The 71,383-nt window shown below is 47.1% G+C and overlaps 2 protein-coding genes and 1 pseudogene across 2 annotated transcripts; 2 read left to right on the forward strand and 1 right to left on the reverse strand.

Annotated features, from left to right (window-relative positions):
• The first annotated feature begins 550 nt into the window (after window positions 1-550).
• On the forward strand, window positions 551-44,627 carry Arp5 (Actin-related protein 5). Its single transcript, XM_077682894.1, has 18 exons — window positions 551-992; window positions 1,054-1,142; window positions 1,242-1,346; window positions 1,438-1,549; window positions 1,623-1,721; window positions 3,129-3,316; window positions 8,311-8,427; window positions 11,679-11,780; window positions 11,868-11,948; window positions 13,957-14,085; window positions 19,022-19,114; window positions 31,779-31,839; window positions 35,234-35,259; window positions 35,366-35,466; window positions 35,570-35,647; window positions 37,829-37,946; window positions 40,797-40,908; window positions 44,120-44,627. The coding sequence occupies exons 1-18, from the start codon at window positions 884-886 to the stop codon at window positions 44,311-44,313; spliced, it is 1,914 nt and encodes a 637-aa protein (XP_077539020.1). The 5' UTR covers window positions 551-883; the 3' UTR covers window positions 44,314-44,627.
• LOC144151752 (uncharacterized) lies at window positions 25,128-31,373 on the forward strand (annotated as a pseudogene).
• A 3,325-nt stretch (window positions 44,628-47,952) lies between the features above and the next one.
• Window positions 47,953-49,277, reverse strand: LOC144151765 (replication factor C subunit 2-like). Its single transcript, XM_077682905.1, has one exon. The coding sequence runs from the start codon at window positions 49,136-49,138 to the stop codon at window positions 48,128-48,130; it is 1,011 nt and encodes a 336-aa protein (XP_077539031.1). The 5' UTR covers window positions 49,139-49,277; the 3' UTR covers window positions 47,953-48,127.
• Between the last annotated feature and the right edge of the window lie 22,106 nt (window positions 49,278-71,383).

The raw sequence follows: 71,383 nt of genomic DNA on the forward strand, positions 1-71,383 counted from the left end.
GGAGCGGCCGCCGCGGCCGGGAAACCCGCGTTCTTGTGCTCAGCAGCCCAACGCCTTAGCCACTGAGCCACCGCGGGTGATTGTTTGAGAACCTCAGTAGCTTCACTGTAATGAAGCAGGAACGCAAAATGCATGGTGCAGCCCTTGGCGAGCACTCACATTTACGTAAATTTGCTATTAATACGTGCGCAGCCTGCACACACGCACACACGAATGCTCGCACGCCTTCCGAAGGCCCTTGGACGCATTGTATATCGAGTGTCACAACTTCCAAGATGCACATGTATAAGAACAGGGAGGATTTTGTGTGGACGTCATGGAGGAAAGTTTCTTCCTCCATGGTGGACGTGCACAAAATTCGCGGGGTCCGCGGGTCCGCACCGTAGTGACCGTAGCGCCGGAGCCGCCGGAGCGTCTGCGACTCTGCGAAGCGCGGACGACGGGACGACAGGGACGAGCCCATGAAGTGGACGAGCCAACACACGAACACCCGAACACTGCCGACACTGTCCGAGCTCATCACTAATTGTACATTTTATTAATTCTAACATTTCAAATGATAGCACATTCTTTTGTTTTGTTGTTTCTAAAATTTTTGCGTATCCGTGCCGTGATCCGTGCGTAACTTGTCTTCCTGCATCGGAACACAGAACGAGCCAACACAAGACCAAGTTTTTATGCACAGGTTTCGAAATTTCCGAGAAAAAGTGCTACCTGTTCTGTGGTGCTACCAGCTTTGTGCTCGAAGTCTTGATCGTACAAACAGCAGGGGTGTTTCGTGTGAAGTAATGTCTCAAAGAATTAAGTGCACTTGTAGTCATGCACTGTAAGCGGTAGGTGCCATACTAAGAGTTACTGGACATTTTTGCACCGAGATTGAACGATGTCGGAAAATGTGTACACGATTCCGAATCTCAACAAAGAGACCGACGACTTTTTTGCTTACAACGACGGAATTCGGTTGAGGAAAACACCCATAATTATTGATAACGGTAAGCGCTCTACCACATACACGTTACGAGCTTCTGGAATTACCGAATGCTTCCCTATCAGGTTCGTACGAATGCAGAGTTGGCTGGGCTTCGGACGAGTCGCCGCGCATGATTTTCAAGAATGTCACGGCTAAACAAAGAGGGAAAAAGGTAAGCACGAACAGCCTTACGTTTGACAGCTAATGCGTGACATTGATAAAAGCGCCCTCACCCTGCCCCCCCTTTTTTTTTTTATTAATTTATCGACAGGAGAGTGAAGTGCAAGTTGGGAACGACATAGCGAACATCGAAGCTGTTCGGTGGCTCCTGAAGACCCAGTTTGATCGGAATGTCGTCACGCACTTTGATATACAGGTTCTTATTCATTTTGACGCTTGGTGGATTCAGTGCTTAAATGTTGCGCAATCCCCGTACGTAAACGGGAATCTGTCGTTTATTTTCATAGGAGCACATCTTTGACCACATATTTAGTCATCTCGGCATTTCGACGGAAAACAAAATAGATCATCCCATTGTGATGACAGAAGCGATCGGCAACCCTAGTTACTACCGTCAGAGTAAGCGCATTTTCTACAAGTGTTGCGAAGTTTCCTAGCGATCTGGATTACAGCGTGCTTTTACTGGTTTCAGATATGTCGGAATTGCTGTTTGAGCATTACAATGTGCCCCAAGTACTCTATGGCATTGATGCTCTATTCAGTCTGCATCACAATAGCCAAAAAAAAGCTGGTAACCGTGTATTTTAATTTATACTTTGCTATTACTTTCTGCATGTCTTTCTCTCCCAAAGAAAAACATGGTAAAGCAAAGATTTCTACGTCTTACGGATGGCATATGTCGCGCTGAAAACACATGGCAGGAAAGCAAACTTTCTCATGATGATGATTGTGGGTAAAATGAAAGAAAAAAAACGCTTACCTTGGTCGTATTCGAACCTTGGTCCCGCACATTATGAAGCTGACGTCTATTCGATTGTGCCATTCTGACACGACCGAAGCAGTTTGGATTCGGAGAGGGGTGTATAGACGTGCAAAAATGAGATAGAAAAATCATGCGCCCCTCCGTCTAACAACGGCAACAGTTGGAGTCGTAGATTTTTTCTGCGAAATCAAATGGCGAAAGGTCAAAGCCGCTGCGATCTAAAGTCCAAACTGCGAGCAAGTCAAAGTCAAAGCTCATTGAGCCAAAGTCCAAACTCAGATGACAACCCACTGCAGGAAAGCCAACTTTCTCTGACGATAAATCATGCACCCCTCCCTCTAATGATGATGATGGCTGAATGCGAAGCTTTCTGCGTTGGACATCAAATGGCGAAGGGTCAAAGTCAAAGCTGCCGTGATCAAAAGTCCAAACTTAGACGACAACCAAGGACTTCCTCACGAGAAAGCTTTGCATTCAACCGTCATCGTCATTAGCCTGAGGGGTGCATGATTTTCAGCATGTTTTATACCCCTGTCACACAGGCACTTTCAATCGTGATTGAGTCGATCTGGATCGGGCGCTGCTACCCTCCAGTTTCAATCGCGATCGATCCTGAAACCGCTTGAGCGCAACCTGGTTTCTCAAGCGTGATTGAGGTTTCCAAACACAATCGGACGAAAGTGGGGATTTTCTCGTCCCCACTGAGTAATGGCACATAAGGTGACAACGTCAACTAATGCCACAAACCATATCAGATGACTCAAACAAATGTGCGATAACATTTATATGGTTATGTATACCTACGACCGCGTCAAATTACAAGGTGCGGGCTGCGAAATACATTTTTGGAGCCATCTGGTGTATGTGAGTGCAATTGGTGCAACTTCTCAATTGGGATTGAAACGTGCCATGTAGCAGCGGCGATGCGTTGAACGCGCTCATAAAGTCAGTCGTGCTTCGCTTCAGTCGGATTGAAAGTGCCCATGTGACGGGTATTATACCTTGTAGATCTTAATGTCGTAATTACATCTGCATAACTAGACTGTTTGATAACTTTCTCATGATGTTGTAGCTGCCATTCTGGTGCACCGCTGAGCAATGTGCGAGGAAATAGTCTCTTAGAAATAGATAGCTTAGTTCTGTGTGTGGTGTGATAAAATTACGTCAACATGTCTTGTAGTAACTATTATTTCTGCGTTTTAAAATGCCTGTCAGACAATGCAATGGTCTTGTCTTTTGGACACCACACTACGCATCTGATTCCTGTGCTGAGTGGACACGTTGACATCGAAAACTGCAAGAGAATTAGCCTTGGTGGAAACAACGTGACGATATACCTGCAGCGGCTATTGCAGCTGAAGCATCCGCACCTTGCAGCAGCAGTCACTCTGAGCAGAGCTGAGGTACGTTGGGACCATTTTGAAGGTTTCCAGGGTGTTTTAAGTGACTGCCAGTTCTTGGCAGCGTCGAGTAAGTTGAATGATGCACGTGATTATTTCCCTGGGACTGGAGAGAGGTTTGCTGCAAGGCCCACATGGTTGTGTCTTAGAGTCAGGGGAGGAGAGGATCTTTTAAGTTACATCATCAGCTGTGCATAGCCGCCTTGCATACTCTGCCTTTTGCATCTATTAAAGACGATAAGTCTTTCTTGGGCTACTTAAGTGTGAAAATTTTGGCCTTGTATGTTTGTCTGTCTGTCTGTCCTTAGATTCAGCCGCCCGGCCAAAAGTAAAAGAATTCTTGAATTCTTATACGTTTAAATAGGCAAAACATTTGCAAATCACTAGATCTGGTGGCAACATTCATACTTGTCAACATTGTTGAGCAAAAAGAAAACATTTGGCATTTTCGAGGTGAAACATCAATGCACAAGTGGTATTTACAGCTTACTTTTAATTAAAAAAACATGGCTGTTTTATGTTGTGATAAACGGCTTGAAAAAAAAAAAAAAAACTTTTCCGCCCAAACGTACAAAAAGCGTCCACGCTCGGCACTCGACATCGTGGTGGCATTCCAAGAAGTCCAACAGTTAAGAAAGGTCCAAGTAGATGGCGCGTGAGCAGTGGAGCGCAGCACAATTGAATTCACTTTAGCAAACATCTACCGTGTTTACTGTGTGAGGAGCGAGACGGGAGGGGAAGAGCACAAGAGGTGTGTGGGAAAGAGAAGAGAGGCATTTTGCAGGGCAGGGGCGGTGGAACACTATCATCTTACGATGACATTTGCTGTGAAGTAAGCATATATGCAGCCAGTACTTTTTTACACAGTCCTCATTCAAAGCTTTATCCTTATGTGATAGGAAGGTGTAAATCTTAAAGCGTTGCAGTGCAGATGTGCATGTTGAAGGCTTTTATGCCTGCATGTGAGTCTGTGCCCCCCAGGAGAAGGATGTCCATGATCGCATCCCACACAACCCACTTCACATTAGCAAAGAGCCAGATGAAATGCCACCCCCTCATTGGCACTGATGTTATTATGCCGCTGCTCATTTTTTTCTTTAAACTAGTGAGGAGTGGCACAACACAACACTGCCTTTGCATCAAAGGATGTCACTCCTACCATACAAAAACCCCACGTAAAGCTTCCAGCATCAGGTATAGCTATAGTATTGCCGAGCAGGATGCAGAAGCCTTACGTGTTTCTAGTCAGAAGTGCGTCGGTCTGAACTTGATAGTCAACTCCGAATTTTGTTCAGTGTATACCACATTTCCCACCAGCATGTTCAAGGCACGTGGGCATGCGCAGGGTTTCATTTCAGAGGTTGAGAGAGGGGAGGGGGGGGCACCTCATGAAAGAGAATGGAGAATGTGGAAGGTGGCAAAGGTAAAAAACAACTGCAAGAAAATAATAATAAGCTAAAGCAAGCAATTGATCCAAATTAAAAAAAAATTTATGATGATGCTATACGTGGCCATACATTAAAGCCACATATAGTTGCTGCATACGTAGCTTGCAACGCAAAAATAATTGGTAGTCATTGTTTTGTGATAGACAGATTATTGTGATAGGCAGATTATGATAACAGATTATTTTGTGATAGCCAATATTTTGTGATGGCCTTGTCCGTTTTCTCCCCTTCCTGTGATTGAAAACTTTAAATGCCGACTGCACTCAAATTTCACCTCAGCTATATTTACATTGAACGTACAGTAGGTATCACCAAACCAACTGGGACATGACTGGTAGCTCGTGAAAAGTGTTGTTAATTAGTTAGAAACGTTTAAAATAGCTCCGACGCCCGCGACGCCGCACCTGCTGGCGGATTGTGCAAACAGCCAAGAAGTGGAAGTGACACTGCAGCCAGCCAGGCGCTTGTTGTCTGGCCAGCTAGTAGAACCAGTCGAGCTCCGCTTGGCGCGCTTCTCGAAGGGCTGCTGCGACGGCGAAGCGTTGCACGCAGGTTTGCTCCGGCCGGCCGCTTGGGGCCGCTCGCTCGCCGGCTCCAACGTCACTTCAGCCTGGCTGCAATGCCCGTGCTATTCTCAATTTCGGTTTCAGAATCGCCAATATTTTATGATCATTTGCACCACAGATACACGTATTGCAGCTGTCATATTTTGTATCCTACAGTCTTCTTAGGCAGACTATATGGAAATCAGGTTTTCAAGATGTCGACATTTTGAGTACAGTTGGCATTTAAGCGGGGGGAGGGGGGTCCTGCATACTTCAGTGGAGGGTACAACGATTGTCGCATCCACGGAGAAAGAAGTGTTTGAGGACGGGAATTCGCTGGGCTGGAGCAGCGCAGGCGGGCGGCGCGTTAATGTCACTGTCTGGCGAGGAGGAAATGCAGCTTGCGGAGCAGCACAACAGATGACGCGTCAAGCGTTTTGCCATAGTTCACATGTTCTTCTACGGACACGATGCACAAAAATCGTAATATCATCGAATATGTCGTGAAAATTGCCAGATTTCTTTCTGTAAAATACATAGGAGGGCTGCACATTTTAGCAGCAGTTATTAATAAACACTGCCCTAGTTACAAGCCGTACCGTGCTGAAACGAAGCCCTAAAAGGAATCCCGCAGCAGACGACGCCTGCCGACGCCGCCTTCTCGCCTCAAGTGGTTCACTCTCGCTGCTCTCGCCTCTCGCGGGCTTCTCAGATTTGCGTGCGCTTTTCATGTTGCACAGGCAGGGCGGGGAAGTTCGGACAGTCTAAATATGAACTAATGGCATAGAGGATAAGAACCATCATTCTCTGGAACTAATCATACCTAGATTCTCAATCACATTTCAAGGGATGTGGAATGTCCCTTCAAATGGAGTACCTTGAAATGCAGTATCAACTAGCCCAACAACACGCAGTTCTCAACCAAGTTTTTTTTTTTTTATTCTAGGTTTCGCGTTCTAAAAAAATCAAAGCCCCTTCGTCTAGCGACAGCGATGTTTGAAACGCGAAGATTTCTTCCGCCGCGAACTGACTCCAATGAAAGTCCAGTCGCGCGAGGTATTCATCGTCGTCGTCTGCACATGACGGCGGCCGGCTATGCACTGACTGACTTTGAACCGGCGAGCCTTTTCCCTTTGGCGCCTCGCGACAGAGGGCACGTCGGTGCCGTGCCCGGCGCCATGACTTTATCACGCCGCCGGATCAAGCCCTGTTGCGCCTCCTCAATAATTCGTGCTCCGTGGTCGCATGTACCCCTTGGATTCAGAGGTTGACGCTGTAACAAGTGTCAGTTTTATGTTTGAATCAGTGAAAATGGTAATTGGATGCATGCTTTGTTTGAGGTACCTTAGAATTGTTTGGTCTTGTCTTATTAGTTCAATATTTAAAGGACCGTAATTAAAGATGACCAGGTGGCCCCCCTTTGCCCCTTTTCTAGGATGCTCGTGGTCAGCAGGCATGCATCCAAGCAGAATTTAAGTCCTGGTAGTAGTCATGACAGCACTTTAAAAGGGATTTTCAGGTGTTTCAGATACTCAAAGCATTGAAGTACCTAGAACGAACTCTGTACTCTCCAATTGGGAGGGAGGGAGGGAGGCAGGGAGGGAGGGAGGGAGGGAGGGAGGGAGGGAGGGAGGGAGGGAGGGAGGGAGAGAGAGAGAGAGAGAGAGAGAGAGAGAGAGAGAGAGAGAGAGAGAGAGAGAGAGAGAGAGAGAGAGAGAGAGAGAGAGAGAGAGTTGGTACAAGTGGGGCCCTCAGCTGAGTTGCTCACATTTACTGCGTGTTAAGTGCAGCACTGAAAAACGTGCAGCTTGTGCTAGTTTTGAAATTTTATGTAAGCATGCAAGGAGGTCGTTGTAGCTGTCATAGTGGCACCTGCCGATATCAGTGCATGATTGGTGAAATACAAGAGACATTCGCAGTCCAAGCGGCAGGCAAGCAAAAGGCCCCGTGTTTATTTCCACAGCGGTGTGAGTAGAACCATCCTGACATTAGCGACACGTAGTTCCACACGTACATTTCAGCCGCACGGAAATACATTCTAGCACAGTAGCCACTGACAAAATATGGCAGTAAGGTAAATGTTTAAATTTTCTCACACAGAATAGTACCAGTAACTGTTGTTTCGGGAAAAAATTCGAAAATGCCTGTGCATTTTCTGGTACAAAATAGCATGAAAGAGAATCTAACATAAAAGAGACTTTTTGTGGAGTGTTTTGATGCCTGCCACCTTAGGGGCCATAAGGCAGGTGTGGGTAGTTCGAGGCCAGCACGTGCAAAGTGTAAATTGAAGATTACTGTCGACTTGTGAAATGGAGTCATTGTGGTTGTAATCCAAAGCAAGGTTTTTTTTTAGTGATTCAGTCACGGCGATTGAGTAACATTGCAAAAATGTGAGATAGACCAAAAACGGTTTGAATGCAATACACTGAAACCGCAGGCCCAGTAGCTGGGCACAGAGCACCATTTTGTAGCAGCTGTGCTAGCTGTGCGACAACTTTGCTCGTTGGGCCATAGTATGTGCCAGCCTGGGCCAACCGCTCCGTCTGAAGCCTTCAGTGGGTCTTGTGTTGCTGAATTGTTGCCCAATCCCTGGCAGGATTGGCTCTTGTGCTGTACCATAACTCAGGCAAAGCATCCCATGTGGCTTTTTAGGCCTGATCTGCCATATTCCAATTCCTGTTGCCTTTTGCGTATCATACTGACTACTCGATTTTGGCTTGCTGAAATTCATCGCTAATTATGCAGTAGTGAACTAAGCAGGTACTTTAAAATCGACCTCTTTGTTCGCGAGATAATTGGTGATGGCAGCATCTTTTCCTATTGAACCGAAATGTAGTAGTTTGTAAAGAGTTATTATCTCTGTAATTCTGTAAAGTTATTAATAGAGCAAAATTGTGGGCTGTCTTAATGGTTCCTTTGTTGTTTATGCGTGGACGGGAAAACGGCTACCGTTAGAGTGGAGTTACCAAAAAGAAAGGTGTCTAATGAGTGGATGTTGTTGCAGCATCTAGTGCATCAGCACTGTTACGTTGCGGAGAACTACAGGGAAGAACTGAGGAGGTGGGCAGATGCTGACTACTTTGATGAGCATTGTAGACTTGTGCAACTTCCTTATAACACGGTACGTGAGCCTACTCTTTTCGTTTGTTTTTGGTACTCGTACACCTTTTTTGTGTAAATGTGAGAATCAAAGAAACAAATTGTGGTCCTCGAATATTTGAGAATCGAAAATAATACTTTGATTATAATTAAAGGTGTGCAAACATAAAATTTGGGACTGCAAATCGAATATGAATAGTAAAAACTGACTGCGAATTGAATTGAATCAGTGTTTTCAAATTGAAGTAGTAAGAACTGATTTAAAATTGATCACATGTTTTTAAATACGAATGCTATCTTTGCTTTAGTGTGTATAAAGCTTCCAAAAACATAGCTACAAGAAAAAAAGATAACTTATACTGCTGTCAGGATTTAAAGGAGCCATGAAGGTTACGTACAACTTCGTTCTATTCAGAAGACTTAGTGTTTTAAATTACCCTCAGCACTTGTCTGGCAGCAAACAATGCTTTATTAACTGAGAAATTTGACAATTAAACCTCCGTTATGTTCTATGATTCTTGATGCCAGCAGGGATGTGTTAGGAGGAAGAACCTAAAACAAATAGCTATTATGTTGGCTTCATGCAGCATCTGAGCACTTTAATCCCACAGTAACCGAAACTAAGGCTGGCGATGCCCTGCCAAATGCATTTGGTTATGGTCGGCCTTCCAAGATGGCACAGCGGTGTAGCTCCACCTAGGTGCCTAAAAGCTATTCAGGGGCCTTAGCTCCGCTGGCCACCACTGCCATGCTCGGTTTACCTCTGATCGGACATGTACGGGCCATACTTTGTTGCGGTTCATAGTTACCATTTTGTGAAGTATTGGGTATGCCTCAACAAACAGTGTCACGTAAGGTGTGTCGCTTATAACAATTGGTCCGTGTTAGGCCAGGCATGCCCAGTGGACCCACTATGGCGGTTTTTCGCAATGTCAGCCACAGGTAGATTCATACGTGACACATCTATGTTTACGTATTTGTTCGCAACTTTTGTTGTATACCCCACTATTTTTATAGCTGTAAAAAGAATATGCACCACATTTTAATTGCAAGTAGTGTCTTCTGCAAGCTTATAGTCCCTTGTAATTGGTGTTGATTTTGTCGTCCTAGTGCGGGAAAGTAGCTGGTGAGTTGCACGCCTATGCTCTGTTTTCCTCATTATATAGTTTATTTGAGTGAAGTGTGCATTAAATGTGGTATGAGTGTTGTTCTAATGAGGCAGTCTTTCAAATGAACCAAACTTGTAGTTTGTCTGCATGGCCTCCTTAGCACTTCTGGGTGTTCATTTAGTAGCGCTTGATAAAGACACGGTACAAAGAATTAAAAATATGTGATGAAGACAAGATTACAAAGCAGTGAAACAAAAAATTGGCATTACATTGCCATGGAGAAATCCCAGTTCCTCAACATGCTGTGAACATAAGAAGTATGTATTTTCCGGTGTATAAGTCGCGGTTTTTTTCTGAAATTTTCGTTGGTGCGTCTTATCCACCGGTGCGACTTATGTATGGAATAAATCTGATTCGCGGCGGCCGCGCGTGGCCAGCGCACGTTGAGACACAGCTCTACGGTGTAAATCAATCCCAAGTCCACAGATATGGCATTTCTCATAGTCCCTATGTCGCTTCGGGACATTGCACCAAAGAATTTTCAGCTTTTTCTAGTAAAGAAGAATGATAATGGCCTGCGACAACCACGCGCCACTTTAGGCCATGCGCAGTAACTACAGTTCAGAATAAATTCAAAGTAACATCAAACTGGGTTGCAAAAACAAATTGCAGCTCATGAATTATTACAGACAGTTACTCTGAAGGAGGTAAACGTGCTGCTAATTTTTAAAATGACAGCTTGGAGATAAGTTTTGATTTTCGTGCCGCTTCCGGTCGCGTCACTTCCGTCCGCCATGACACCTTTATTGTGCTGATTTACGACAGCACACAAGAGACGCGCGACGTTTGCAGAGGTGGCCAAATGGGTCTCTTGGGACTCCATTTCTACAAAAACAGTTGTAGCCGGGTTGATAAAGGCCGGAGTAATCCGGTCCGCGAGTGGTAACGATGTTGGCGAAGATGACATCAGAGAGTCGGAGGATGACAGTGATGCACCGGTGGAACTCCCACTGAAGATACTGAATTATTTGTTAGCGAGTCTGAGGAAAAAGATTTCGATGGTTTTGCCTAAATGCCGTCCCTAAGTACATGTCATCTGTGTGTATCCATAAACCACTTTTGAGAAGTAGTTATGTCCAGACTTTGGATGTTATATGCCCGTGTCTAGCCCTGCTTACAGGGGGATGCATTACTAGGCGGCGGCCGCCACAACCATGTATTTTTACCGCACTTTCTAACGATCTGATTCACTATGAGTTTACCTAATTAACAAGTGCGTCTTATATACCGGTGCGTCTTATACAACGGTGCGACTTATATACGTTTTTTTTTTTTGAAAAACTGTCATTTTAAGGGGGGTGCTACTTATACAAAGGTGCGACTTATAGACCGGAAAATACGGTATGTATATCTGAACCTTTCAGTCACTTAAAGGAAGTTAGGCATTTAGTGGCTGGTATGACCATACTGTGTGCATTGACAACAAGTAATAACCCTTGATTCCTCTCTCATGCACTATACTGAGAGGAAACTTCATTTCAGCTAATAAATTTTACATAGCAGCGTTCCTCTTCAGCTAACATACACCAGAGTTAGCATCACAAGTGTTCCACGCAAGGCTCGCACATGTAGGACTTTTTTGCATGGCTTTAGGGGTGTGCAAAAAAGGCAACCCAAAGGGGCATGCCAAAGCTTAAAAGTTTGCGTGTTGTGTGGCAGAGCCAACTTTTACTCTCCTATTATTCATAAATTTCAAATACATATACTTGAAACGGTAAAGCTGCGCTGCAAATTGAATCAATTAGCAAACACCATTCCCACAGTATATTTGTAGTTTAGAACATTTACGCTCGCTCCTCTACTTGTAATTGCTACAAGCCCTGTGGCATGGCCAAGCAATGGCTGGCGAAATACCAAGTGGCCGGCTCAGCCATGAGTTGTGGAAGATATTAAGACGCAACCACTCGGAAAGCCACGAAGGAGTGCTGTTCTGTCTCTAGAACTGCTTTACCACCAGCTCACCCAAATTTTAACCCTAACGAGTGTCACTTCTGCTCACACCCACTTTCAATGCAGTGAAACAATTAGTCACCGCCACGTTCACTCGCTGTTGTGTATTTGCCTTGCGTGATTTTAAAGGTGCTTCCTTGATCTGTTCTTCCAGACTTCTGGTGGGGTCGTTGGTGCAGGGCAAGGAAAGATGGACGTCTGCTACAGCATTGTGAAGCGGGTGAACGAGTCCATAGCAAAGAAAAAGCAGGACACGGTTAGTGCAGGCTGACCATTCCAACATGCCGTCCAGAGGCCCTGCATGGTCGGCACTTCGAATCACTAACCCTTTGGGTACTTGCAGCTCGCTGACGATGAAGAAAAGCTGCAACAGCTTATCAACATCCAGGAGCTGCTGGAGTTTGAAGATGAGGCAACATTTCAGGTAACAGTTCTGACAAAACTGCTTTTAGGCACACACTTACACTTTGGGATTTGCACAGACTGCACAGGCTGCCTGCTAATGTTTTTATGGCTTGATACTAAACCTAAAGGACATACTTTTACTACTTTCAGTAAGGTGAAGTGGTTGATAGCTGGTGGCTACGGTTTTTCTTGATGTGTCCAGTAAGTTTCTATGTGAGCATAATGCTTAGTCTGCCTCCTACTGTGTTCCCCCCTTCATTCATCATCTTTAAAAAACAAAGGTACACTTGTTTCCCATGGTCATTACCAAACAACTTTGTATATCAAAACAAGCTGAGGGCATGGTGTTGCCAGTGGTCCTTTGGAACATTCGTGGGGCCGTCTTTTTTTCTCTCAAAGGCTTGGCAAAAGCATGCTCTGAAATTCAAACCAGTAACGCAACCAGCATGTTTCATTCAGACTTGGGAAATGTGCTGCATAAAAGGGAAAACCAGGAAGTCTAGCTGCCCCTTTCACATAGATGTTTGTTGACAGTGCACCATGGAAAGCAAAGCCAGTAAGTGTTAATAAAGGGACAATAAAGGTAAGCGCAATTTGGTATCACAGCCTTTCAGAACTCTTGAGTTATGCTGCCCTTTCACGGCGACGGGATTCATTCAGGGATAAGCACACCGAGGCATATTTGCTTTGGTATTGGTTTGGTGGGCTTCTGTTGTAATTCCTTGTCCTGCATGCCAGGGCAACATGCGGTAGCTTCTGAATGAGAAAGCCAGGGAAACCACCAGCTTCTGCAAGGCAACGCTTGAATGTGCCTGTCCTGTATGGGACGTTTCGATTAAGGTTGTTAAAAGGGAATGAAAGTATTCTGGTGCCGTTTTCCAGAATTGTTTATGACTGAAAACGATCAGCATGGAAAGTCAGTGCAGCGATAGGCTGATTGGTGTTATGCGCTGCATTCGTAACCAAATGATGCCATTGAGTGTGTCACAAGATTGTGCAAATTGAGGTGTACTTAACCAGTGTCATTGGGCCCCAGCACTCCTCCCATCTGCACCTTTGTTTTACTTTGTCCTCTTCACATGAAGGACAACAGTGCAAGTTCTCACTGCTGCTGTTGCTCTTCTGACCAATTCAATGTGCAATAAGCCTCATTGCTTACGTTGCTCATCTGGTCTTCGATACATTACCACTACTTATCCGTTGAGCTTTTAAATAAGATTTTAGTGTCAGGAGATTTAGGGAATAACAATACGGTCAACTGTACATATGGTGTCACATTTTGAATCCTATCATTTGATAGCCCGAAAATTGTATCTTTATACAGTGGTTTCGTGTTCCTGTGACAACATGCCCCTACAGAGCTGTTTCCTGAAAAAAAAAGAGATTCAAGTGTAATCATTTAGAATCATTTTTATTATAATAGCAAATTAGAAGGCATTCAATTTTTTTTTCACTGGTTTTTCTATTTGTAACGAAGGAAAATGTAAATACAAACTGTGGGGGAATTGGGAAATATTCACTTAAAAAAAAACTTGTGATCTCACTACCAGGTAATACAAAAAAAATACAGGTAACTCGAAAATAACAAAAACCTGAGCCTCATACTTTATTTAGGATGTGCAGGGCTTCTAATCAACCTGGGAAGTCTTTATTTTTGCAAAGAATTTTGCCATAAGGTGACCCAGAGTACAGGGCATGCAAACTGCACAAGTCATAAGTTCGATTCCTGACGAATACTTGCATCATTAATAGCCATCCCAAGAACTCTTATTGCAGTCTGGTTTGCATGCTAACCTGAATTGGCCGCTGCAGTAGTGGTATTTGCATTCTGATGCACTGTGTCTGTGCCCTTTTCCGGAATTACACTACACATTTCTGAATCACTTTAAGCCACCAAACATGTTTTACTGGGATCTGAAATTTATTTTCACAGATAATGCGGAAGGTGTTTTTAGGTAGCTATTTTTTTTTTCTTACCTAGTCTGTCTTTTAACCGACTTTGTTTTTTCCCCTCCAAATCCTTACAGAGAACGTTACAAGAGTTGGGTTTTTCCAGCATCGAGGAACTCAGTTTGGTAATAAATGAGTTGCGGCGGCAAGTGCAGCAAGTCAAAAACTTGCTCCTCGGCGTTAACACTGCTGATGTGGATGTCATGGTATGTCTTACGCGTTTTATCGACTTTACTGATTTTTGAAAAAATTTATAACCTGTGCACGTATGGCATCTGTATACTATTGTCTACCCATTATCCTGCCTTTACAATGTTCCTTGAAGAGCAGTAAATATTTGTATATGCACCAGTGCAGGACCAATGTGCGACGCGAGTACGTGGTAGTGTATATGTACCCGCTAGCAGGTCACACTATTTTAATGTTCTTAAAGGCCACCTGCACTCAAAATTTTCTTTGCCCAAATTTGATCCAGATGAGTTGTTTGGGCTTGTAAAATCACCACGGCGAAGTTCTAAGCCCGGAACCCTGTAGCAAATAACTGCAAGAGTTCAAAGTATCTGTAGCAGGCGGCGTTTGCGCCTGGCGGAGAGTCGGCGAAACAAGTTCCGAGTGGCGGTGATGGAGAAGACGAACCTGTCCCACGGAGCTTGCGCTCCCCCGGCAACTGGCATGCGTTTTCTGGGAGTTTCTCTGCTACACTGCTGCTCTGTGCTGCCGTCAACATTACGTTTTAAAACTAACCGCACAGGTACTAATATCCGCAATTTTTCAATGAGATAAAAGAGATTAGAAGCCTACAATCTATAGGAGCACTTGCAAAGCTTCTGGAGTTAGAACTGTTTTTACTTGAAAATAATATTTTCACTGAAAAATAGCACGAAACAAGCACTTGCCTGTACATTCATCATTCCCATTGCATCTGTCACAGAAAAAGAGATCTTTTATAAATTCTTGACCACTTGCACTTCCGCGTGCAATATTTGCTGTATTTGCTACTTTTTCGTCAGTCGCTACGGGAACCAAAACCAGCCTTGCCCGTGGTAACAAATATATCCGCACAAATATTAGCCATTATCTTCGCGAAGTGCGTAAGTTAACAAAACTTCTCCTCCCCTAAATGATGAACCACATTATTTTTTCAATCGCGAAATAAAGCATTTACTCTTGTAGAGTGTTAGAAGTAGTTTACGTGAAAGTAAAATGTTATCAACTGCACATGTCCCTGTTGAAAGTAGCAAACCGCAGTAGATGTAACTTTTTTCATGTTTTAGTTCACCATCAAGCTTTGGTAACATGCGGTTCCGAACTGATTTTACGATTCGATCCTCAATGGGCCGCGGGGTGAGAGTTACTGGGCAAAGCATTTCGCAAAGCAGTTTGCATGTAAAGACATAGCAAAAACATAGTAAAAACAGTTTGTGATTGATCGCTGCCCATGCGGGGTTTGTTCGCGTAAAAAATAAAAATAAAAGCTAAATGACAGCCAAGGTGCCGGCCAACCATAGCTGCTTTTTGGTATCCGAGCAAACAGCTTTGTAAACCTGGTCCTCCTTTTTTTTACTCTCAATGCCGAGACTTGCTACTCCGGCAGCTATTCTGATGCAAAAATAACTGCCGATGGTCTGCTTCATCTCGGTTGATAGCAAGGCAATGTCATAATTGTGCCTAACTCCATTAGCCTGGGCAAAATCTTAGTGGAAGTTTTTCTGTAGAAATAATAATGCGAAACGTGACACTACCACGTGCATTTGAAAACTGCTGCAAGCAGCCGCTGGCACTGGTGCGCCTGCTTTTGTTCCATCACCTACATCATGCCTGGCCACCGGTAATGGCTGTCTTTTTTTCAATTTCAGTTCCAGAAACGCCAATCTTTACGAGCCGTTTGCATCGCTCGCGTTCCTGTTTGAAGCACAGTGTTTTGCAGTTAGCACTCCTTTTATGTGTACTATTCGATGTCGTTATTTTTATGTTGGCGGAAATTTGAGTGCAGTTGGCCTTAACTCTTGAAGGAACACAGAAGTTAATTTGTCCGGGTCTTACTTGTGGCTGGACTGTGTAGTTTAATCTCTATAATCTGTTATTTGGCTATTTGGTGGTGGTCTAAACAAAGCCTTAGTTTTATCAGTGGTGCACAAGAGAAGGGAAAACATTGTTTGCATCTACCGGCTGCTTTAAAAACTGCTGCTATAACGTCACTCTGGTTTTCAGGGCAGTTTGAAGCCATTCTCGTTTTTGAAATACTTATTTTCACCGGTTTTTTAGTAAATGATGACTTCTTGTTTAGTCATGCACAGGTTGTACAGGTTTGACTTGCTCTCAAAGTTGATATCATAAGACGAGGACAGTGCGAGGGAAATGGCACTTTCGAATACGCTTCTCTCATAAAAGAAATGTGCATAAAACAGCCGTAAAAGTTATGAACATGGCCTTGTGTTCTATAATTCATTCTGGTAAAGTAATTCTGGTAAATTCTGGTAAACTATAATGACCAAAGAACACGAGATTTTTTAAGCCTTTCCTATGCATGAGCAAGCAGGCACTTGTGTAAACAGGCCATTGGTGGACTTGATACCGAAAGAGATACCTAGTTTATCTGCATTCTTAATGTTTTCTCATTTGTGTTCCTTCTGCTTTTTCTTATATTACCTGCATGCCATAAATCCATTTACTTGTAAGTCAGTGCTTGTGTTTGTCAACTTCCTTGTCCTTTCGTTACCCCCGCCTTTTTTTGGGGGGCTGTTTTTTTTTTTTTTTCCCCTCCAAAATTATGAAACAACTAGCCCGACTTCACACCGCAGTATGGTTTTTATCTCACTGCAGTGTCCCTTTAACCCTTTCACTGTCAGGTGTTTCTGGCCATGATGCACCCCCAGTGTCGGCTTGGTTTCAGGAATATCAGGGAATAAGCATAGCGATTTATTTGATTACGATTGCGTCCGGAATGTGACGCATCGAAAGGAAACAGTGGGTGAAAAATCGCCTTTCTTCAGTATATTTTCGGTTTGCCGTGTTTGCTACCAGGACGGCGGCCCCATTGTTTTATCATCAGAATCTGACGCTGTGGAACTCGCCCCTTGCTCAGATGAGAAGCTCTCAGAATCCGAATGCGGGCTCGGCTCGTATTCGGAAATGGAATAGCCATCGCTCCAGTTCAAAGTCAAAGGGCCCACACAATCAGCCATCCAAAAGTGACCGCGCGCACAGAGGGAGCACTTTTAGCATCCTGCACAACGCACAGAAATGACGCTTTGTGAAATCAAGAAGGCAGATAGACATGGAAAGTGGATACAACATGTATACAACAGTCTCATTTGCTCTTGACAACGGCAAGCGAGGACGCGGCGAGCGAGCGAAAGCCGCCATCGAGCCATGTTTCGTCTATCGGGGAGGCAACAGCGTGCGCCTAACTTGGCGCGCTGTAGCAGACGCGTGAATGGAATAAAAAAAAACTATAAACCTGCGGCCATGGGAGGTACCGTGCCTGCGGCAGATTGTAGAACAACCCTTGCACCCGTAATCGCTTGCGCACTGCATGGCCACTCAGCACGAGCACACAGAATGACCCCCCACGGCAACAAAGGGTGGGCGTGGTCGCTCCATACTCTTCTATATACATAGCAACATAGAGTGGAGAAAAAGACGTGCTTCTAGACAGATACAGCAGTCCAGGCACACTTCGGCGCAAATTTTTGAGCACACAATGTAGAACCTACTGGTACGTCGGTGACAGCGAAAGGGTTAACTAAAGAATGTGCCTGGGGATGTGTCTTTGTTTTGACATCAAAATTGGAGCTTTCCCTCAGGAGCACTGTCGTTGCTGCATTTGCAGGGTGTGCCATTATTAAATTAGAACAATTTAATAAAAGAAAAGACGTTGTCTATGCTTTCTTTTAATGGGAACACCAACGCATGGATTCCCAGACTAGGGTTCCACTCTCACATTTGAGCTCATTAAAATGTTTTCTCTCTCTCGCCCACACTGGCCTTAATTGCATTTGCATCGAGGTGAAATTTTTTTTTAATGTGTGTCAGCCAAAATGATTTATTTTAGCAGGAATTGGGCTGTTTTGTTTCAGCAACATTGAGGCTCTTCAAGGGTAATTTGGGGTGCACCAAGGATTTTTCAGCACTATGCACATGTAGCATTCTGGAGGTTGTGGGGGGTGAATTAAAAATTATTTAAAAATTTTCTACACTTGCAAAAAGAAAATGAAATGATCACATTGCTACATGTGAGAGAAGAAAAATAATACCATTTGGGAGTGAACTGTTTTGTGGATAGCCTTATGTAAAGAGATGTAGCTCTTCTGTGTTACAAAGAAAAAATTTAAAGATGTGGGGCTAACTGCTGGATACTGTGTAATAAATGCCATCTTGGAGCTGCTGCGGTGGCTCAATGGCTAAGGCATTGTTGTGCTGCGGAACCCGAGGATGTCTGCTGGCCGTAGCGGCTGTTTTTCTGGTGAGACCCCCCCCCCCCCCCCCCAAAAAAAAAAAAACGAAATGCTTGTGCGCTGAGGTATTGCTGCGCATTAAATCTCTCCAGGTGGGCAAAATAACTTGGAGCCCTCAACTATGGCGCACCTCATAACCCAAGTGCAGCTTCAGTGGGTAAAACTTCCAAAATTTAAAATTTGAAGGTGCAAATTTGGTGTCCTGTACGCACAAGCTGCTTTCACAGCTCTCGTCATCTCTCTTGTTTTATTTCATGATGTTGTGGATTGTCAGTGACATGTAACAGCAAGTGTAAAAGGTCTATAATTTGCCTCTCTGACCATGGTTTAAAATGAGATATTTAAGAGCAGGTAAGCTATACTGCCAAAGTCTAGTACTGTAAGTAAGGTTTGACGTTATAACTGCCCAAACTGTCGTGCGTTTGTACAATGTTGTTGTGTCTCATACGATGCGCTTGTTTTTCGTGTTGTCAGAGGCTGTGTTCAGCGCGTACGGGCGTAGACAAGATCATAAAAAGTTTTGTCGGTGTCGTTTCTTCAAATTGTTGCTGTCGAGCCTTTCCCCCGCCTTTTGACAAGCGTTGCATTTTTAGGCACTTTGAATGCCTTCAACTGTTGCACTTGAAGCTTGTCTTCCTAGCTGCACAGTAGCCTGCCAAAAAAATGTTACACATTGGTATTTCAGGAGAATGCAATGAAGCGGTCTTGCTCTGACCTGGACCCCCGTTTCTTCATGGAACCGGATACTTGGATCTCGGCTGTTAGAAAGAGGAGGGAGGTGAGGAACACTCCGTGAGCAGCCTGCTTAGCTCAGTTGTGGGTGGGCTTCTTGTGGGGCTCGTCTCAGTCTACTCCATTTTTGTCCGTCAGAAGAATCCTGGCTTTTGTTTATTCCCTGCCGTTGTCACCCCTTCTGCTTGTCGCTAACGTGTTGTTGGAAAATATGGTACCCACTATAAAGGTTGCTTATGCTTCGAAATAGCCATTTCGAATTATCGAAGGACATTCGTTGGCTTATTGTTTGTTATACATATAAGTGCCCTACGTTTTATGAATTTATCCGGAGCAGTTGGTTGCTTCTGGTGATAGTTGACCTTGTGGTAAAAATGTATGTCCCCTGGTTACGGGATGATCTGGTTCTTACGATGGATCACCGCATTCCTGGCGAAACCCCGTACAAAAAATGCAATTCAACACACCGGCTGTGCAACGCGAGTGGATGTGTGGTTCCCCTCATACGACGGCTCACGCTACTTCAAAGTTCCATGGTGGCTGAGAAAGTGGCATTTTTCTCTTCTTTTGCACTGCTTTTTCCACCCTCCTGTTCCGTATTTCTGTTTCTCCAATGCACCACCTCGTTTCTTTCCCACCTTGGTCTCTGCTATTAGTGCCTTTTGTGCTGCTCTCTATGCTGCGTCGTCCTGTCCTTTTTCTCCCACTTTTCTTTCTTTCATCTCTTTTTACTGTTGCTCATTTCCATCCTGCCGCCAGCCAGTTGGCCTCCATTGTTGCCTCCCTCCTCCAGCTTTCTTTTTGCTTGGCCTATCTCAGGGACTCCCTCAACAGCACCTGCCTGTGCTTGTTTTCTTGGTTAGTTCGAGTGCACGTGGTTCGTTTTTCTTCTTCCTAGCTGTGCATGCTGTGGGAAAAGACATGGAGCTACGTGGAGCCTGCTCTTGCATCTGGCACTCACTGCTTCTGTTCTCGTCAATAACGGACGTGCACTTCCCTGCTCCGGCACGGCTTGCTTGTGGCTGGGGCATTCGCATTCTCCTCACACCCTTGCACCGCTTGGCTCTTTCGGCCTTCTTAAGCTGTCCGGCTAGTGCAGAACGACCTTGAAGTGCACAAACAGTGCGAGTACTTTTTTTTTTTTTTTTTTTTAGGAGGGAGTATTCCTGTGTTTTGTTGTAGACATTTGCAATTTCAGCACTCGCAAATTACGCAAGACACCGTTTATGGTAGGTGCTTGCAAATTATGCAAGGCCGCAAGATCCACGGTAAGTATGATAGTTAAATAAGCTTTTAGCAGACATCTCGCGCCAGACAACATGCTAAAATGGTATTTGCTCACACTTCGATCTACGACACCCAAGTCATGTGATGTCTTTGTGTGGTCCTGAGAAAATCATAGTAAATTCAGAGCTCCACCGTAGCTCGGGGAAAACCAAGCAAGAAGTTTGGAAGCGTGCAAAAAGGGCTATTCGAAGGATTTTCGGGTGAGGCAGCCCAGTAGATACATAGAGGAACACTTAAAGGGACACTGAAGTGATATGTAAACATTGCGGGATTACTAGCGCAAATTGTAGTCCGGAGTCCCCAGGCCATGTTTCGACCACTCTAGGCGCGTTTACGCGATTTTATTTAGTAGAAAAACTAATTCGAAAATGCTGTCCTCCTCTCTTTATGCTCGCCCATTTTCTGTGGCGTTTTCGTGTGACGTCAGGAGGGGATGAGCTGGCAATTGGCTGCGCCACGGCTGCGCTACTGCACGGCTCCCCGGCCGACAGAGTCAGTCGGCCCAGCGTTTCGTCCGCCGGCCGCCGGCGGGTCGTCGCAATCAAGGAGGTTAAAAAAAAAATTGCTTGGTCGCAATTCGTTCGCTTAGTTGAAATGAAGCCAGGACACGTTTGTGAATGGAAGAATGTGCCTTTCTTTAGTCGGTTTGTTTGTACACTGTATCTAGCTCCAAGTCAAGGTCGCTTCACACTAGCGCTGCACATGCGACGCATCGCTGACTGGTACGCCAGTAGGAAAATATAAGGCCTCTTGAAGGCGGGAGAAGAGTCAGTGAAGTCAATATAGGTACTAAGCAAATAAAATCAACTGATATTTTTACCGTACAGCGTAAAACTAGGGCGCGGGAAGCACTTTTTTGCGCTGGGCGAACAAGCACAGCGGTCAGCAGCACTACGCATCTGCGAACGCTTTTCCGTCTACGAAATGCAATTGCTAGACGTGAGCTACTGTGGAAACTCGGGCGACGCGCACTGCACGATCGCAGTAGAACAAATAGTCACCTAAGCGGCTTGAAATGCCAAAACTAAATAAAAGTGTAAACCGGTTGTACAATATATACCCTATATTAGCAAGGCATTGGCGTCCCGCTCCGTGGCCTAGCGGTCTGGGGCGCTAGGAATTCCCCGCAAATGTTTTGCGAGTCACGAGTTCGAATCCCCGCGGGTACGTGCTTTTTTTTTTTTGTAAGTTAACTTTTTTGTTTTCCGCCGATGTTTTCTATATTGAGTTCACCTTTTTTTGGGCCGCAACGTTCATGGCTACACGAACTAGTTCACGAAACGCGCGCAGGCTGGCACTGGCGCGCTAGCGAGTTCTCGTTGGCGTGCTGTTGCCATAAGCACCGACTGCTTGCAGGCAGTGGGCACAGGCCAGAATGAACAGACCCTTGGCCTGGTGTGAACACGCTTTTTACGATACAGGCATGAGGGAGGCAAGCTCCAAATATGGGGGAAAAGCGCATGACATTTGGGCGTCTGCGGGTACGCGGAGGGCGTTCATGCACTGCGTAGGTTTCGGCTAGTGAATGCTACGACTACAAGCCGTCCTGGGAGGCTTATCTTGTGCATTTTACAGCCGACAACATGGCAGAAGCGCGGTACGATGATTACTGAGATATTGAGAATGCCCATCCAACAAAGCCATTGGTTATGTTTTACAGAACCGAAACCGAAACCGAAACTTGTGTGATTGCTAATCTTGGGCATCGTCCAATCACGGCGCCCCTCCTCCCAACGTCACAGCCTTAGTTGGTGCGGCCGCCGCAAACCGCGCATGGTAGTTTTTCTTCTTTCGCGCTTTGTAAAATAATTACCGATTTGTCAACCGGATAAACGATGAAAAGTGTGCTAATTTGAGCCAGTCTACGCAGTGCAAGCAAAAACGGGAGCTTGACAAATTCACTTCAGTGTCCCTTTAAGTGATTTGTAAACATGTAATTATCATACCAGATTAAAGGGCAGGATGCATGGGTCATGTCCAAAGTTTTTCTAGAGGATTCACAGTCATTTTTTTAACGAAAAAAGTCTGTTCGAAAGTGCTCTTTTTCTCGCACCATCCTCCCCGCCTATTTGATGACATTGGCTATGACGATACGCTGGTAAAGCCACAGGGATCAATTTAGTCGGTTGCTAACATGGTCAAACCACGAAACCTCTCCTTGAGCAGACAAAGCATTGATATTAATAATGGAATGGATGAAAATCAAACTTTGGAAAGCAGGGATAGCATTAAAACACATTGCAACCCACTGTGAAATCATTCAGGGTGTCTAGCGACCGGGAAAACCGGGAAAAGTCAGGGAATTTAGCCACCGGGAAAAGTCAGGGAATTGTCAGGGAATTTTTGAATCAAGTAGTACCAGTCAGGGAAAACCACATTGGGGCCTGCCCACACAGTTTAGAATAGGGGAAACCAGTCTAACGCAACGCGAATGCAAACCGAACGCAACACGTTCGCGCGCGACGAAAGCGTGAACCGCATGAAACGTTTTCTGGTTTTTCTGCAAGGGAAAACGCGCGCGTACGGCCGAGGCGCGCTGACGCCGCCGCAGAAGCCACCCGCACGGTGCGTGCCGAGTGGTAGGCGGTGGCAACATGGCGGCAGCACTGGCCGCGGAGTAGTGCGGTAGCTCCAACGGCCGCTTCTAACCGCTCTTTAAAATGCGACTCAAGGCACAAACGCACTTGCATGTGCAGGAAAGAAGCCACCGCAGGCACGAAATCGTCGACGCGGCCGTGAAAATACTGCGCACGAATCGCGTGCAGAAACTCGCCGTGCGGTTCACGCACCTGGCTTGGTTGCTGGATGCATTTGCGGCAGAGGGACGTCTAGGTGGGGCCCAAATCGCACGCAAAACGGTTTTTTTTTCCAGCGAATTTTAAAGGGCAGCGTTTTTTGGGGGGCTAATCTTGAAAGAACTTCCTTATGACATCAGGAGCCAGAATTACATAATAAAAAATGAACATGGTTTACGCGCGAACCCAGTGAATCGCATGGGGTGTTTTCTGCTCGCGAAAACGCGCCGCGCACGTCACAGGCGCGCTGACGCTGCCGCGGAACTACCCGCACGCTGCACGTGGTGCTGCCGGCGGCGGCAACATGGCGGCGGCTTCGACCGCGAAGTGGTGACGGGAGCTCGAGCGACCGCTTCTAAGCGCTCTCTAAAATGCCACACAAGGCACGCACGAAGTTGCTTGTGAGGTAAATGAGCTTATAATGTGGGCGAAAACGGTACAATAAAACATCATCCGCGCCGCTACTGAAAGGGCCCATGCAATACCTGCCGGGGTGGTAAGCCTTAACACGTCTGGCAGAGCCAGCCGGCTGCATCGAGAGCTTCGAAACTGCCGCCATGAGGCGCGCGGCACCCCATTAGCGCAAGTCGTCAAGCTCCTCCCACTGCCGCGCGCGACGCGAGCGGCAGTGGGAGGAGCTGCACGCGCACGCGCAACGCACCATGCGGTTCACGTTGCATGTCAAGCCAGGACAATCAAGAAAAAAAGCAAAAGGTGCTTGCTGAAGCGCAACTTGAAGTTTCTATCCCGCAAGATGAAATAAACTCTCTGAAGCCGTAACTGAAGGCAAGCAAACCTCAAACTGAAGAAACCTAATTTAATCAAAGTGCATTTTGAGAATTAGGGCACTTGCAACAAATGTGTTTTTCCGTATAATAGAATGTCTTTTCTCTACGCTTTTTATATGCTTCATGGACCGTTTCCACAAAATGGCGCGTGTTGTATTGGTCAGGGAATTTCAACTAAAATGGTCATGGAAAACCTGGAAAAGTCAGGGAAATTGAATTAGGCAATTTGCTAGACACCCTGTCATTACAGTAGATGGTGCGGTGCCCACTAATGGCACACAGTGTTTTTCTTTCTGCCGCCCGTTACAGACGAAGTAAGGTGCTAGGCTTCCACTATTATAGTCAAATAATGGATTAAATGGGTTAACAGTACAGCTACAAATAAGGCTTCAAGAAATTCACTTTATTATTTTGTAAGGGCCTTCTTTGTAACTGACAGATAAAAAATAAAAGTAGTGGAGAAAATTGATCTTTTGGCAAGTTTTTTTAGAAGAAATTTGCCAAAAATTTCACCCATGCCTCTAATGTACAAAAATAAATAAAATTCAGTGCCCTTCCACTCTGTGAAGAAGGATGACCCGCGAAGCTGGAAGCAGTCCAAGGAGTACACGAAACAACAAGTTTGTTTGTAATTTGTGGTTGAGCATACTTCATATCTCATTAGCTGAATGAGGCTGTCTGTTTCCTTTCCATAGAAATTCATGTATTGACAGCTGACGTGAATTCCACAATATTTGCAACTTCACTGTGAACCATGCATTTACGAAAAGTAGATGAAATTCCTCACAATGTTAGAGTCATCTTAGTGGCTACCGTATTTACCCGATTCTAACGCGCACTTTTTTTCTGAAGAAGTAGGCCGAAAAATCGCATGCGCGTTAAAATGGGATACAAAACCGAAACTGCCGAAACAGCGGAAATTTCCTCCCACCCATCGCCATCGCCATCTCAAGATGGCGCCAAAGCTTTTAGCAACGATTTTTCGGACGCAGCAAGCCTAGGCGCCTAGGCTTTTCTATCGGCGTTCACACAAATCGTCAAATCGTTTCACTTGCGCGCTTAATAACAGCAACGGCAGCAGCGGCTCCCACACGTTCAAAACAAGCGGTCGGCTGAAGCGTGCACCTCTGGAGAAGCTCTCGGGATGGGCGTGCGAGGCGTGGGCTACGATCCCATCGACCTGGTTGAACGTTCGTTCAGAAGTGTGACATCGCGAACGCGCTTGAAGGCACCGAGGATGAGATGTTGTGGTCAGCGGAGAGTGACGAGGAGTGAGATGAGTGAGATTACTTCGGGAAATAAATCGCCCGTTTCTCTCACATTCTTTTGTCTGGGTCACAAAGTCCAGTGCGCGTTACAATCGGAGGTGCAAGTTTTTTCGTTTTTTTTTTGCCAGGAAAATTGGGTGCGCGTTAGAATCAGGTAAATACGGTAATTGTCATATAATTTGCTTCAGAGTAGTTTCAATAAAACAAAGTGTTACAGCCGTTTTTTGTAAACATACTCGTTGTGTAGAGAGCAGTGTATAGACAGCAGACTGGAATTCTGTCACATTCACAACTCTGGGAACTAACTGATTGTGACAAGTAAATGAAGCTCGGCACAATGATATAATCTTAATCTTAGCAGCCAATTTCAGTTTGATTTCTTTTTCCTGAGATGCGTACGTTAGATTGAGAGCTACAGAGCATTTTACACTAGCCCTGGGGGTGAAAATTCCGATTCTACGTGGCTGTGTCGACGAACGTAGGTATGGTTGGAACTTAACCATAGATATACAGTTTCTCTGTAGCAAAAAATTGGAACTCAAACGACTGTGGTCATTGTGGCCATATGTGAAGCAGTTTTTTGGGACTATCGTAATGACACTTAAATGAACCTGTTCCTCCTCCCATTCCCCATGCTACTTGCACAGGTGAAAAGTCACCAAAGTGGGATTGTGATTCTGATCCTGAATTCTGCCGCATGTAGCTGTGGGGATCTCGCGCATCATACGTGTTGCATACTCGACAAATGACTGTGACAAACTTTGGTCACGGGGGTGGCATTAGAAATGCCTTGCATTCAAGGAATTGTGCACTGGATTTTTAAGCCTTCTGCAGTGTTAATATAGGACTTTGAATGTGTTAGCAAAAGTTGCTTGTTCACAACTGCACCTGTTCAAAATAAATCATTTTTGATTGACAATTTCAGTGCCCAATTTCATCACGTTCAAGGCATTTCTATGACAAGCAAAGCTATCTTATGGTTGGCTCAGGAACTGCTCTTTCAGACTGTTTTATTTTCATTTATGTTGTGTTAGAACTGAGGCGCTAAGCACCATTACGCGAGCTAGAAATGAAACCACGACAAATTGTGTCATGAAGACGAAGATAGGGACTGTTATATATAGCACCACAGTCACCCATCCTTGACGACGACGAAGGTGGGTGTGGCACGTTGCCCGGCCCTGTCTGTCTCATGGCCGCCTTGTACAGCTGCCGTCAGAAGTAATTGGAACACAGGAGGTGGGGCCGAACTATATTGGAACGCCGTGTAGCTGCATCGGCGGTAACCGAAAGGAGCAGAACACACATGCTCGCACGCTAAAGGCAATAGCCCACCTATACATCTCAAAACACTTCTTTTAACCTGGCTTCAGGCATGGTTTGAAGTATACTGGTCTCTGCGATGGTGCTATTAGCAGATACACCTAAAAATATTTGAAAAAAAAAAAAAAAAGAAAGTCACTGCAGATTCTTGTGATAGTGCCACTTCTTTAGCAGCTCGCGTGTGCTGAAAGTGTGCGAAACACTGCCACATGTGCCTCTGCTATCAGTGCCATTGCTGCGACCAGCATGCTGCGAAGAATTCTCTTGGCCTTGTTAAAAGAAGTAGGTCTGGAGGTATAGATGGGTTATCACTGTCAGCAGGTATGCGTGCACTTTATGCTCCTTTTGGTTACCGCTGGTGCAGCTACATGGCGCTTCTACGTGGTTCGGCCCCAGCTCCCGTGTTCCAATTACTTCTGATGGCACCTGTACGTACTGTAAATACAATGTTCACATCTTCCATGATTCGTTTCATTTACTTACTCTGCCGCGACATAACAGTATAGCATGCACCTGTGACTGCTGCTCTTGATTGATTGGCCCTAATTAAGTTGATTGGCCCTGATTAATGTTGATTAGCCCTAATTAAGCCTGGAATTGCCTATGTTGTACCAACAGATGCCAAAAGTTCAAGACAATGCCTCGCAAAAAAAGCTTAATTTTAAGTTTTTTGATTTTGCCCAGTTTTAGTGGATAGGACCGAGGAAAAAAAGTTGCAGGTGCAGGTGGATGGGTCCCTGGCCTTTCCATTGCTAGGTGTTAGCATGGGCAAGCAGCAATACAGGCGTAATTACTGAAGTGCACATACCAGAGGGATGCACATGCATCGCAACCATAAGTGTCAAGAACTGTGTACAGCCTAACAAAAGACGGCAACGAGCAGCAGAGCACAACAGCCGTTTTTGGAAAACAAAAGCAAAAAGCTCCTAAATTGCTTCGCAAATTTAGACCCGGTGGCCTGTATTTAACACAAAGACATCTGCGAGCGCAACCAAATTCTAACACAAAATAAATGACTGTGGACCGAGGTAGCGAAATTGACATAAGTGCAACCACTGAAATACATGTAACATTCAGTGATTCAGCCAAGACCGGGGTGTCTACCAGCCTGGAAAACAGGGAAATTGGGAATTGTCAGGGAATTTGGACACGTCTGGAAAAGTCAGGGAATTGTCAGGGAAGTCTTCAAAAATGTGGCTAGGTCATGGAAACTGGGAGACAGTTGATGACCTCTATCTCCCAACTGACACCCACTGCTAACTACTGGCAAGTCCCTACGTGCGAGCTAGGCAATGCTACAAACGCCGGTTTTGGCTATGAAAGCCCTGTAAAGAATGTCTTTACCCTGTGCGGAGGAGCAGGCAAAGGGGACATTGAGGCACCCCAGTACTTGCCACCGTACCGCAGCTGACATCTGCAGCTGCTCAGAGGCTGCTACAAGCACAGAGCTTATAATATATAATAGAGGGAAATCAGGCACTATAATATTGCCAGATTTCCATAGACACTGTTATAGTTAGCGTCTAGGCGGGCAACGCTTCAGCGATCGGCCGTCATGCACCACGGAGCAGCATTCCACCGTTTTTTGGCATGGCTCGCTAACGAGCTGAAAAGGTGCCCGTGGCTGCAAAAACCTGAATTATTGTTCTTAAAATGATATTTCAAGTTATTAAATTAACAAAAAAGTTCAGGTAATAAAATTTCTTTGTCAGGAATTTTTAAAAGCTTCATGAAACTTGAACAAGAAAAAAAGTTGGCACTGTTGCCTCGGTTGTCAGGGGCCACAGAAGGTACCTATGTTGCAAGCCAGGCCAAGCAAGCAGGGAATGGAATGCTTCCAAGTGGAAACTACAGCTTAATGGTTGCGAGCATGACCTCTGCGAGAAGCTGCCGGTGTGCCACTGCAACAGTGCACCAGCTGCTGATTGTGGAGGCCATGTTGCAAGTATAGACTCTGGTTGTGAGAAGGAACAGTACAGGAAAGGCAGAGAGGGTAACCAGGGAACTGTCCGGTTGGCTACCCTACACATGGGGATGGGGATACAGAAATTGAGAGCTCCCACCACCATGCGTCAGGGCACCGCTGTTTGTAAGGAGCAGCTGTGGGAGGTGCTTGCCACTGTACCGAAATAGGGTGCCTGAATCGGTGGAGAGAGTGTGCATCCAGGCACCCTACACCAAAATGAGGAGAGTACAGGCACGAGCTGGTCTTGGAAGCTGGTACAGGCATTTGCGGCTCCTCCATGTTGCGGTTGTTGTGTTGTGGGCTGCAGTCATTTTGCCCTGCTTCTTTCATCAGGTGGGTTGCCGCGCTGCCCATGAAGAAGTATTTAACCCGGATTGGGTTAACACCAAAATTTCCGAGTACGCGCCTTGGATTAGAGCAGTGCCGAATGACGCAGGTAGTAGGGGTCAGTGTGCAGCATGCCAAAAGACTCTCGCTCGGGGATATGGGGAACGCTGCAGTTGCCAGCCACACTGCGAGCAAGATACAGCAAGCCGCTGCGGATGCATTGCTAAGTGCTTCAAAATACAAACCTCCGTGCTTTTTTTAGTACCGGATCCAACTTGCCATGTTCCACAACTGCTACTAGTGATTGTGCCACAGTGCTACCAAGCCCGTGGTTGTCGCGCCTAACGGAAGGGCATTTTTGAGTGGTTTTCTTCTGGAAAAAGATGTCACAAAAGCAGAAATTGTTTGGTGTCTGAACACCATGGCGGCCTGCGAATCATTTTGTTCAGCAGCAGGATCTGCAGCCCCCTTTCCAATTAACGTGTTTGCCACGTGTGACATCGCGAAGAAGTTGCCACTTGGAAAGGACAAAGTCAGCTACACGATTTGTTACACCATTGCTCCGTACATCCGACACAGCAGGCTTCTGACAAAGCTGGGTGGTATGTCACACGCGATCGGGGCTTTTGATGAGTTTCTAAACAAAATTGCTCAGAAAGAGCAAATGGACGTTTTGATCAGGTTTTTGGAGCCTGCTGACGCTGTCGTGAAAACTCGCTACTTGACATCTAGTTTTTGGGCCATATTCATGCAGATTTAGCTGCTTCGTTCAGGAAGGCTACAGGGAATATAGGGCAGGCCAAGACACTACGGATTTCTGTGGACGGCCCAAGCGTCAACTTGAAGCTGTTGAGATCCCTAGAGGAGGAGTTTGCTTCATCTGATGGGAGTCAAAAGGCTCTTGGCATAGGAAGCTGTGGATTGCACGTTATGAGTGGTGCTTTTAAAACAGGTCACAATGTGACAAAATTGAGCATTGTAGTGTTCCTTCAAAGCATTTACAACGTGTTCTAGAATGTTCCCGCACATTGAGCCAATTACATCAGCCTCAGCGGAAGCACACTTTTTCCACTGGAGTTCTGCCCAGTGCAACTCGATGGGAAATAGGGAGGTAATTTCTAGGGCCCTTCAAGTTTTACCCAACTTGGTCACATGTTGACTGCTCAGTGAGGGAAAAGATAGTGCCAAAGTGCTGCCATTATGGTGTTGTCAAGAAGGCTGTGGCTGACCAGATGCTGCCAGTAAAGCTGGCCTTTATGCTGTCAGTTGCGGAAGAACTCAAACCACTTTTGGCTGAGTTCTTATCAAAAAAAACAAATGCTTTCTTTTCTTGCCTCAGCAGTGGATAGCTTGTTGTGCTCACTGCTTAGTTGAATAGTATTGAAAGAAAAGCTGAACACTGCTGACATGTCCTCAGAACTATTGAACATTGGCCTTGACAATTCCGTCTACATGGCTGCTGTAGCTGCTCGACGTAGGTCTTACTGCCAGAAGTGTGACGCGAAATATCCCTGAAATATCACACATTGAGGTAATGAATTTTAAGAAAAAATGTATTTCATTTGTTAAGGCCTGTTCAAAATAGATAACTGAGAGGTCACCATTAAAATACAAGCTTACTAAGTGTGCCAGCTGCTTGAACCCTGCAGTTTGTGCCTCATCAGTGCGAGCTGGCCAGAAGCAGCTGAACATTGGTCTAGATGGTCTAGATGTGCCTGTAGGGCACGGGTGACTCACAGGGACTCGCAAGCAGAGAGGGCAAGTCGCTCATACGTCCAGGTGTGCTTGACCGGCACTGCACGGGTGCACCTGCGCAGTGTTTGATAGCACAAAGTTTGATAGCACAAGGCAGCGCTTGGAAACGCTGTGGGTTGAACTCTGTGCAAGTGCTCATGAAGAACTACTTCTGTTTGTGAAGATTGTATTTTGCTTTTGCCTTTCGCATGCCACTTCTTCTGTGCAGTGGGGGTTTTCAGTGAACAACGAATTCCTTGTTGAAAACATGAAGGAAGAGTAGCTTGTAGATCAAAGTTTAGTCTGTGAAGAAGTGTTCGCAGCAGGAGGTGTTGCAAAAGTTGATGTCACAGACAAGGTGATCAACATGGTTCGTGGTGCTAACATCAGATAGAAGGAAGGATTAGACGGGAAGAAGCAGGAACAGTTGGATTTGTCGGACGTTGAGAGAAAGAAGAGAACTAATGCTCTTGTAAAATAACTTAAATTGGAAAAGCAAAAGCTTATGAAAGATGGAGAGCTTCAGGCATCCATGCTGCAGCGAGTCTCTGGAAGAATGGAAGGTGTTCTGTTTGTAAATGCACAAGAGTTGTGCCCTTTTTATACCGTATCTACTGTAAAAGAATCTTTTCAGGCAAGAGATTGTAATAAAGCAGTGTGTTTTGCAGTTTATGCGAGTGCCCTGTCCTTTTTTTGCCACTGGATGGCTCGCTTTCCATGCCCAGGGTGTCTGTTGAACAGGCTTATCAGTCAAGGAATATGCTTAGAGTCGTCAGGGAAAACCTAAAAAAGTCGGGGAGTTTTGAAAGGTAGAATTGGTAGAGCCCGTGAAAAACGCAGTATGCCTTTAAGGAATAGTAGAAATGACAGCAGCTTTGTCTAAGATTCAAATTAAAAAAGCAATTTCAGGAAGTTCTTGGTGTGCTATTGTATTTAAATCGATTCCTATTAAACTTTGTGCATTCAAAAAGTTTTCACCATTCTCATAATTCCACCTTTAGTCATTTCTTATTTGAGGTCACTCATTTCTTGATGAATTAGTGTTTCTGTGCAGCTGTGCATAAACTGCATCTTTTCAAGCACAGAAACGAAATGGGGTAAAGAGCGTTTTCTTTTTTTTTTTTCAGTAATATAAAACACAAGGATGCAGAAATGCTGCTTGCAACAGTGCTATCGACTCCACACAGCATTCTTACTAATGATCTGCATTTACTATCTGCAGGAGCTGAGGGAAAAGAAGATACTGCAGCAACAAAGGTTTTTGGAAAGGGCTCACCACGCTGGTAATGCACAACATTTACTCCAAACAAGATACACTTGTGCATGGCCCAGTGTACTGTTTAAATATTTTGAATAAGGGGACAAACTCAAACAAAAAAGGGAAGAATACTCGTTTTAAAAAAAATTGGTTTTAGGCTTGCTGCAAATGTAATGCTGCTAGTGCAATCTGGCTGTGTGTGATCAAGAAAGCAAGTGTCTAAGCGTTTGCTCCCAGAGCTGGCAGATTGCCAATTTTTGGTATCTTCCATTCATTTGTCTGTAGCTGGTGCTGTATAAAACTTGCTGCTGAGCTAGTTGGTTCATAGCATTCACAACATAAATTATCGCAGATTTACAGACAAAACACAAGAGAGTTGGATGGGTTTGTTGGTGGTGGGCCAATATAAGACCAATTGTGTTTGTTGATGGTAGGCCAGTCTAAGATGCGCACGAGGTCGCGGGTTCGATTCCCGGCCGCGGCGGCCGCTTTTCTGATGGAGGCGAAAAGCAAAAACGCCCGTGTGTATGAGATTTCGGCGCACGTTAAAGATCCCCAGGTGGTCAAAATTAACCCGGAGCCCTTCACTACGGCGTGCCTCATCGCCTGCGTTGCGTCGGCGCGTTAAACCCTACAATCAATCAATCAGTCTAAGATGCACCTCCAATGGTTCACATGCAGCAGTGCGGCTTTTTTCACATTTAAAAAAATTGGCGCAGCTTGCACTAGTGGCGCAAGACTGGTGAATCCCTTTGTCAGAGACCCGGCTGTTGCACCTCCGATGGATTTCCGAACTTGCTGCGGAAAGTTCTCCATGCAAGCCCAGATCGTTTTGTTCGCAGGCTTTCACATCTCTCACAAACTGGATCGAGTTAGCATGTACTAGAACCCGCGGCAACCTGGCTGAGCAAACTCGCCGTCTGTAGCGCGAGCGGTAATGTGCTTCCCACCTCAGGCGCAAACGCACGGGAACTGGCAAGGAGAAGAGCATGCGAGAGGTCATGCCACGAACGCTGGGCAGGTGTTTGACGTCATAGCTAGGCGAGGCTTGGCTCTGCCTATGCGGGTGGGCAGAGGTCAAGCCGGGCACCTTGCGCCGAAAGGGTTTGATTTTTTTAGATGTGACGCATCTCTTGCTCGGGGGTATGTCCCTCCGGCGTCGTCGTCGCGGCATCCGCACACCACCTGCGCATGCGCAAACTCTCCTCCGTTCTTCTCGCCAACAGCTGTGTGCAACGCGCTCTCTCTGTCTCATTATCATAACAGCTGCGCGCACTTCGCTGACGCTTCTCTCTCGCATTTGCTCTCACTGCGCATGCGCAACTCCTCCGTTCGTCTCCTCTCCTTCAAGTGCTGAATATAAAGCGGTGAGCGCGCTGCGTCGGTTCAGTCAAGTGCGTTCGCTTGACTTCGCCTCTCATGTCGCTTGCTTCGCTTCTCATGTCGCATATGCATGTGCATGAAAGGTAAAATTACGCCCATCTTCCCGCGTATGAGAACGCCCGCATGTGATAGAATGCATCATACGTGTTCACAACACGTTTCACGCGATTTAGAGAATCAACTCAATGGAAACGCCAATTGAACCCCCCCCCCCGATGTGTCGCATCACATCAGGGTTCCCTCGCGGGAAGATGGGCGTAATTTTTTGTTTTCCCTCCCCCAAACGTTAACGGGCCAAGCTCAAGCTTCAACAGCTATGCTGTTAAAACATGCACCGCACACGTAAAACGCTGTGGTGTATTTTCACATTAGCCTCGGAATACAGCTTTTTGAATTCTGACAAAAAACAGCGTGTATACGAGGACGAAAGAAAGAAACTCACAAATGCGAGCACTGGCTAAAAACTGATACATTTTTATTTGCACCAGCCAGTGTAAAGTGAACAAGGGCTGTGGTGTCAGTTTTGAAAGCACTCACAAAAACATTAGCAGTGGCTGATAAAACCGAGTGGTGTGGCGCAGCCACGAAGCTACCGTCCTAGTAAGTCACATGTCCAGAGAACAGAGTTCCTTTTTGTGCAGGGGAACTGATGGTGTGCTCACACACTGTTCGCCCCACTTCTCCATCACGGATGCTTCACAAATTTTGCATGCACATATGTCGCGATACTGTCCTAGTGCCTGGGTGGCATCTGAGTGCATGGAGCAGTTGCAGGATTTGTAGTGCATTGCCATATTGTAGTGCACTCCCAGGATTTGTAGTGCACTCCCAGTTCTACCTCAGAGGGTTGTGAATGTTCCTTCAGGCACTCAGTCAAGCACCACCCGGTTTGTGCTACATGCACTTAACCGCATAGCTGCCAGGTTTCCCGAATTATCCGGGCGACTCCCGAATTTTGATGGTTTCGTACGATTTACGAGCACAACGAAAATTTTATGGAAACTACCCGTGTTTTGATAAATCTTTCTCCCAAGTATGGCCACATTGCACCGGAGCTACCTGACAATGCAGTGCAATCCTATACTACTTGACATCGTTATCAGCGAAGAGATTAAAAAGCGTAGTCGGCTGTGCGCAGAAGTTGAACCAGTCAATACCACAACAGCGCTGAATGCGAGAGGCAGTTTAGCAGACCAGAAAAAAATTGCACCCTGTTCCAACCTACCACGTCTGATAACCTTCAGTCACATTCTTTTGGCGAAGTGTTGCAGAGGAGAACATTGTTAGCCTCGACTTTTGTTCCTAGGACTTCTTGAAAAGTGCGGCGTCAGCCATGTTTAAGATTTAGCAAGTGACCAGTGGCGTAGGTTGTTAGTAGTTTGGACGACACAGTTCAGTACCTGCTCTGTTGTAACTAAGTTCAAAAGGCATGTAAAATATTCCATTATGTTACTTCTAATCCCCGCTGTCAGGTCTCCCTAATGCCATCACGGTGAACCTGGCAGGTATGTTAATGCATGAGAGGGGCACTTTGTACACAACGCCATCCCGGCATGGCACAAAGCGCATCATGCGCTTTTTTGTGCACTGTATGTTTGAGAGCCCAGGTGCATTTGCCTTCTTACATGAACTTCCAAGTCTGTTTGAAGCCGAAAACACAATCTGCACACCTGCTTTTTCTGTCACTTTTTTATCTTTGCGGGAAATGTGTTTTGAAAGCGGCTGGTGGGGTCAGATTTAATTGTAATGAACTATGATAAGGAACTGCTGCATTGCAGTAAACGGTTCATTTTTCTATGTAGCGTATAGTGAAGTTGTTGGTGCTGCTGCTGCTCATTGTTATGTTCACTGTGTGGTTGTTACCAGACTGAGGGGGCTTGGCTGTATCATTTCGTGCATGCTTCATTGATCACTGATAGAGAAACATCTGGTTAGAACGAAAATCCTCATGTTTGTTTTAACCTTTTTGCCTTATGTTTGCATTTAGTCCAGAATGGTATGATTTATAACATATTGTGTGTTTTTTCTTTCTTTAGGCCAGAAAGGAAAATCAAAAAAGAAGGTAAGCATCGGATGGGCTGAAGACATTGTGTGCCAGATATGTTGCAGCCGTGTCTCAGCATTTTGTTATGGAATTTGATTAAATGGCCTTGATCTCATCTTCCTAGGAGCCCCAGTTTTCGGACAGCGACCTTGATGATGCAGATTATGCGGAGGAGGGAGAAGAACTGGAAGAGATTATTGCGGAGTTTGAAAAGGAGTTTAGAAAGTGCGTACCTGCAAAGCAGTTCTGTGCACAGCAGAGTGTATTCTTCTTGCATGGGAGAAGTAAAGAACACTATGAACATTGATGTTTGGCTCCTCTGTTTCAGAAAACAGTTTGGGGCTGATCGTATCGGCTCAAGTGTTGCAGAATATTATCAGCTGCAGCTGGGGACGGAAAGGGTCAGGTATGTGCAAGCATTCAGAACATTTTCAGAATAAACGTAAGGTTATGTAAAGCACACCTGTGCATGCGTAGGGCTAATGGTAGGAGAGTAATTAGAACGCAAACGTTGACAGTTCTTTTATTCTGCCAACAATAAGTAACAGCGTGATGGGCAGGGTTGTAGTTTGCGCTGTTTGGTAGGAGTCATTTTTGGATGTGCTCTTTTTATTGCCCTCATGCTGCGCTAAGGACACTCTTGCTGTTTTAGGAGGGGTACAAGAAATAAATGCTGTACTACCCTACGCAAACGCTAGCAAGCTGCAGTGGGCAGTGCACTAACAAGGTTGGAAACTCCTAAAAAAGCAAGAGTGTCCTTAGTGCAGCACGAGGGCAATAAAAAGAGCACATCCAAAAATGACTGCAAGCCCAAGTGTTAAAACAACGTTGCAAGGTCAAATGACACAGAGATAGGGTGTTCTGTATATCCGAAAAAATTTTTTGTGTTGTTTTGTGGACTTATTGGCGAGGCTGGCTTTGGTACTGCAAACACCCAACACCTGGCGTTGTCGCTGACAGGTTTGTCCAACTTAGTGGCATTGTGTAGACAGTGAAGAAGAGATGAGCTCACTCAGAGTAATATCCCTGAGGAGTGGTAACCAGCGTGCTGACAGGAAATGGGACGCAATGTGTATCAGTCTAGCTGGGAGATGCAAACTCAGAATGTCGATAACATCGGCAGTGCGCTTATTACTTTATCCAAGTAAGGATTGTATAAATGAAGCTCCCAGCGCACCTTCTTTTCAGTAGCCGTTTGGCTCTAGAAGAAGGTTGTGCTTATTGGTTGAGTGCACAATGTGTGAAAGACTTCACCCACTTATCTTTTGGGGGGGAATATCTGTTTCATACCTACCCCATACCCTGAAATTTGCGTTTCAATGCTTTAAAGGCGGGGAAGCACCCTTTGCGAAAATCTCTGATAGCCAAATGGGAAAAACTTTCAATGACCCGTTCATGAGCACTGCGGGTAACTGGACTTTGAATAAAAGAGAAGATACATGTCCAGTTTTATAGGGAAGATAATGCCAAAATAGAAGTGATACTTTTGAGAAAGACCAGGTCAAACATTATTCAGTGACAACGAAGTAAACGCGAAAATACCGCTGATGTGTCAAGTGCAGCCACTAATTTGCAGTTTTTGGCTGTCACTGGACTCTAAAGTTCAGCCATTTCATATTTTTCACCCACTATCTCAGCAGTTTAGGTGGCCGTTCTCTTTTAACTTTATGACAGTGCAGCAGTAGCTGCGCTGTCATTTTGTGTCACATGACATGATAGTTGCACTTTTTTTTCCGTGTAAGTTAGATCTTTAGCATTGTGGTATAGAGTATTCATTGCGGCAGCCTTGTGTGGCACTTGGCATTAGTATAGCAGAGCATGTTCAAAAATAAGAAATAAGATTATTTGTGGCAGCGAAAAATGTATTTGGATGCTGCGGGATAGGAGCATTGAAAGGTCCATGGGAGAAGCTTTTGCTGTGCAGTAGACATCAGCAGGCTGCTGGTGGTGGGGATGATGATGATGAGATGGCTTGATCTAGAAGCTGCTGCGCTGTTTAGTGGCAGAAAAACCAGCTGGACCAATTTTAGCACTGGGACCCTGCTGTACAAAGTAGAAGCATAGGCCACGACAGCTACACCGCACTTTTTTGCTAGGTTATCTTTTCCTTTGGAGACCAGGTGTTAGAACAAACCGACCATACTCCAGTTTTCTTCCTTGCAAAATTGTGGCTTCAGTGATTGGCAGTTTACTAGCGGCTTCACGTCCTTCACCCGTGGAAAAAAAGATCACAACTTGTGCACTTGTGCAGTTAAAAAGAAATATTTATGAGCAAGTAACAAATAGTTTCTCCAATATTTTTTTTTTAACTTACCATACTGAAAATGGCAGTGTGCATCCAAGCATGCACTTGGCAAAGTGTATGTATAGCAGCTACAGCCTTCCTGTCCGGGCATTTCAGCTGAAAATTGGCATTAAGTTCCAGCAGCTTGTCTTTTCGAGGTAAACTGGGGCATTTCAAACTTTAAAAGGTGATTTTTTTTTTTAAGCTGAAAATGTGTTGATATTATGTACCTGTTCATTTAAGCCCTGCTTTTGGGGATTTCAGAGTCGTAGTTCCCTCATTGGTCGATACTTTTACGTGCAGAACTCCGGAGATTCTTTTCCAGCCCAGCATGATTGGCATGGAGCAGGCAGGTGTCGCAGAGACCTTGGAGTCCGTGCTGTCTAGGTACCCCAAGGAGCAGCAAGCATGTCTGGCACAGGTGGGGAAACGAACTTCATGTTTTGTATTGTGCATTTTGAGGATCTTGTCAATTTCCACCAAAAGCAACTTTAATGCCCAAATCAAAAAAGGTTCTATTACGAAAGGAAGGAAGGCAGTATGAGCTGGAAAGGGCAATATACAGTGTTACCTCGTTACAACAGATCTGCTTACAACAGATATTTGGATACAACATAGTACTGATTTGCAATGTTTGGTTCGTACCTATTTATCTGTGCCATCGATTAAACTTCTTTTACTGTAGATTCTGTTACATCATACATATGGATATAACGGACTGGTTTGAAAGGTTAACCGGGTTCCCCTGGGGTCACCATATCGACACCCAGATTAGCGCGGACACCCGATCGACATAGGTCAGCATGGGGCAGAACTCCCAGCCTCAACCCGTCCTCTAGCGCCGGCCTCCAAGTAGCTGGATTACAGGGGCACGCTTAAGAAGTCCATTTTTGCACCTTTACACTGGACTTTTCACGTGCAGACGACCTGTCATTTCATATGTTCGCAGTGTTTGCGTTTGTAATTTGCAATGGTGATCAAACAAAACCAATTTGAAACAACTAAATATAATTGTGAATTAGTAGAAGTGAAAGTTTTTGCTTGCCAGAAACTGAGACTGTTAAGTGCATGCAATCATGCACTCGCAGTATGTATGTGTAAGTGTAATGTCCTGGCAGTCAAGTGACGTGATTTAAAATTTAACAATGTTAGTGCAACAGGTCAGATGTTTATAGTATATATGAAAGTTACCATTGCTTAAACAAAAAAATGTTAAGCCCCCATACAATATGAATAGCTAAATCTCCAAGCCTAACACAAGGACCTTTACTTGCACCTTGCTTATATTGATGTGGAGACAATGAAAACGCCAGTGTAGGTTGAAGAAGTGTAGTTATAATAGTAAGAGCCAATGCCAAGATGGAGAGGGTGCCGCGCAGCAGGAGTGGAGCAGTTGTAAGAATATTCGTGTGCGACTTTGTGACGTGCTTCATAGCATCACAGGAGGATGAAACTGCAGGAAAACCAAAGTCACACTGAAGGTTGGTTGGCCTTAAATACCAATTTGTTTCAGCTGTAGCAGAAATTATAGAAATGATTAGCACACTTTTAGCGTTTTATTTTTAACTGTCGAAAAGTCCGACATCGTGTTATAACAGACTCCGTCCATGATTCTACAAAAGTCTATAGTAAGAGTATTTGGATTGTCCATACTTCTTTCACTGCATACTGAAATTGGAATCACTGTCATGGTCTGTCGTAACGAGGTTATATTGTAGTACACTATGGAAAACCATACAGTGCCATCAGACATGTACAAAGGAGAGACGTAACATGGTGGCATTATGTCTGCGACGTCTAAGATGTTTTTTTCATGGTGATGCACTGCCTTTCCCAAGCATCAGACACCTGACACTGTTCTAATCAGCCTGTCATGTGCTGAGTGTCAGCAGTATGTTTATGTCGGTTTGTCCAGAGTTTGTATAAGAATGACATGCAGGAGGCATTGAGATGCATTGCTTATGCCTGTCCACCCTATTTTCTTTGCCATTAAGGATTGTGCCTCATGTACTTTATTTTTACACTCTTGTTTTGCAAGAAAATGAGTGCAGACAAATCTGGCTGGCAAGCTGCATAGATCGTGCAAGCAGCACTATAAAGATGGTGTGCTTGACCCCTTAGTTGTTAATGGCCGATTGGGCTCTGATCCGCTCTTACCCTGTACAAGGTTGGGTGGTCTTAAGCAGGCAGTGAACCAGGTGCATACTTCCCCTCTGTCACTCCTGGGTCACTGTAAAGAATAAATTATGATTGCCTGCACAGGAGCCACACTTATCCCACACTTGCATAGTGGGTACTGGGGCCGTACTCGGAAATGCTTGCAATCTCCTGGAGCTTCCCTTTCGAATGCTTTATCTGACTATGGGAGTTCCATACAATCGTAACTTGAGGGGAAAGTGGTGCTGCAATCATCTACTGCAGTGGTATGATGGGTAGTGAGTAATGGATTTGAGTTCACACTTTACTATGTTCCCACTGTGGATTTACAGTGGCTAGCTGGCTGCTGCCAGGTGTAGAGTGTTCACTGCTTTTCATTGGGCAAGGAAGGTCTGCCAATGCACCTTGTCTGCCTTCGCGTACAGTTTCAAAATCACACTCGGCGTTCACTGGTCAGAATGAACTATCTCGTTCGAGAAGTGATGGCACATGCATGCCAAATATTTCTACTTGCAGCATGACGTGACGCTGCTGCTTATAATGTCCCATACGTGTTTCAAAATTGATTAGCGCGACATCAAGATAAAACAGGCTTTTAGTGGCTTGATGACAGTAGTACAAACACTAATAGATGACAACAGCGGGCAATTGACAGGAGGATGGGCAGTGCCTTGAGTTATACAAATGGCTTTATTCTATATGCAATGGTTGCAGAAGATTAAAAACAAACACGCTGATTAAGTTCTGCTGCTTATTTTTGTCGGTGACTCACTGATTTGAGGGAAATGGTAGGCATAGGTTACTGTTGCATTTTTTCACTTTTTTTAAGGCACACTTCTTTTACTCCAGGCATTCAGGGTGAGCATTCTTTACCAGCAAAACACAAAATAATAAGCCTTGTAGTATTTCCTCATTGTGGTATTTAAGACAAAAAAGTCAGTTTTGGCAACCTAGTGGGAGTGTTCTGATCCAGCAACATCTGAATCTACCAGTACCCATGATTTTTGTGCCAGGATAATTGCCACTGGCCCCATTTTGCCCCCTAAGCGTCATTGTAAGAATTGACTCTTTGGCTGACATTTGTTTGCTTCATGTGCCTTTTCCTTCTTTGTAGAATGTGTTCGTGACGGGCAGTCCAGCACAGCTTCCTGGCCTTCATGAACGACTGTGCACTGAACTGCTGGCAATGCGCCCTTTCCAGTCACCATTCTGTGTGGCAGTAGCAAGTGAGTGCTATGAGGCATTTATACATAGGGTGTTAAACATTGGAAACATATCAGGTAAAATGTGGGCGTGGAAGGTAGGTGTAAAGGCTCGGATTGAAGGAAAATTTTCTTCAGTTGTCTTCTCTTGAGGTTGTAAAATCAGGTGCACAAATCCGTGCATGAAAAAAAAAAAAAAAAAAAAAAGCAGTGTTGAGTTTTTTGTGTGCTGCCTTCTACTGATACTACTTTGTTCCTGCAAGTGTATGACTGAACTTTCTTGAGTGGTAGTTAAGTGTAATAGAATTTGGAATACTTGGACAATAAATTTGGATGCACAGGTAGTGCGGCTCCCAATCGCTATGCAAGAATCCAGGTTCTGATTAGTTTGCCAGGGACATTGTTATTGAGAGCACTAAATACCATGTGGCTGAAGCCTGCCTGAAAAGAGCTACGTGACTTCATATGTTTTACAGTTGAACATGCTACACAATATAAATATTTCCAGGAATTTTTTATTTAAACAAGTGCTTTATTCTTTGCAGTCGTATGCTCGTATATTTTGTTATGTGATTGTTGCAGCTCCTTTTAAATTAAAAATGCAAATTCAAGCGCTATGCAGTAACAAAAAATATTGCTAATGCATATATATCATCAGGGTATCAAAACGAAATGAGAACTGGAACCGAAAAACAGAAAAAAATGGTATTTTTGGCCAGAACGAAAATGAAAATGTAATGTTATTTATTATTTTATTCAGGAGCGAAACCAAAAAAATTTCGTTTCGGTTTTCAGTGCTGAGGAAGAACAAGTTTGTTCTTCCTCAGCAGTCCGAAGATCGACCACAAATGGTAATAATGTGAGGCGTACGTGGGAACATGTTGGTTGTCCTATCACTGTCCTACCCTAGCCTGATCTGGTGCAGGAGCCTAAAGACAACAGTGGTGGGCCTGTGAGCAGTGAAGGCCGCTGTGTATGACTGCAGCTGGTGTTCACAAGAATGGTAACTGAGCAAGAAAGCACGTGCTTAATTAAAGCATTTGGTATCCACTAGATGTTATATGGAGAGTGTTTTTGGATGTAATCCTAAGTGAATGGACAATACCGAATAGTCAGGAGCGACTTTCAGGCCTTTGTTCAATATACGAAAAATAAAAACAACAATGAAAGAAGCAAATGACGCTCGAAATTATGCCCCAGGTGCTTTTCACATGGATGTTAAGCAAGGAAACTTTCAAAAGGGTTTTTGAAGAACACTGTTCTGGCTCGTGTAAGGGACATTTTTGGTGCCACCAACAAATCTTTCTGCCATTTTATTGTGAGTGGCTATGTGTCAAATGTATTTGCTGGAAAGAGAATATTGTACTAGCCTTTTATTTTAGTTACAAAAACCTCAATGTGTACTTCCACTGGCCTGAAAGCTTCAGAAAAATCATTTTGAAGAAATAAAAGAATCAGGTCTTGTTATTATGCTTTAGCGAAATGCTGATGTTGTGGAGGAGTTCTGAGAAAAGTTAATTGTTCAGTGCACATCTTTCATGGAACCACAAAGGCGTGTGTGCACCTCTCGTCCTGTACATTAGCTCTCAACCTTTCTGGAAGAGAACATGTAACAACTTCGTGAGGGCAGCTGAGTTCAATGCATTTGCAGGGTTGCGAAGTTGGCTGCACATTTGGTCAGGCAGGTGGGTTGGTGATGGCGCACAGATCAGCGGTGTACATACCTCGGCAAAACTCGGCGCCACTCACTCACATTCACACAGAAAAATATATTTTTGCTCACGCACTCGCTCACCAGTCGCCCTCACCTCTCACACTCACACTCACTATGCACCCTCCACCACTCGCACTTACTCGCCCTCACCAATCGCCCTCACCACTCACACCCACTCACGCTCACCATTCGCCGTCACCACTCGCACTCACTCGTGCTCGCGCTCACCACTCATTGTCTCACCTCGCACGCGAGTGTGTGCGGCAGACGAAACCGAACAGTATTAGTGCATTACGGCGTCAGAAGGCCATCCAAATCATATTCCTTAATCAACACGCCACCAGAGAGTTCTAGGGTGCCCCGTAGCAGGAGCTTAGTGACGACATATTTCCGAAGCTAAAAGCAATCCTGCCATTAACAGCCATCACAGCGAGTGGCTTCTGCAACAAATAGCCAGCAGCGAGTACAAGCGCAATAGTGGCGCTCACCGTGGTAAGCCCCGCAAATTGCGCGAGTGCGCTCGCGAGCGGTGAGCGAGGCTCCTTGCGCATGGTGCTCGCACTCGCTTGTACTCACACCCGTCAGTCCGAAACGGTGGCGAGTGGGGGATGTGCGAGTGCACTCGTGAGTGAGCCTGCCGACCTATGGTGGTGTATGCAAGGGGGAGAGGGGGGGGGGGGGGGTGTGTTCTAGGAAGAGGGATGAAGGCACTGACTGCCAATGATCTAATAACAACTACTGATAATCAGTTTTCTGTTGCAAGTGATGCACAAATTAAGATTGCACTGCCTTCGACATCCACTGTCACTACAATCGACCATTTTGCAATGCCCCTGGAGAAGAATAAACACAAAGAAAATATTTGGAAGCTTCAGTAGAGTATGCCCAATTCACTTCTGAGATTTTATTTTGAATTGGTTCATTGTTTTTTTATTTCTATTTTTCCCCATTTTATTTGTTGCCCCCCCCTACACACACACACACACACCTTTTGTTTTGTGTGAGACTACCACCGAAATAAAATTCTGCGTACGCTGCCAGCTGCCAGAGTTGGAACAGATAAGTGGCATGATCATCAAAGCAGCCAGCACGGGAGGCATGGGCGTGCTTCTTCTTTCTGGCTGTGTCTAGCAGATGGCAGGGGCTGCCACTTCCGATGAAAAATGCCAGTCTGCATCACATCAACCCTATATTGACCCATTTAATTTTAAAATATTAATTGATTGAATTAATCATAATTAGTCCTGTTATGTGTAGGCGGCTATGGTAGGACGGAGACACCAATTTGAATAATCAGGACTTAGGCTTGCCCGACACATTTTTGTCAGCCTAAAAGGTAGTTGTAGTTGCGTAGGAGCATTATTCCTTGCTAGGTGCTGGAACACACAGGAGCAGTTGTTTTTCTGTTCTAAACAGAATTCCTCCATTAAGTTCGCATGCCATTTAAGTATTATTGATCATTAAAGGGCTCTAACAATTGCTTGTGTGCATATAACAGAGGCAAACGAAAATTATTTCCAGAAAACCCAGCTTTGGACAGTTGGAAAGGTGCCAGGCAATGTGCCGTCCAAAGGGATTTCCTCGGCAAGTTTGCCATCAAGAGAGCAGACTACGAGGAGAGAGGTCCCGACTACCTGAAGGAGCATTCGTATTCAAATGTCCTTCCCGGTGCTGCGACGCCATCACCCACCAAGTCTTTGACATTGCAACAGTAGTGGCCTAGCAAGAAGGCACCATGGACGCATGTTGTGCTGAATATCTAATTGTGCAAAGTTTCTTTAAACGACACAGTTAAGTTCGCAGTTCAGATAGAAAGGTGAAAAGTACATTCATTGCAATTTGTAGCTGCGCATTTATATACATTTACGTGCGCATTGTAAGTTATATTCGTGATTGTGCCTACTTCGTTATTTTAATTTAAAGATGCTTATTTGTGTCGTGATTTTTTTGCCCTGTAAGTAATGCATTGTGCAAGTGATTTGTGATTCAATAAAAAAAAACAGACGGCTTGGCTGTGCCAACCACAAAATATTGTGTGAAAGCAGTGTACGTTCCTGCATGTAGAGTGTTACCCAATACTCCTCCCCTTTCCCTTCCCTCACACAGAATAGCTGGCCACATATACTACCATCAGGCCTACCTGTCTGTGTTTTTTCATTTCAATAAAATTCTCTCTCTCTCTCTCTCTCTCTCTCTCTCTCTCTCTCTCTCTCTCTCTCCCCCTCCCCCCCCCTTCCCCCCCCTCTGGGCATTTTCACTTTGGTAAGCCTCAGAGGGTGAACACGGGCATTATAGTGCAGGTGCAGACTTGATTCTCCTCGTGCTTGCGTTCAAAGTAATTGATAGATTGGTTGATAGCTTCATGCATGCCAGCATGCACTAAGTTTATAAACCAGTATCTAATACACCACTGCGGGTATGAACTACTTTCTGGGCATGTATCACTCTACGAGACTACCAGCACACTGTCGGGTATGTGCCGGTTTAGGCCTAATGCTTCACTTTGTGGTCTTCCGATGTGAAGATAGCCGAGACCAATTGTCTATTCCGCTTTCACGATTCAAGCGAAAGGTACCCCGCTGAGCTCGGTCACCTCACCACTGTTATTTCATTGCCATGAAGGACCTCTCACCAAAATTGCATTCAATTCCGCATATGAAACGCGTTATACGCGGGTGACCTTACAGCCTGGACACCTACTGGCTCCATTGGAGAGCAGCAAGATGCCTTGCAGCGAGCGGTTGCCATTACCATTCACTACCTCCAGACACGAGCCTCCAGTGCGCACCCGAAAAATTGGCTTTGCTGATGCGCCACTCCCAGCCTTCTCATAAATCTGCACAAGGCATACCTGAACCTCAGCTGCCCATTGCAGGGCAGCCAGTCCCCAATGTCCCGCACCTGTGGGTGTTGGGTCTCAGTACCCAAGAAACGGCTCTGGACTGCACACTATTTCCCCACTTCATAAAACCCTGTCACAACTGATGCACCTTCTCTAGCGCATCTTACACCGCCGTCGAGGCCTAAAAGAGTACTGTATTTACTCGCATAATGATCGCACTCGCGTAATGATCGCACTCCTGAAGTTTGTCGTCAAAATTCGATTTTTTTTAATTTCCCGCGCAATGAACGCACCCTGAACTTGCCACAGCAGTATGTGCAGAGTCTAGCTGATGATGATCGTGATTACCTCTGTTTCCTTCCTTTTCAAAGCGGACATGGCTACGTTATTGCTGCAGACTTGCTGATATTAGCGATATTGGCAAGCATGCGTTCAATATTGATGAGGAAGAAACTCTCACTAAATGCACATAATGTACTCACAAGACAAAGAAAAAAAAATTCGCTCAGCTTACTGCGTCGGCCCCCATGTCTGTTTTGATGTACCGCACTGTGACAGCGGCAGCCACTTTTAGGTCGCCCTGTTGTCACCTCGCAGCAAACTCGTTCCGCCGCGTTCCGTAATTCATGAAAACACTGCATTTCGCGTCACTTTGCAAAGCTGCTGGCGGCGGTGTGCAAAAGTTTATTATGTTTTTATTTATTATTTTTATTATGTTCACGAGACCTACCGTAAAAATACTGACCCGCAACTTGCTAGCCTTCTCTCCGCTCAAAAGTTTTTCGCAAAAAATTTACTCCGTGTATGAACGCACCCCTAAATTTGCATCAAATTTTTTGGAAAAAAAAAAGTGTGATCATTACGCGAGTAAATATGGTAAGATACCTTTCGAATAGGTTAAGCTTTGCTTATTAACCGCATTACCTACAGAACCCCATACCTCGCTCTCAAAATAACAGAGAAGATTTGACAACACCATGACTCGCCACGCATACAAAACTAAGTTTGGCCTCCTCACTGCCATTGCGACTCAAAAACTACTCGCATTGGGAGTTCACAGCATGTGGGAAGAGCTGCAAGAAGCCCATCACTCAGCTTGACTACGGCGCCTGCAATTGACTCCCACAGGTCGACAAGTCCTTACAGCATCAGGACACCGTCCGATACCCCTGAGGGAAGAAAAAAAAAAAGCATCCCTCTAGCCCTGCAAAATTGCATCTGGGTGGCGCCACTGGGTGGTAGATGGCACGTAAATACCACCTTGGCCGTGCTCGATGGCACGTAAATATCACCTTGGCCGTGCCACCTTCGCCTGCTTGTGCTCGAGCCTTGAATGAGCGATGCAGGAATGACCTCACCACCCTGTACGCAGATGCTACCCCCTACACTGGACACGTTGGCCACGTAGCCTGTGTAGTTACACATACTGGCCAATGCATCAACGCCGCCACTACTACAACTTCGATTGATGTTGAATAGCTATTGCCATTGCCACCACTTCCCGCCCTGAATAAGTCACTACTCTCACCGACTCGCAGACAGCCAGCCGAAACTACCAGACTGGCCGCATCTCCCCATCAGCCCTACTCATCCTCAAAAACTGCTTGACAACCCCCAACATCCGCATTGTCTGGCTCCTGGAAGCGCCACTATCCCCAGCAATGAAGCGGCTCACGCCGCGGTTCTCGATTTCGTACACCGAGCCCTTGCCAACGGTGGCCAATTTCTATCCCCACAAGAATGGGCAAACTCACCGCAGCCTCCCACCACCACACTGGCGCCTCTCCCAACTTGGCGACGGCTCCAAACGAATACCTACCCCCATCCAACCTGCCTCCACCTCATCTTCCCCACCCAATAACCTTCCATCCCCAGCCTGGCACCCTATACCACATAGTATGGGCGTGCCAATGCACACCAGACTTGCCTCCACTTCCCAACCCCCCCTTCGAGCAGTGGAGGGCCTCCCTGGCCAGCCCAGACCCGGATATCAACTCAACCTGGTGACCCGGGCAAGGACAGCGAGCTGAAGCCAAGGAATCTCGGACTAGGGATGCCTTCTACGGGGCGAGGCCCATACATCAGCCTCTGCTTGACAAATAAAATATTCCTCTCACCAATGTGAAGCAGTGCCCATGGTTTAGCGTACAAGCACTTTTTCCCTTGACGATGTTAGACCTCAAAGAAAGACATTAGGCCCAATGTCCTATGTCCAGGCTTAACGTAAGTAACCTTCAAGTTGACGATGTGCCAAGCAATGTCATACTATTCATTGTATGTCATGCTGCAGGTACTAATTAAGGAGGTTAGACTTGAAGCATGACATCGGTCTAATGTCAGGCCGTTGAAGAATGCCCACATCACACGCCCTCCCTCTGCTGCACATCAACCTTAGCACAAGTGAGGTCCTAACTAAAATATAGAAGCTTCATGAAAAAGGCTTCATGCAATTCAAGCGAAAGTGGCAGAAGTAGACTACTAGTACCCTCGCACTAAAAATTCAAACTAAAGCTGCGAATCATGCTGATTTATTTCTTGTCGAGTGTGGAAGGCATGCCACAAACTTGTTTCCAGCTGGTTCCACATTACTTGGGTTAGTCTCAACAGCTTTAAGGTCCACATGTTCGGTTACATATACAACAACAAAAAAGAAAAGGCAACAGAAGGCATTCAAACATGAATTTGAATTAGTTTTTAAGTTGTGCCTTTTTCATGCACAACCGGGCAAGCAAACCGGCCATCTGAAGCAACGAGTGCACGCCTTGCAGAGTTCTCATCTGGGTGTAGCCAATCTCCTTGATGAACTCGAGCTTGACATCGTCGCGGATGCTGAGGCCCTTGCAGACGCGGAAGATGTTGACAATGATGTCTTCAGCCGCGTAGCCCAGCTTCCACATGTGCAGCATTATCTTGTACGCACTGTCCAGCTGGCCGTCGACGCAGTGTTGCAGCATGTCCCTGATCTGCTCGGGGTGCGGCTCGTCGCACACCTTGAAGACGTTCCCGCTGTTCACGTGTCCGAACCCCACGACGGTTGACTGGAGGTTGTTGATCGCCTGGCGCATGTCGCCTTGCGCGGTGAAAACCAAGGCCTCCAAACCGTCTTCCGCGTAACTGGCGTTTTCGCGCTTGCAAATGTCCAGGAGTTTCGCGAGGACTTGGGCATCCGTGAGGCGGCTGAAGCGCACAACGGCGCACCTCGACTGAATGGGCTCGATTATTTTGTCTGAAGTGTTGCAAGCCAGCGCGAATCGGGTCGTCTTCGAGTAGATCTCCATCGTGCGGCGTAGTGCCTGCTGTGCCCCCTCCGTCATGCTGTCAGCCTCGTCCAAGACGATGATCTTGTGCTTGCCCGGAGGAAGTGTCACCTTCTTTTGCGCGAACATTTTGATCTTGTTCCGAACTACATCGATGCCCCGGTCGTTCGACGCGTTCAGCTCCAACACGGCTTCACGAAATGCAGGCCCGAGAAGAATTCGCGCAAAGCACAGGATCGTGGTCGTCTTGCCTACACCGGGAGGGCCCGAGAGGATTACGTTGGGGACGTTGCCTTCGCGCGAGAAGATTTCCAGCCGCGCTATGGTCTCTTCGTTGCCAACGATTTCTGAGAACTTCACTGGCCGGTACTTCTCCACCCAAGGCATGCTGTCTTTCTTTCTTTGATTTTCGTCCGCGTCGACCTCCATTGGCTCTGCCATGATTGTGTAAAATAAACTGCGAGAATGACTTTACGAACGGGCGCGAATTCGACGTTCTCGCACTGACCGCGCTTGGCAATGCCTTCCTTCTCCCGCGCTACCTGCGCCTGCGCTACCTGCGCCGCTAAACTGGCTCATAGCCTACTGGCTAAAACACTAAACGGCTAAACCTGGCTAAACACTGGCCCGTTTTAGAACAAGCTGCGAACACCAGTATAGTGAGAATTCCTATATGACATACCATTATTTAGAAACACTATATTTCTTACTGATAGGTATTTTGTGCGGTCGCGTGTTTTTAAAGCGCAGAGATGACCCTCAGGGCGCCTCTTGTGGTGGGGAGTGCGCTTTTCCTCCCTCCTCCCCTCGCTTTTTACGCGCGCCGTTCGAAACGACCAGACCCTCGCAAACAGTCGCGGGATGCGAGTGTTTAAATGCTGTTAGCATTTTTGCGCTCTTCTTCTTCTTCTTCTTAAGCCTGTCTACGCCCACTGTAGGGCAAAGGCCTCTCCCATAGATCTCCAATTATCCCGGTCCTGTGCTAACTAACCAATTTATCCCCGCTAACTTCTTGATCTCATTTGCCCACCTAACTTTCTGCCGCCCCCTGCCACGCTTGCCTTCTCTAGGAATCTACTCTGTTGCCCTTAATGACCAATGGCTATCTTGCCTTGGCATAAGATGTCCTGCCCACGTTCATTTCTTCTTAATTTTTACTAATACGTCCTTAACACGCGTTTGTTCCCTGACCCACTCCGCTCTCTTCTTGTCTTGCGCTCTTCACCCAGTTTTTTTGTCGTTGTTATTCTGGTTTGTAACTTCGGAACAATAATCTAGTTCTGAAAACCTGATTGAGAATTCACCAACGATAATTTTTAGATGATGCATTATCGAGGTCGTCTGTCAACGAACTTTCCTGTGATTCTATAATACATTTCTTACGCGGATGTTTTAGAACGAAGCTGTTAGTGTCGCCTTCTTCGAGATCTTTTTCGGGAACTCGTCATTGTCCGCCATCTAAAAATATCTGGAATGCCTCGCACCAGTTGCACGCGTCTTCACGGAGCAAGCACACGCTGCTCCAGCGCCGCTTCGTCTTATGTGTGCCATTGGCAAGACGCTCAACTGGTTCTCCCGGCTGCTGCAGTACGTGCCAGTACAGCTAGTGGGACAACCTCCAAGAAATACTACGCCGTGACCACTGCTAATTACGAACGCCACTGTATACGCAGGAGTCATTCTGAAAAGAATTGAACGAGCCAAAATCACTGATTGGAAGGAAATCAGAACAGAAAGAGGGCATCAGCTAGGAAACATAATGACCCTGACTGAGTGTTGCAATGCACAAAGCGCATAGAACGCACAGCACACACTCCCCAGGTAGACGGGTACCTTTAACGGCTTTGGACGCCAGACGGGGTCTATAGTTAAGCGAAAGACATGCCGAAAACGCAACACGAAGCTGAAACTCAAGATTCATCTCAGCCGGCACGCTGGGCACATCACGAACATGGACTGTCCGAATCGAACTCGTAGATCCGACCAAACCTAGGAGTGAAACCCACAAAGCACTGGTGCGCCTCGTAAATACATTCAAAGGTACTAAGCAAGGGAGAAGAGCTTAGAATTCCAAACTCTATTGGAACCACTAAGAACACCGCTCCAGGCTCAGATCGCGTGGAAAACGCCGTAATGCGCAACGTAGGCGATGAGGCCACCTAAGAGCCCACCCCATTCATGGACACATAGTGAGGCGAGGCGACCGTTCCGACAGAATAGAAACACGTGGAAGTCACACTCATCTCGAAGCCGGAAAAGAAGCGCTAGGTCGATAACCTTTGACCGATTTCGCTATGATGCTTACACAACGGCTTCTGATGAAGCGAATATTGTCAAAACTCGATTTAACGAAAGACGATTTAACGAATGTCCCGATTTAGTGAAGATATCTCGATCCCCCTTCAGACGCCTGTAGAACCCAATGCTTTGACTAACTCGAAGTAACGAAACCAGTATCGTGACCTGTTTCGGTTTAATAAACCTATCCTCAAAATATTCAGCTCGAAAAGTGTTAATTGTTAGCCTATTTTGTAGAGAACGCCTAAAAATTGGCTCATGGTGCGCCAAAGATAACATCGCAGAGCGCCTTTGTCCCGCTTTTACGAAACTGCCCGGCCTCGAAACGGGAGTTTAATATTGAGTTGAATTCACCGGATAGTGCCAACGCTGAAAAAAAAAAAAAAAAAAAAAACGTTTTGTTCGCACGTAATAGGTGCTGTTCCAATTCATTCTTCGGTGGTCGGATTTTTGATCGCGTGCTTTCTGTTGTTTGTCACACCATCGTTCTGCGGGTAGTTCCCGTGCTTTCGCCCTTCTTTTACATCGTTCTCCGTTAGAACTCGTGTTGTTTTTGTGAAGTTCAGGTTGTTAAGCCTACAGTCTGTCTAGCATTGCTACTCGTGTGCGCGGAAATGGCGTGGGCAAGCAAGCGCACGGCTTAACCTTGTGACGAGCCTGTCGGACATGGAGCCAGCCAAGAAAAGAAAAAGGAGGTGGCGGCTGAAGACGCTGACGGAAACGTTGAAGATATCGAAGCGTGCTGTACTGTGACTCCTTGCGTTCTGACGCTGAGGTGGTTGAGCAGTTCCTCCGTCGACGTGCCGGGGTCGATCCCGTGAATGACGCCAGGGAGCATGTCCTCAGGTGCTGCAACGCAAGTGTTTATGTTGTATCCCACGCCTCCAATCTTGATGTGGGCGATTTGTTTGAGGATCGCCGCAGTGTGCTCGTTTGACATGTTCACGATGATGATGTTGGAGCCGTTGCGCAAGTGTAGAATGAAGTCCTTATCCCGGCATTGCTGAGAGTGCTCGCAGGCCTCTACGATCGCTCTTGAGACTTGGTGTGTCCTGTCACCCTGCTCACTACCAAGCTGCGCACCAGCTACAAAGTATTTTCTTCTCTCATTCCGGCGCATCGGTTTGCAACTTGCCTTATCATTCTGGAGACTTGCGTCGTCGTGGTTTTGTGCAAGGCTAGAGTGTGGGTATTCCACTGGTTGGATTGAATCCACATCCCTAGTACTCGCACCGTTGTTTTTCCAGGTACCAGAACATGAACCTTTCCGAAGAGCAACAGGCCGAAATAACGATAAGGAAAGCGTGCAAGACGGCGCTAAGGCTACCGATATGTACGTCAACATAAGGTTACTGGCCTTAGGGGTCCATAACACATTTCATGAACATCATCATCATCATCACCAGCCTATCTACGCCCACTGCAGGGCAAAGGCCTCTCCCATTATTCTCCAATTACCTCGGTCCTGTGCCAACTGTGACCAATTTATCCCCGCAAACTTCTTGATCTCATCTGCCCATCTAACTTTCTGCCGCCCCCTGCAACGCTTGCCTTCTCTAGGGATCCACTCTGTTACCCTTAATGACCAGCGGTTATCTTGCCTTCGCATTACATGCCCTGCCCACGTCCATTTCTTCTTCTTAATTTCTACTAATATGTCTTTAACACCAGTTTGCTCCCTGACCCACTCCGCTCTCTTCTTGTCCCTTAATGTTACACCTATCATTTTCCGCTCCATTGCCCGCTGAGTCGTTCTCAATTTAAGTTGAACCCTCTTAGTGAGCCTCCAAGTTTCTGCCCCGTAGGTGAGTACCGGTAAGATGCAGCTGTCATACTCTTTCTTCTTCAGCGACAATGGTAGGCTGCTATTCATTATCTGAGAATGTCTGCCATATGCACCCCACCCCATTCTGATCCTTCTAATTATATCTGCCTCATGGTTGGGATCTGGGGTCACAACTTGGCCTAAGTAGATATATTCACTTACCACTTCCACTGCCTCGCCACCTATCTCAAACTGCTGTGCTGTTCCGAGGTTATTGATCATTACTTTAGTTTTCTGCATATTAATTTTCAGGCCCACGGTTCTACTCTGTTCGCCCAGTGCGGAAAGCATGCTTTGCAATTCGTCCCCAGAGTTACTTAACAAGGCAACGTCATCAGCAAATCTGAGGTTACTGAGGTATTCTCCATTAACCCTTACTCCCACCTGTTCCCAATCCAACGTTCTGAATACTTCTTGTAAGCATGCTGTGAATAACATTGGAGATATCGTGTCTCCTTGTCTGACACCCTTCCTTATAGGTATTTTACTGCTCTCCCTATGGAGGATGATGGTAGCTGTAGACCCATTGTAGATATCCTCTAGTATTCTTACATAATGTTCATCTACCCCCTGGTTCCGTAATGCCTGAATGACTGCTAGCGTTTCGACTGAGTCAAATGCTTTCTCATAATCTATGAAGGCTATATATAGGGGTTTAGTATACTCAGCGCACTTCTCTATCACCTGATTGATCGTGTGAATATGGTCCATTGTTGAATAACGTTTACGGAACCCTGCTTGTTCTTTAGGTTGACTGAAATCTAAGGTTGCAGACATTCGGTTAGCGATTACCTTGGTAAATACCTTGTAGACGACTAACAGTAAGCTGATCGGCCTGTAATTTTTTAAGTCCTTCATGTCGCCTTTCTTATGGATTAGGATGATGTTCGCGTTCTTCCAAGATTCCGGTACCATTGCGGTCATTAGGCATTGCGTATACAGGTTTGCCAGTTTTTCAAGTACAATTTCGCCGCCATCCTTCAAGAGGTCTGCTGTTATCTGATCCTCACCAGGTGCTTTGCCCCCCTTCGTTTCTTTCAAGGCCTTCCTTACTTCTTCGGTCGTTACTGGTGGGATGTCTATCTCCTCTGAACTACTGTCTCGTTCGGCATTAGCGAGTTTTAGCTGACCGTTTTTCACGGTCCGCTCCGCTGTGATAGCAAGCGGGAGCGCCATTGCGCATGCGTGGCGCGCTTGGCCGCGAACGGCATTGGCTCCGGTTGCGCTGAGCGTGCCGCCGATACCGGAGCGGGCCGTCGAAAACGGTTAGCTAAAACTCTCTATTATCCTGGATGTCCCGGCTACTGTCAGATCCCTATAGAACCCCTCGGCCACTGTGACTATTTTATCCCTATTTGTGATGACATTGCCTTGCTTATCCTTAAGTGCATACATCTGATTTTTCCCCACGCCAAGACGTCTCTTCACTGCTTTCAGGCTACCTCCGTTCTTTACAGCGTATTCGATCCTCTCCATATTATACTTCCGTATGTCAGCTGTCTTACGCTTATTGATTAACTTCGAGAGCTCGGCTAGTTCTATTCTGTCAGCTGCGGTAGAGATTCTCATGGTTTGCCGTTTCCTGATTAGATCTTTCGTCTCCTGTGAAAGTTTACCAGTATCCTGTCTAGCCATAGTGCCCCTGACTTCTACTGCACACTCCGTGATAATGCGTGTAAGGTTGTCGCTGGCTTCCTGTGTCGTAGGCTCGGCTTCCTCGTTAAGGGCGGAATATCGGTTCTGCAGCGCGATCCTGAATTCTTCTACTTGACGTCTTACTGTTAGCTCATTTATCGGCTTCTTTCATACTAGCTTGTTGCGGTCCCTCCTCAAATCTAGCCTAATTCGAGATCTTACCATACGGTGGTCACTACACCTTACCCTTCCGAGCACTTCCACATCCTGCACGACGCCATGGGGTTATCGCATAATATGAAGTCTATTTCATTTTTGTGCTCCCCATTCGGGCTCCTCCGGGTCCACTTCCTACTCTCCCGTTTACAGAAGAAGGTATTCATTATGCGTAGGTTATTCCGTTCTGTAAACTCAACTAGTAGGTCCCCCCTGCTATTTCTAAAGCCCAGACCATAGTTCCCAACTGCCTTGTCTCCAGCCTGATTCTTGCCTACTTTAGCATTGAAGTCCCCCATAACTACGGTATACTGTGTTTTTACTTTAGCCATTGCCGATTCCACATCTTCATAGAAGCGTTCCACTACTTGGTCGTCGGGGCTGGATGTGGGCGCGTAGCCCTGCACCACCTTGAGCTTGTACCTCTTATTAAGCCTAATTACAAGACCTGCTGCCCTTTCGTTAATGCTATAGTATTCGTCTATGTTGCCAGCTATGCTTTTATTAACTAGAAATCCCACTCCCAGTTCTCTTCTGTCCTCTAGACCACGGTAACATAGGACATGTCCATTTTTCAGCACCGTAAAGGCTTCGCCTGCCCTCCTAACCCCGCTAAGCCCTATTACATCCCATTTAATGCCCTCCAATTCCTCGAACAACACCTCGAGACTTGCTTCGCTAGATAAGGTTCACGCGTTAAACGTTCCCAGGTTCAGATTCCATTGGTGGCCTGTCCGGGTCCAGGGATTCTTAGCACCCTCTGCTGCGTCACACGTCTGACCGCCGCCGTGGTCAGTTGCTTCGCAGCCGCTGGGGACTGAGGGCCGAGGGTTAATTGGTGTATTCATGGGAGGTTGTGGCCGTTACTACACCAGGGTGGCCAATCCTGCTCTGGTGAGGGAGTGCTTTACCGGCAATGGTCGCCGGGGTCAGGCCGCACCCAAAGCCCCTTTGTGCAATTCCATCAAAACGCGGATTTTTTTTTTTAATCCGGTGGGAATTGTCCGGCGCCGGGATTCGAGCCACGGTCCTTCTGCACGCGAGGCGGGGGTTCTACCTCTACGCCATCGCTGCACCTTCATGAACATAAAGAAGCCCAACTCAAGGCCAAGACTGAGAGGCTGATGCAGACCCCGACGGGTAGGACGCTTCTGCGCCAGCTGGGTGACATTTAACAAATCATAGAAATGACCAAGACAACAGACATTCCTGATGACATCCGCCGGAAGTTGCATGTAGCCCCTATATTTAAAAACATGAACCCCAACCTTCATCAAGGCAGGCGCCAAGTACTAGCGGATTTCATACGCCGCACGTTCTCCTCCAAGAACAAGACAGTGTACTATTATGAGCAATATGAAAGGGAACACAGGAACGCGTAGAAAACACCCTCAGACCCAGGTAATACGCAGCGGCCGCCGTCGGAAACAAAGTGGAAAGGGAGACGCTGTTCTAACAACTGTTCCAATGCCCGTCGTGCGTCTTATCGGCTGTCCGACGATGCCATATTATCGGCGAAATGACGTTGGCTGCTGCTTTGTAGAAATGCCAGCGCGGTGGGAGGGCCAACAGTTAGTGGAATAGCGCCCTCCTTTCCCCCTTTGTTTTTCACAGCGCCATCCGCGTATCGCTCCAAGTCTGTTTCGAGGCTGTTTGCCAGGCGTTCCTGTGTTCCACACATGATCCAAGGAAATGACGCAGGGTGGCTGTAGTCATAGGCTCAAACCTCCATATGATCACCTGTGGCTCGCTACGTCATTGCACCGTGACAGACGCCGAGGAGCTAGCTGTAGCTCTGGCAGCAGCGGAAGGCTTCCGGACGGACCGGTCATTTACAATAATTTCCGAATTGCACTCTGCGCACTCCGTGTACTCCTCCAAACTAAAGGCGGCGTACCCCAACACTCTGAGCATCCACCTAAGATTCAACACAGTATCCTGTGGGTCTCGGCGCACTCTGGAATAGAGGGGAACATAGAGGCGGACAGGGTACCTCGAGAATATACTACCAACCGAGCACCCGATGATTCCGACCTCGAAGAACCCACGCCAGTCCCCTCGGAATACTCGGCCACATTGGCATACTACTAGGGGTATCAGGAAAAGGTTCCATCCGCCACAGGAATCCCTGACGAGGGCAGAAGCCACCGACTGGAGACAGCTGCAGACAGGCACTTTCCCAAACCTAAACGTGCTGAGTAAAATTTATCCGACACGATATGCAGACGCATGCCCATTGTGCCATCAAAGACAACCCACCCTCTCTAACCACTCGTCAAGGACTAATCAAGGAAAACCCTCTAACACACCACATGGGAATGCCAAAGCACAAAAGCTGTCCCCAAAGTCAGAAACCCTAATGCGGAGCAATGGGAGGCACTGCTGGCCAGCGCCTGCTCTGTAGAGCAGATGGGCCTGATTCAGCGGGCACGCAAAGCAGCAGAGGCCGTTGGAGCCCTGGACCAAGGGTACCACCCCTGCTGACCCCGTCGGGAACTGTCGCACGTGGTATAATACACAGGTGGAGTACCGGCCAACCACTAAAAATATATAAATAAACGTTTTCCCTCCTCCCCCTCTCCTCCTCCTCAAGTATTTCGCGCAGAAAGATGAAGAAACCAAAGCGAAGAAAAAGACGCAAACGCAATGTACCTGCAAAGGAGTCATTGATAAGCGTCGCTAGGCTGTCGCCTTCAAACCAAGTAAGTAGACTTAAGTGCCCCGAGACATTTTTTCTTGGCATAGAAAGTATACAGGACTTGTTGAATACCAGATTTCTGACCTATGCAAACGATGTCAGCTGCGGTCTAGGCACAGAGGCCTCGCTTTGCTGCTCCATCATCTCCACCAAGCTCTCAATGTTCGCCAGGCCCTTGCGCAATCTGCCGGTCTGGAAATTGCAGCCGAGAAGTCGTGCTATACACAAGTGGCTAACTCACAAATAGTGAAAATGTTTTACTACAAGTGTACACACTAAACTTTTTTACACCCTTTTAGCCAAAAAGGGTGTATAATAAGTGGAAAAAGGGTGTTTGGAGGCCTTTACACCCTTTGTCTTGAATCTCAACACCCTTTTCCGGTAGCATTTCGGCTGGCGTACCCGCAAATTTTCCCGCCATTTTTTCGCGGGGCTACCGTGGTTGCCAGACCAGGACTGCCCTCTGTTGATTAGCTCGCATCATCCGTAAAGACCGCGGATCTGTCAGCACGCTCTGGATATACAAACCCCTGCGCGCTTGCGCGCGGGCTCGGGCCCGGGTTTTTTTCGCTTCGTCCCCGTGGTTGCCAGACCAGGACTGCCCTCCCCTTTACGGACTGCCTTTACGGGCCCCATACGTTTGTAGTAGCTCCCATGGGGACGAAGCGAAAAAAAACCAGGCTCGAGCCCGAGCCCATGGCACGAGTGAGCAGGCGTTTGTAACCAGAACGGGCTTACAGATCCGCGGCCTTTACGGGCCCCATATGTTTGTAGCACCTCCCGTTGGGACGAAGCAAAAAAATAAACCCGGGCTCAAGCCCGAGCCCGCGCGGCGAGCGCGCAGGGGTTTGTAACCAGAGCGGGCTGTCAGATCCGCGGCCTTTATGGATGATGCCAGCTAATCAAGAGAGGGCAGTGCTGGTCCGGCAACCATGGTAGCCCCGCGAAAAAATGGCGGGAAAATTTGCGGGTACGCCAGCCGAAATGCTACCCCTTTTCCTGGCTCTACACTCTTTTTGTGTGAAAACAGGGTCTTGACCAATTTCACCACCCTTGGTTTTTCTTAGGGTGTTGAAAGGGTGTGGAAAAGGTGTTCAGCTGTTCATTGAGTAAGGCCATGCTTGGATGCATAATAGCACTGTAAAGAAGAAGACATCCCCTCATATACTCCTCTACTCGCAAGAAATTTTCAAACGCAAAAAAAATAATTGCTCGTATGCAATGATCGCTTTTTGCATATGCGGTGCACCTCCTGCCCCAAGTTTAGCTTTGGTACATGAAACACCAATATGAACCTTCAAAATTAAAAAGACTATATCCGTGTGGCGAAAAGGGTGTTTACCGACTGCAACACGCTTGGCTTTCTGTAGGTTGTTGAAACGGTGTTAAATAGGTGTTCAGTTGCAAAAAAAGAACAGCGGAGCTGGGGGTTGACCTAATTTCTTCCGGTGTTGCTAAGTTTTGTTATGTTTGCTAAGCTTTGAAATGCTCTTGCTAAGCTAGGATGACCGCTGAGGGGTGAGGCCAAGTTTAACCGGATTTTACAAGGCTGTTCCAGTGTGTCCCCCCGAACTGCCAGGCTATCCAAGGGGGAAACAAGCTAGGTCGGCCCCCAGCTATGCTGTTTCTCCAGCCTTGCACCACTATTGCAAGCTGCGCCAATTTTTTTGCCTTTTACAATCCAAAAAAGACTAGTACCTTTGAAATGGTATAGTAAGAGGTGCGCATACGCACACGCCCCTTGTGATCACACTCTAACAAGCTCGAAATCCGACTTCACTGTTATAATACCCTAACTGCGATGGTGCACCCTTTACAGGTGCCGCAGTTCTTTTTCTTTGTATTTTTTTGCTAACGCCACCGAAACTAGCTCAAGATCAAGCTTCACTGGTAATAAATTATGCCATTTCATATTGCTTTAAACATCGTGAGGTACAAAACACCTCCCGCTTGTAGAAAACGTTCAGTCCACCCGTGTAAACAGGTACAAATTGCCTCCAAAGTTGGAGGTCTCTTCACCTTTTTTCTTAGTTGGCGGTCTTTTCTTAGACCCTTTTTCTTACACCCTTTTTCTTTACGCCCTTTTCCTTAGTTTCGAACACCCTAATTTGTAGATTTACACCCTTCTGGGAAAAAGGGTGTTGAAATAACGAACACCCTTTTTGAAGGGTGCTGAGGTGGCGGAGAAGATTTGTTTAGTATTTAATAAAATTCTATAAGTTATGGAACAAAAAAACTACCTCGTGATTAAAATGTTTTTGCAAATCTTCGTATAAATTTGTATATTCTCATAGTAAAATCCATACTTCCAAAATTAGCGCTCAAATATCTGTTTTGTGCGACAAGCCCATCGACTCGATCGGGGGGCTTCCCTCTGCTGGATATAAAAGAAAGAACAGCACTTCAATTACTAAGTATGCACTCCCTGTACCGCTTGCATCCCATTGGTTTTCTTGCTCAATTCATTTGTGTTCCAACTGTAACTGGTGCGTATTGACTTTTTGTGTTGAATGCTGCACGCTCCGCCGATTCACATTGCCAGTGTGCATGCCATCACCTTAAAAAAAGGGTGTGAGGATGCTCAACACCCTTTTTTAAGGGTGTTGAGCTCAACACCCTTTTTTCATTCGTACACCCTTTTTTTTGCCAAAACACGTTTTAAGGGTGTTAGCCATGGGACAAGATTTTTACACCCTTTTCGGCAAAAAAGGGTGTAAAAAAGTTTAGTGTGTAGCTCAGAACTTTAGAACACTCTAGTTGCCATACCATACCAGTCAATGAATAACTACGGGTGCTTGGACTTGGAATCCATCAGTCGGGTACCCAGTGGTTCTGTTAGGCATGCTGACAAGCGAGAGCAACATTGAACTTAATGCCCCTAATCGCAACAAGGAGTGGATCGAGGAGTCCGCACTAAGGTGACTGGATGACTATCTCCAATCGCGCGATATTCTCCAACCGCACCTACTCTACCACGTACTGTTATGACTCACTGGCGCCATGTTTGCGCGGGTCAGTCACCCGCCGGTCGACCTCCCCACCGCTTGTCGACGGAAACGAAAGGAGGCCGACAACGCGGCGGCGGCCACTGATTGACAGCGGCTTTTGAGCGGTGTTGAGTGTTGTTGCCCAAAAGGGATTAAGGAGCCGCCGCTCGTCCCCCGGCCTAAGCAACTGAACGCGTGTGCGCGTGAAAGCCCAGACGGCGACGACCGGACAATGGGACCCAGTGGCGGCGGCAGCACAGAGAAGAAGGCAGTGACAATAGTCAAGCCATTAACCCTTCCCGGAGTGATTCCACGAACCTTGTTAGCTCCCTGGGAAGTACGTGTGAGAACCCCACCGTGGGAACGCAGCGCGCGGCGGACACCAAAAAGATACGAGGCGCTCGCGCGTCTTCCGTTCTTCCCCTCTACTACAGCAACACCGACTAGATGCTCCTGACGAGTGGCAAGGGTGTGTGTGTGTGTGTGTGTGTGTGTGCCGTGTATCTGCCGACATACCTGAAAGGCGTGTCCCTACCCGAGGGCGGTGCTTCACAGCGAGGAACTTACACATCACCATTGGTCCGCATTGTTTTGTATGGGGATCCCCAACCTAGGGAACTAGGGATCGGGGGTCAACAAAAAGGGCGTGCTGCGGCCCGCCAAGATCTGTCTTCTGTCTTCATATCGACAACTCACTGTAAAAATGTAAATAAACCTGTTGAGTTTGCTCTAAGCTCTCCCCTAGTCCTGGCTCGACGGAGCGACGGCGACCGGCCCCGCTACCAGCAGACTGCGGTCGCTACAACTCGCGACAGACGCAACAACTGGATGGCAAGCGGTTGGATCTGAGCCTGGAGGACGGAGAATGATCAACACGCCGAGATCACGGAGACTGACAGCTGTGGACTGGTGAGTGCTGGCTTTGGTTTTTTGGTTGCCAGGCTGATAAGATAGAAGTGCAATCTTTTCGCTGGTAGAGGCTACCACAGAAGCAGTTGTTTCCGGAACTTCTGGGTAGAGAGTGAGCCGCACCACACTATTTCTCTGTCATGGATTGGAAGCGTTTGTTGAAGAATCAGCTGCTGATTCTGGGGGAGGAGCTAGGAGCAGAAGTAGATTCGGGGATGAAGAAAGACGCAATTGTTCGCGCTATCGAAGGCTTGAATCTGAGCAGTGAAGATATCAAAGAAACGTGGAACGAGATTCAAAAGCAAGAGGAACAGGAGCGCGAGAAAAAGCGTGAGGAACAGGAGCGTCAGGAAAGGCGAGAGCAACATGAACGCCAAGAAAAACGGGAGCAACAGGAGTACCAGTTAAAGCAAAAAGAACTGGAGGTAGAACAGTTGCGCCTGGAAGTGGAAGCGAGGAAGATGGCTGAGGTTCCAGGAGTGGAGGTAGCAGGCAGACAAAATCTTTGTGATTTATCTAAGCTAATGCAACCCTTCAAAGTAGGGCAAGATGTGGGCCTCTTTCTTGTGAACTTCGAGAGAACCTGTGAAAAAGCGAAGCCTGGCCGTAGCACATGGGCTCGAAACTTGTTAAGTTTGCTGCCATGTGAAGCAGCGGATGTGATCGCGCGGCTTCCGGTGGAGGATGCGGACAATTATGACAAAGTGAAGGAAAGCCTTCTAAAGAGGTTCCGACTTTCGTCAGATGCGTTCCGGCAGCGGTTTCGCAATCTGACAAAGAAGCAGGGCAGCACGTATTCTGAGTTTGCCTACGAGTTGAAAGTCAACTTAGTAGAATGGATGAAGGGAGCCAGCGCTTTTGGGAACTTCGAGAAGGCTCTTGAAGTAGTGGCTCTCGAACAGTTCTTTTCTAAGCTTTCCGAGCCAATGAAGCTCTGGATCCAAGATAAGGCCGGAGTAGTAACAGTGCAGGCAGCTGCCGACTTGGCTGATGAGTACGCGTCACGCCGGGGAGAAAGGGACGAGGTTCCTCCAGCAAAAGCGGGAGATAGAGGAAAACCTTGGACGGGAAAGCAGGGAGCTGGCGCAGGTAGGACGGCACAGAAAAAGGCGGACTTCGCTGAAAGTAGTCAAGGATCGCAAAACAAACAGGAGGGAAAGGCTTCGGAGACTTCTTCCAAAAAGAGTCCTTTCGACGCGCGGCAACCACCTACCTGCTACAAATGCAAGGAGGTCGGTCACATTGCCGTAGGCTGTCGTAGGCCCAGGCCAGCCCTTTCGTACACTTGTGACTCTGCTACTAGCGAGGAGCTACTTAGTCCTTACCTTTTTAACCTAACAGTGAACGGGAAGCCATGCCGCGTCTTACGAGACAGTGGGGCAACCATTGATCTGGTGCACCCGGACTATGTGGCACAAGCAGATTACAACGGCAAGTGCGCATGGATTAAACCGGTTTTGCAAGAGGGAAGCATTTGTCTCCCGGTAGCTCGAGTAGTCATCACTGGGCCGTTCGGAGAAGTAGAGGCGGAAGCGGCGGTGTCAGACAAGCTGCCCTCGCAGTACTCCTACTTGTTCTCGAATCAGACCGACCGTCTGCTTGGAGAACAAGGGAAAACTTTTCACGAGGGAACAGTCCAAGCCTTGAACAGAGCTAAAGCACGCGCGCTAACGGCCGAACTAGAGCGGAAAGAACCGAGTTTCACCGGAAGTACAGCAACACCAGCTGGAGTCAGCTCAGCGGAGTCTACTATCCCGCCGCCTACTGAAAAAAAGAGAGAGGGGTCAGAGGAGGAGACTAGCGCTGATATAGCTGAAGGGGAATCGGAAGAGGGGCTGCTCTTGTTGCCTGTATCAAAATCGCTAAACAATGTACGGGAGAAAGTGACGAGAGATGAGCTCATCGAGCAGCAGAAAAGCGATCCCAGCCTTAAGGAGGTTTGGAACACAGTCAGCGAAGGGGTGGCGAGGAAGAATGTCAGTTTTCCAGTCAAAAAGGGCATGTTGTACCGCCACTACCGGGATGAAAAAGGTCGCACGTTTGACCAGATTGTAGTTCCAGCTGAGTATCGGCATGACATTGTTGATCTCTGTCACGGAGTTGGTTGTTCGGGGCATCTAGGAGCTCGGAAGACAAAAGATAGGCTCCTAACGGAGTTTTATTGGCCAGGATGCTTCAAAGAAGTTGAGAACCACGTAAGGGCGTGTGACACCTGTCAGAGAGTGGGAAAACCGCACGAGAAGGGAAAAGCGCCACTTGAGCTTGTTCCGCTCATTTCGGGGCCCTTTCGCCGGCTGGTAATAGACGTTGCGGGACCACTCCCAGCGACAAAGTCAGGCTACCGGTATTTGCATACCGCCGTTTGTCCAGCCACCAAATTTCCAGAGGCGATCCCAATGAAGGAGCAACGCTCAATAGAAGTAGTTAACGCACTACTGTCTATTTTTTCGAGGGTGGACTTTCCTGAGGAGATACAGTGCTACCAGGGTTCAGTGTTCAGCAGCGTTCTGACTGCGGGCTTCCTGGAGAAGTGCGGGATAAGGCTGATGAACCGAGTTCTGCAAGGGGCTGAAGAATACGCTGTTCCCTACTTAGTCGACCTTGCTATGTACTACAATACATGGGAAGACCACCTGTACCATCTTAGCGATGTCCTTAGACGTTTGACACACGCTGGACTGACAGCGAAGCCGGCTAACTGCCAGCTAGCTCGCGCCAAAGTACGGTACCTAGGGCACGTGGTAAGGCAGGGCAGGAGGCGACCTGACGAGTTGAAAGTAGAGGCGGTTAGCGAATTCCCGCAACCAGAAATGGAGGGTGCTTCCCAAGGCCTCAAAACGGCTCTTGTTAGCTCGCCCGTACGGCATGCACCGAACTATGATCGTCCCTTTACTGTGCAATGCGATACCCGCAACAGAGGCTTAGGAGCAGTACTCTGCCAGGAGGGTGAGAACGGGAACGAGAACCCTGTGCTGTACGCCAGCAGGAAACTCTCGGTTCGCGAGGAGGCCTACAGTGCGTCAGAAGAAGAACGTGCCTGCAATGTGTGGGCCACCCAAAATTTGGCCTGCTACCTCTATGGAACTTCTTTTGTCTTCGTCACTGACCACTGCCCGCTGACATGGCTGTCGCAAATGTCGGGAAAGAATCCGCGACTACTACGCTGGAGCCTTGCGCTTCAGGAGCTTAACTTCACTGTGAAGTATAAGAAGGGTTCCGCCAACGCCAATGTTGACACATTAAGCAGAGCCTTTTAGCTTTTTCGCTTTTGCTTTCTTTTGTTTTCAGTTGAGGAACGTTTTTCTGTTGTGATTTTGAGTAGTATTTTAAGTAATTCAGCCTAAGTTTTTAGCTGTGAGCAAGAGTATTAGTGTGGTTGCCATATGTAAAAAAAAAAAGCGTAGGTGCATTGTAGCACCTTTGAAAGAGCAGCCTGGTTGCCGAAAACTCATTGCCGGCGCTTGCTGGTTCGGGGAGGTTGGTCTTTGTGGTTTCAATGGTGCTGGAAGAATGCTGCTACTGTGATCTCTCCCGTCGAGCAGCTGATACTACACGACGTCCAAGATCTTCCCGTCGGCGGAGGAGCTGTTATGACTCACTGGCGCCATGTTTGCGCGGGTCAGTCACCCGCCGGTCGACCTCCCCACCGCTTGTCGACGGAAACGAAAGGAGGCCGACAACGCGGCGGCGGCCACTGATTGACAGCGGCTTCTGAGCGGTGTTGAGTGTTGTTGCCCAAAAGGGATTAAGGAGCCGCCGCTCGTCCCCCGGCCTAAGCAACTGAACGCGTGTGCGCGTGAAAGCCCAGACGGCAACGACCAGACAATGGGACCCAGTGGCGGCGGCAGCACAGCGAAGAAGGCAGTGGCAATAGTCAAGCCATTAACCCTTCCCGGAGTGATTCCACGAACCTTGTTAGCTCCCTGGGAAGTACGTGTGAGAACCCCACCGTGGGAACGCAGCGCGCGGCGGACACCAAAAAGATACGAGGCGCTCGCGCGTCTTCCGTTCTTCCCCTCTACTACAGCAACACCGACTAGATGCTCCTGACGAGTGGCAAGGGTGTGTGTGTGTGTGTGTGTGCCGTGCATCTGCCGACATACCTGAAAGGCGTGTCCCTACCCGAGGGCGGTGCTTCACAGCGAGGAACTTACACATCACCATTGGTCAGCATTGTTTTGTATGGGGATCCCCAACCTAGGGAACTAGGGATCGGGGGTCAACAAAAAGGGCGTGCTGCGGCCCGCCAAGATCTGTCTTCTGTCTTCATATCGACAACTCACTGTAAAAATGTAAATAAACCTGTTGAGTTTGCTCTAAGCTCTCCCCTAGTCCTGGCTCGACGGAGCGACGGCGACCGGCCCCGCTACCAGCAGACTGCGGTCGCTACAACTCGCAACAACTCGCAACAGTACACAGTTCCACAGATTGACAGAGACACAATGGGCGGGGCTTGAGGCTGTCAACACATAGGCCGCATGCGCACCATCAGGACACTTCCTCATCCCGTCCCGATTCCCACCTTGCAGGAACAGGCTAAGCTCCACATCATCCTGGGGCTGGCGAATCAGCGCAAAGAAGCTTGCCATCTCAAGCGCTTCCACATGTGGTCGCTATGCTTCATTTGCATTTCTGTCGACCTCCTCCCGCAGTGTCATACGTCAATAGCGACTATAAGAAAACGAAGTTTCTCCGCGATGATTCGCCAGCTCAACTGCTGATACTATCTCACAAAGACACAGCTGTTCTACGCGGGAAGACAGATCGCCTTCGTGAGTCCGATTCATCCCGAGCTCCAAGCCACATGTAGTAGCTATGCGACCGACACTCCAGACCCACTGCTACTGTGCTGGAATCTATACATAACGCTATAAAAGCCGTTTCTTAACAGATGTGCACGTATACATACAGACTCGCTCAGCGCTGTGGTGCACCTCAGGTAGCAAAGAAGTCGCTTTGAGTGTGCTAGCAGATTAACAACCTCAACAAGACGGCACAGCTCAGTTTTGTGTACATTGGTTACAGGCGCGTGGTACCAATGATCTGAAGCACTTAGCCGACCGCATTTCCCCCTCGCCTGAAGTTGCTCTCTCGAGGCTTCGGGCTGGCGTGGTCCTCGCACCTTCAGTCGGCTGGACTTCGGGACTTACACCGACGGATTTAGGAACCTCCGAAGGCTGAGGTGGATGCTAAACAAGACTCGAGACAGTGCGCTCAGCGAAGCTGGTCTATGGTTGGATAAACCGTATGACTAAAAACCCTGGGCGCAGGGCAAGTAGTACAAGTTCCCACTGCAGTTCCTCCACAAGACCACCCTGCGGGCTTTCCTATCGCAGTAAAGCGGACAAATGGGCTAGTTGGTAACTGTTCCTCTTGGTGTTGAAGGCGCTTACAAAACAGGGAATTCAAGAAGGTAGCGCCGTGTTGTCTCTTTTTCCCACCTTCGTCCCTGTTTTGTGAGGGCTTTCAACACCAAGATGAACTTTCTTATGGACCTTCTCTCAGACTATACAACGATTGCTTTCCATACTGTATTTGACTTTCATCTCCAACTCCTTTCCTTTCTTTCCCACCTTCTTTCACCTGTTCCTATTTCTTTCTTAATGTTAGTACATCGCACGGCAAAATTACAAAACCAAAAGAAGCCTTTCTGTCGTTTTTTGGTTCTGTGATTTTGCCGTGCGGGAATAGTGCTCGCCGCGCTTTTGTTTTACGTTTTCTGCTATAAATTTCTGTCGATGTTGATTCCTTATTACCTAATAAGCCTTCCGTAACTCTTTTGCTCTTAACTGAGCTGATATTTTTTTACAAGAGTTGCTGGTAGCACACGAATATGCAGTTTGCAACTCTGGGAAACGAATTGTGACCACTGCGAACGGCCGAAGCTTCGTAAACCGAAATACGGATAACATTAGCACTAGCGTTGAGTTGTATGAACTTTGCGGACCTTACGTTTATTACACTCTAAGAACTAACAGAACAGAGCCGCATTCATTACAGCACAAATGTTGTGGGGGCGCACGCAGTTTTCGCTTCTTGATCGCTTCCCGAGGACCGTTCGGCCGATCAGTATTGTCGGCGTATGCGGTCAGCCAGCCAGTCACACCACGACAACAAGCTATACCATTGCACCACGCGGACTTTCGATCGGCCGACGTGTTCGTGTCGCCATCGGCGTCGCGTGACCAGGCGCTCTTCCAACTCGGAAGTGTCGTCATCGTGTACTAGAAGCATGGTAATAAAGTAAAAAAGATAAATATAAACGAACCCGACATTGTTAAGCGTGCTGCAGGAACCGCTAATTAACTAAAGTCACCGCCGCGACCTGCCGACGCTTCTCTTCGCCTGAAGTGAGAGAAAAATTGGCCGCGTATCTGCTCTTTTCGTTGCATATGTCGACAAAAGACGATCGTCTTTCTCGAAGTCTGTCAAGTTGTCGACGTGTTGACCTACCTCTTATGCTGTTCCTCTTCCGTCGCGCTCCCCCCAAGGTAAACACGCTAAAGGTTTGTTCAAGTCCATTTCAAATTACCGCGTTCCACTGCTCCAGGCCGGGTGCCTCGACGCCAGCGCTTCCATACGGCGGAGACACGCATGAATCGAGGCACCCTACTACAACGTTTATAGAACCGCGTTCACGAGCGTTCTCCACGAGCGTTCCAAGCGGAGCGTAGAACCTATCTAGTGGAACCTTTCGTTGCTGTTGCCGTTTTATTTTTTTGAATGCCGCCAGGTAGCACGGGCAGCAGCAGGCGACGGTTTTCTGCAATTGATGTAGTATTTTATTTGCTATCGCAACAAACAAGCATTCGTGAATTTTATAATAAAGGAACACTGCAAATATCACTCATGTATTAATTTTTGCTTTATATTTGCATAATTTCTTGTTCTGGTTAACAATGTTGACAAGTATGAACATTAACACCGGTCTTAGACGTCCAAATTTGTCTGTGAGTATATAAGACTATTGCACAGATTTGGTTTCACTTTGGCCCGACGAATGAATCGAGTCACAGACAGACAGACAGACAGACAGACAAAAATTTCTGGGTTTTGCGATTTTTGGCAACCCGTTTTTCAATGCAATATCTGTCCTATGTAACCAGGAAAAAAATATATAAGGATGTATGTGACGTAGCCTTCCCAGTGCCACTGTATAGAGCTGTATACAGCAATGGGCCAGGTCAAGATGTGTTAAAACGAGTGAAGCGAATGGAAGCGCCACCTGGTGCAAACACTTTCTTTTTTAAATTGCACACTGTGTACACTTTCAGTCGCAACTTGAATGAAAGAAAGGGGGCTCTCAGTGCCATGGGGAACCGACTGTCCTATTTGTAAACCACCCGAAACTGTGGAGCATGTCTTTCTTCATTGTTGGGCCGCAGTGTTCCTTTGGGATGTCCTCCAATCATCACTCCAGAAAGATTTTCCACTTAGTCCACACGACATACGTTTTTTGTGCATTGGTAGAGAGGACGGTGTGCCATTTGATAGTCTCATGTTGTTGGGCCTGCACAGCGTTTGGCGTTCGCGCATGGCTTGGCTCACGGAGCAAGAATATATAGGAAAGAAAACGCCCATTGCGGCCGGCGCGATCAAGCGACCAGATAATGTCACAATGATAACTACGGCGACCTACGGAGCTCCGCAGATGCGGCGGCGAACAATTTGACAGCGGCGCCTGGTTGAATGCATTAAAAGCAATACTGTTGTTTGCAGCATTCGCCACAATGCTTGAATCGCTATGCGCTCGAGCTGCTGCGCGATGCGGGGACGGATCGCGCGTTTATTTCGGACGTAGCGCGCGCGCGCGCGTGCGCGCGTCATAAATTGGCCGGTGCCTCAACTCTCTTCGAGCGCATCGCACGCGAGATAAGGCCGTGCGTTTACAGGTTTTACATTTTTTGCGTTTACAGGTTTGTATTTTGGGCTTGGTGCTCACGCAAGATTGCTTACGCATTAAAAGAAAATGCCCCTTTAATTCGCTCGTACCGGCCGGTTTACATTTGACAGAAAAATGGCGGGATCTTCAGCCAACGGAAGCGCAGAAGAGCGCGCACACTCTCGCTTAGGCCACGGAATGTTTCGGCGGCCCGGCGAAATGCCGACGCGATGCCGCGGCTGGGTTGGACTGGGCGAGCGCGAACAGAACGCGCGCCGGCGTGGCGATGACCGCGCACTTCCTTCACTTGCCGCCAGATGCCGGAAACTTGACGTTCGCCAAGTGCTTGTGGCGTTATCAGGCTGCCCCAGGAAGCTCAGTTTCCCCTCCTATTTTATTCTTGCTCCGTGGCTCGGCTTCATTGTGATGTAGACGCGTGACCAACGCGACAGTATTTTCGGGAAAGTGTGCCACAGTTCGTCGAAGTTCAGAGAGCGAAGAACTCTCCACCAGAGTGGTCAAAAATTGAACCCCTAACTACGCTTACGGAATTTTAAATGACAACACCGGCCCTGGGGGGCATGGTGGCATTACTGTGGTTTTTTCTTTGTCATTTTACCTGGTGCCTGGTGTTGCTGTCCGAGATTTTCAATAAAAAAAAAAAAGGTTTGAGCAAACCAAGAAAGACTATCGTCTTTAAAAGCCGCCCAATTGCAAGATTTCTGCCTCGTGACGCGATTGGGGGAATCGCTGATGTACACCGAAGAATGTGGCGGAGCCCAAAAACATGCAGGAAAGGGTGGGAACACGGCAACAAACTTTGCAACGAAAGTGTGAGCTTTCCGCTGCACGTAAAAAATGTTATACTTGGCACAGCTGACGTTGACCACCCAACCCAGCGATTGCGCTGGTTCATTTAGGCTGCCCAAAACGCCATTCAGGGCCCCTTTAAGAAAGAACTAGGAATACGTGAAAGAAGGTAGAAAAGAAGCCTTTCTGTCACCCTGGTGGCCCTACTGCGGATCTGGGAGGGCGACCCGCGCTCACTCCTGTGCGGGCCGTGCCAGGCCACATTGGGCTGGAGGGCAACGAGCGGGCAGACGAGCTGGCCACCGACGCCCACGATCTGCACCCTCCGCCCACGGCGGCTCAGGCAGCCGCGGATGACGCCCGCCTGCCGATCCAGCGACATAAGCGGGGCCAGCAACCAGACCCGAGGTTGGCCGCTGGAGAGGCCCCACCAGCCGTGCGTGCCTCTCGGCTGTCCTGCGCCTCCGCGTAGGGGGAGTGTGGACGGTCGGGCAAAAACACCGTCTGGATCTGGTCGACGACCCTTTGTTCCAGCACTGCCGGGCGGCTGTCGAGACCCCGCCGCATTTGCCCCCAGTTTGCGGCAGGGACGGCTGAACTGTTGGCCGCCTTCAGGGGAGGGGCTCGGCCCCTCGAAAAGATGCTGTGGCCGCCGGGCAGCGCCAGAGAGCGGGACGGAGTCCATGAGACCTGGACGCCTCTGGACTCCTCCCGGCTGGCCTCCGCTTTCTTCCCAGTTGAACTGAACTGTGACCGTGTGTGTGTGTGTGCGCGTGTGTGCGTGTGTGTGTGTGTGTGTGTGTGTGTGTGCGTGTGTGTGCGCGCGTGTGTGCCGGTGTGTGTGTGTGTGCGTGTGCGTGCGTGCGTGCGTGAGTGTGCGCGTGCGTGTGCGCGCGTGTGTGCGGGTATGTGTGCGTGTGCGTGCGTGTGTGGTGTGTGCGCGCGTGTGTGTGCGTGCGTGTGCGTGTGCGTGTGTGTGTGTGTGTGGGTGTGTGTGTGCGTGTGCGTGCGTGCGTGCGTGTGTGGTGTGCGGGTGTGTCCGCGCGCGTGTACGTGTGTGTGTGTGCGTGCGTGCGTGTGTGGTGTGCGTGCGTGTGCGCGCGTGTGTGCGTGTGTGTGTGCGGTGTGGTGTGCGTGTGTGTGTGTGCGTGCGTGTGTGGTGTGTGTGCGTGCGCGCGCGTGTGTGCGGGTGTGTGCGTGCGTGCGTGCGTGCGTGAGTGTGCGCGTGCGTGTGCGCGCGTGTGTGCGGGTATGTGTGCGTGTGCGTGCGTGTGTGTGCGTGCGTGTGCGTGCGTGTGCGTGTGTGCGTGTGCGTGCGTGCGTGTGTGGTGTGCGGGTGTGTCCGCGCGCGTGTACGTGTGTGTGTGCGTGCGTGCGTGTGTGGTGTGCGTGCGTGTGCGCGCGTGTGTGCGTGTGTGTGTGTGCG

The sequence above is a fragment of the Haemaphysalis longicornis genome, unplaced genomic scaffold, assembly GCF_048455015.1.
Source record: "Haemaphysalis longicornis isolate Haplotype H1 unplaced genomic scaffold, Haemaphysalis longicornis Haplotype H1 scaffold_1, whole genome shotgun sequence".
Taxonomy (NCBI): Eukaryota; Metazoa; Arthropoda; class Arachnida; order Ixodida; family Ixodidae; genus Haemaphysalis; species Haemaphysalis longicornis.

Coding starts and splice junctions, on each gene's coding strand:
- Arp5 (XM_077682894.1), top strand. CDS start 884: ATGTCGGAAAATGTGTACACGATTCCGAATCTCAACAAAGAGACCGAC. Junction 1,143..1,241: donor CTAAACAAAGAGGGAAAAAG/GTAAGCACGAAC, acceptor ATTTATCGACAG/GAGAGTGAAGTGCAAGTTGG. Junction 35,648..37,828: donor CTGGGGACGGAAAGGGTCAG/GTATGTGCAAGC, acceptor TTTTACGTGCAG/AACTCCGGAGATTCTTTTCC.
- LOC144151765 (XM_077682905.1), bottom strand. CDS start 49,138: ATGGCAGAGCCAATGGAGGTCGACGCGGACGAAAATCAAAGAAAGAAA.